The sequence below is a fragment of the Nerophis lumbriciformis genome, linkage group LG27, assembly GCF_033978685.3.
Source record: "Nerophis lumbriciformis linkage group LG27, RoL_Nlum_v2.1, whole genome shotgun sequence".
Classification (NCBI taxonomy): domain Eukaryota; kingdom Metazoa; phylum Chordata; class Actinopteri; order Syngnathiformes; family Syngnathidae; genus Nerophis; species Nerophis lumbriciformis.
This window is the reverse complement of record NC_084574.2, coordinates 20971189-21043277: the sequence shown is the minus strand read 5'-3', so window position 1 is coordinate 21043277 and position 72089 is coordinate 20971189. Positions and strand designations below refer to the sequence as shown.

At 39.9% G+C, this 72089-nt stretch overlaps 2 protein-coding genes across 2 annotated transcripts in view; both read right to left on the bottom strand.

Moving 5' to 3' along the window:
- Window positions 1-3395, bottom strand: part of ppp1r27b (protein phosphatase 1, regulatory subunit 27b) — a 5456-nt gene extending 2061 nt beyond the window's left edge. Inside the window, exons 1-3 of the mRNA XM_061987845.2 lie at window positions 2667-3395; window positions 2445-2595; window positions 1-2376 (exon numbers count right to left, since the gene is read on the bottom strand). The exon at window positions 1-2376 is cut by the window's left edge and continues 2061 nt beyond it. Coding sequence (XP_061843829.1) covers window positions 2253-2376; window positions 2445-2595; window positions 2667-2880 — 489 coding nt within the window. The 5' untranslated portion in view covers window positions 2881-3395 and the 3' untranslated portion in view covers window positions 1-2252. The remainder of the gene's footprint in view (window positions 2377-2444; window positions 2596-2666) is intronic.
- A 10764-nt stretch (window positions 3396-14159) lies between these two features.
- p4hb (prolyl 4-hydroxylase, beta polypeptide) lies at window positions 14160-65264 on the bottom strand. The gene is made up of 11 exons (XM_061988402.2): window positions 64900-65264; window positions 56345-56551; window positions 46715-46848; window positions 45869-46006; window positions 42187-42291; window positions 41947-42072; window positions 41644-41844; window positions 39821-39941; window positions 39083-39264; window positions 37134-37253; window positions 14160-15219 (listed from the first exon to the last, which is right to left on the bottom strand). The coding sequence occupies exons 1-11, from the start codon at window positions 65036-65038 to the stop codon at window positions 15154-15156; spliced, it is 1539 nt and encodes a 512-aa protein (XP_061844386.1). The 5' UTR covers window positions 65039-65264; the 3' UTR covers window positions 14160-15153.
- Between the last annotated feature and the right edge of the window lie 6825 nt (window positions 65265-72089).

The following is a 72089-nucleotide window of genomic DNA, read 5'->3' as shown; positions in this document are numbered from 1 at the left end:
ATTATTTTGCGAAACGAGTTTGACCCGGCGGTAATTCTAGTCATACGCTAATTATTTTGCGAAACGAGTTTGACCCGGCGGTAATCCTAGGCATGCGCTAATTATTTTGCGAAACGAGTTTGACCCGGCGGTAATTCTAGTCATATGCTAATTATTTTGCGAAACGAGTTCGACCCAGCGGTAATCCTAGGCATGCGCTAATTATTTTGCGAAACGAGTTTGACCCGGCGGTAATTCTAGTCATACGCTAATTATTTTGTGAAACAAGTTTGACCCGGCGGTAATCCTAGGCATGCGCTAATTATTTTGCGAAACGAGTTTGACCCGGCGGTAATCCTAGGCATGCGCTAATTATTTTGCAAAACGAGTTTGACCCGGCGGTAATTCTAGTCATACGCTAATTATTTTGCAAAACGAGTTTGACCCGGCGGTAATCCTAGGCATGCGCTAATTATTTTGCGAAACGAGTTTGACCCGGCGGTAAATCTAGTCATACGCTAATTATTTTGCGAAACGAGTTCGACCCAGCGGTAATCCTAGGCATGCGCTAATTATTTTGCGAAACGAGTTTGACCCGGCGGTAATCCTAGGCATGCGCTAATTATTTTGCGAAACCAGTTTGACCCGGCGGTAATTCTAGTCATACGCTAATTATTTTGCGAAACGAGTTTGACCCGGCGGTAATCCTAGGCATGCGCTAAATATTTTGCGAAACGAGTTTGACCCGGCGGTAATTCTAGGCATGCGCTAATTATTTTGCGAAACAAGTTTGACCCGGCGGTAAATCGAGGCATGCGCATACTATATACCCGGCGGCAATTCAAGGAAATACGGTATGTACAAAATAAACCACATGTTAGTACATCAGTCGAGGAAAATGATCAAACTACATAAATAACATCCTGTAATTGGATTTTGATATCATATTTTTTTTTTTATCTTGATTGAAAATGAACACCAATGAGTTGATTGATGAACATTATCTTATAATTTAATATTTTCAGAAAATATACATAACGACAAGTATATATACTATTAACCACAACAAGTAATTGTAAAAAAACCCCCAACAGTATTATAATTTGTATAATTTCAGAATGTGCTTGTTCTATTTTTAAACGAAGAAAACAATCTAAAGTTGTCTTTATTTTTAAGGTTATCGTGCCGTGATTTTACCAGTCCGACGTTTTACTTATAAACCAGAGGAAAATACCTTTGTGAAGATGGACTGTGCAACGACTCGTGGCAGAAGACGCTGTCTGCAACGCTAGTCGGCCATTCTGGCGAGAGAGCTAGCATGTAATTGTAAATAAACAAAATTGTTAAACAACTTTTGTAAGTTAACCATATTGTCATGGCAATGTGACGCGTATGGAGACAGCCAAATCACATGACAAAATAATTCCTCATTCGCGTTTTGCATATTGTGGACTACATGTACCAAGTTATATGGCAATCTGAAACATTTGAAAGAGCCTATAGGCATACCTTGGTAAAATGTCTCAGCTTTAATTTTGGGCGTACATTAGGCTGCTAAGCATGCTCTACTTATTTTCACCCGTGTAACCATTGCTAGCGTTGGTTGTAGTTTGTTTTAGTCTATGTTTTATGAGTATACCGTGCCTCAAAGATTATTGACGTAGAACGAGAAAGTAAAAGACGTGTGCGCACGGGAAAGAAAACGCGTCGGAATTTAACCTGTTAGCACAAGATTGACAATAAAAGTTGAAAAGAGTGTTGTGCTTTGTGGTCCACTTGGGAGTAGATTTTTCTCCACGTGGCCCCCGATCTAAAATGAGTTCGACACCCCTGAACTAGACGCAGTGCTCTGTCAGTACATGGATGTTGTCCATAAAAAGAGTCTACACAATTCAGTGTGCACTGCTGTAAACTCAATGAGTACAAAAAAAGAGAAGAAGAAGAAGCAGGTAAAAATTGTGACTGGAGGACACAGTGTACTTATTGAAGTGCACTGATGGAAGTATTTCATGTGAGCCACAACCTGTGTCTTGTCCACCTTCTCCAGTATCATGTCAAATTAGACCAAAGTGTTGATTGAAAGTCACCGCAGCATAAAAACCAGAGCTGGTTCCTGGAGGTCCACCAAAGGATGCAGCCAGCTCCGTTGGGCCTCCTTTCGTCGGGCGTCCGCCGTCGCCTCCTCAGTTGAGGCAGCTCTCCGCTCCAAGATGCCGAACTCGCCCGGGCTTCTCCGCCCGTCTCCGAGTCGAGAGACGGAACCTCAGAGGTTCTCAGCCGTCGACGACCGGGCCAAAGAGGTCCAGCAGTTCCTTGTTGTCTGGCTCGATGAGGTCCGAGGGCTTCTCCATGCTGTCGTTTTCCAGGTTTGGGTCGGCGCCAAGGGAGAGAAGGTAGCTGGAGGAAAAACGGATCACGTTGCTGGCTGTCGGTATCAGGAATGTTGGGAGTGTGAAGATGCTCACCGTGCGATGTGAGGGAAGCCGTCACTGCACGCCATGTGAAGCGGCGTCCACCCTTCCTCGTCCCTCTGGTGGATGTCTGCTCCGTAGCGGACCAGGAGCTCCACACACTCCAGGTTCCCGGACAGAACTGCCTCATGGATGGCCGCCATACCTGCGCACACTTATTACGTTAGCGACCATGTCAACGCACCGTCTGAACGTCAGACCAGAACAGGCCGGTACCGGAGTGGTAGATGGTGTCCAGGCGGACTCTCCTGGCACGGATGAAGCATCCGATCCTCTCCAGCTCACCGTGCCGTACAAAATCTTGGAAGACGACGTCGTGAGAGAAGTGGACACTGCGGAGGCACTTCTGCGACGCAGAGCTTCTGTACTTGTCCCGGGGGAAGGCGCCCAGTCCCACAGTCTGAGACACGGGGTAACTGTAGTACTTCATCCTTCTGTCAGATCCCACGGAGAAAGTCGGTGTTCTTTAATGTTCCTTCTCTCGGATCCCCTCACGTTCTCAGGATGAATCAAGAGTGGTGCAAGACCTCCCTCTGCCTCTTTTTATACGCTCTGTCAGGCTATTTTAGGAGTGGTCAGGGTTCCTCCCTTAACCGGTCACGAGCCGGGAGAATCTTCACGTCCTCAGCAGGTGGAGGAGGATCAGATTTAAGGAGACTCACGGGTCACTCACGTTCAGATCCAATAGCATTTGAAATGCATGTTTTCAGCTTTCGTCATCGACTATTCAAGAACCAAAACCATATAAAGCAAAATGATGCACCAAGAGACAGTGACCCCAAATATTGTTTATGGCCCCATTTTGCTCTTTAATATATCATTATTATTAGGGACAGAGTCCCTTTGGGACAGAGGACCCTATTGTATTTCTAGCGTTTTATTATTATTATTCCGCCGCCTCTTTGAGCTGTAATTTGACCCCCTTAACATGCTTCAAAACTCACTAAATTGGACACACACATCAGGACTGGTGAAAATTGCGATCTAATCAAAAAACCAAACCCCAAAACTCAAAACAGACAAAACTGCCTGTAACTCCCAGTAGGAATGTCATAGAGACATGAAACAAAAACCTCTATGTAGGTCTCACTTAGACATAGATTTCATACACTGACAACCCCCAGCAAAAAATCAACAGGAAGTTTGCAACTCCCCCTTCAAAACAAAAGTTGAGTAAAAACAGTCACCTTTTTTCAAACATTATCTCCTCTGAGCGCGTTTGTCATGTCGGCTTCAAATTAGCACAGGAGAGAGATTGAACCCTTCTGATTAAAAGTTGATTACTGCTCCGGTTTGGATTTTATGAGCCGTCAAAGTCGGTCCAGTCCATCGCTGCCTGCACCTTTAAATTATTATTATTATTACTGGACTCCTGAAGGGCTCCCATCCCACATACATACACTCAGTATGGGTGACCGGTACTTTTTAGAGGTGGTATAGTACCGAATATGATTTATTAGTATCGCGGTACTATACTAATACCGGTATACCGTACAACCCTAGTACACAGTTTCCATTTTCTTGGATTATTATCGTTGTTTATCAACAAACTAAAACCTGCTTTGGAATCAGAAGTCAAAGTGACAACTTAATTTCAGCCAGTGTAGAATTTTCATAAGAAAAAGGGTTTAAATGACACAAAGGCAAGAAATACAGTAGGAACGGGATTGAGAAGGCGCTATTTGGTTTACCTGACACATGAAACGTGACGAATTGCGGGAGTGCACTATCCACTTTAGCTGCCATTCCAACTTTGACCACAGCATCAGTTGTTATGTAGAGTGGAGCGTTCCCTCATTTTCAGCAGACTGCATTGCAAAATGATTAACCCCTCCTCGTCCTCTCATGCGAGATCCACCCAGGAATGGGGCCGTATAAATCCATTTCCTACTGTAGCTTGTTGCATCAAATGATATTGAGTTAAGAGCAGCATTTGCATGCCCTCACACTTTTATTCTGTCAAAATTTAGATTTATTTTAATCAATGAAGATAAATGATAAATAAATGGGTTATATTTGTATAGCGCTTTTCTACCTTCAAGGTACTCAAAGCGCTTTGACAGTATTTTCACATTCACCCATTCACACACTGATGGGGGGAGCTGCCTTGCAAGGCGCTAACCAGCAGCCATCAGGAGCAAGGGGTGAAGTGTCTTGCCCAAGGACACAACGGACGTGACTAGGATGGTAGAAGGTGGGGATTGAACCCCAGTAACCAGCAACCCTCCGATTGCTGGCACGGCCACTCTACCAACTTCGCCACGCCGTCCCAAGATGAAATAAAATTGAAACACATTCTTTCTATGCAAATCACAGGCCACAAATAATAACAGGGCGGACCAGATGGGGCCCCCGGGCCTTGAGTTTGACACATGTGGTTTACATGCACTAAAAACAAAATGACTTAATTTACAAATTCAAAAACCAGTGAAGTTGCCATGTTGTGTAAATGGTAAATAAAAACAATGATTTGCAAATCCTTTTCAACTTATATTCAATTGAATAGACTGCAAAGACAAGATATTTAATGTTCGAAATAAGAAACTTTTGTTATTTTTTGCAAATATTAGCTCATTTGGAATTTGATGCCTGCAACATGTTTAAAAAAAGCTGGCACAAGTGGCAAAAAAGACTGAGAACGTTGGGGAATGCTCATCAAACACTTATTTGGAACATCCCACAGGTGAACAGGCTAATTGGGAACAGGTGGGTGCCATGATTGGGTATAAAAGCAGCTTCCATGAAATGCTCAGTCATTCACAAACAAGGATGGGGTGAGGGTCACCACTTTGTCAACAAACGCGTGAGCAAATTGTCCAACAGTTTAACAACAACATTTCTCAACCAGCTATTGCAAGAATTTAGGGATCTGGGAATCTGGAGAAATCACTGCACGTATGCGATGATATTACGGACCTTCGATTCCTCAAAAACCGACATCAGTGTGTAAAGGATATCACCACATGGGCTCAGGAACACTTCAAAAAACCACTGTCAGTAACTACAGTTCGTCACTACATCTGTAAGTGCAAGTTAAACCTCTACTATGCAAAGCCAAAGCCATTTATCAACAACACCCAGAAACACCGCTGTCTTCAAAAATTGAAAAGCTTAAAAAATTGGTCTTCTCAGTTCTCAAACATTTACTGAGTGTTGTTAAAAGGAAAGACCATGTAACACAGTGGTAAAAATGCCCCTGTGCCAACTTTTTTGCAATGTGTTGCTGCCATTAAATTCTAATTTAATGATTATTAGTTTCTCAGTTCGAACATGAAATATCTTGTCTTTGCAGTCTCCTAAATTGAATATAAGTTGAAAAGGATTTGCAAATCATTGTATTCTGTTATTTACCATTTACACAACATGCCAACTTCACTGGTTTTGGATTTTGTAAAACAAGTATATTTAAAATGTATCATTACACACTGTTTGAAAAGTAAGACTGTGTGTGAATATATGAAAACAAAACACCACTTTAATCAAGTGGTTCTTTGGCGTACCACTCGATGAAGCCCGCGCACCATTAGTGGTATACGAACCACAGTTTGAGAATCACTGCGTTAAAGCCCAACATTGTATAGGACACATTTAAAGAGTGCTTTCTTCAGGTTAAAATGTCCATTGGTGTGAATGTTCGTGTCGGTTCAGGGTGAATTTTTGCCAAAGGTCGACTGGGATCAGCGTTGCCAACCATGCCTTCAAAAAAAGGACACTAACCTGTAATTATTATTTTGACCGTGCATGCTCTTCTACCTTAACCGGGGATGGGTCCTTGAAGGTCAAAGATCAGGTCAATGCATCAGGAGACTGACTGCTGTTCTCGGCAGCAAATTTCACTTCAAAATACACGACTGGACTTCAGATAAAACTGTTCGCGAGCTTTGAACAGATAAATGACGAACAATCAAGTAAAACTTAAAAAAATGTTTGTGTGTGACATTCTGACAAAATTGCATGTGGTAAAATATTGGGGTTGTTATTTTTTTAATTACCGGTATGCAAACAAGTAATTTACTGCAATTAATTGTAATAAGGGATGTATCGCGTTAGGATTTTATCGATGCCGATACCAATATCGATATTCCTTATTGATATTCATTGTATCAGTACACTATGTAATTGGTGTAAATAAAGATGTGAAAATTTGTTTTGTTTTTATTTCCCATTTTTATTAGCACAAGTTTGTTTATCAATATGTAACATCTCACAGCAGAACGTTATTCTATCAATACCTGCTTTATAAGTCTAAGGTTTCTAATTTAGTGCTTTTTAATGCCACCTAAAACAAATTAAATGCCCATGCAGATCGTTATTATATAGTCAAAAGCATGCAGATGTCTGTATTGACAAAATTGTGAGCAGTTGACAATTATAATGTTGACAAGTTATACATTAATTGTGGCCACATCAAGCACTAATGTAATAACTTAATGGAAAAACAAATAATGCAAGTAACTTTTTCAAATGCAATAATCATACAGTACATTTCATTACTGTGGTATTTTGTACTATTGTAATTAAGAGGTTAAAAACTTAATTGTCCTAAATAGGTAAACTTTCAATATTTGTTAGCAGAAATTTGCATGTCAATAAATATTGAACATTTTGAAGTGCAGTTTTTCCTCCCAATTACCAAAACTGGGTCAGGTGGTTTGTCTTGTCTTTTTGTTGCCAATTGCAATTGCATGAGGTTTTTTTTAATGCTTTTTAATGCCATTTAAGTCTCTGATTTTCACAAAATCTATTTAATTACTTTTAATTAGAGATGTCCGATAATGGCTTTTTTGCCGATATCCGATATTGTCCAACTCTTAATTACCGATTCGGATATCAACCGATACCGATATATAGTCGTGGAATTAACACATTATTATGCCTAATTGTGTTGTGATGCCCCGCTGGATGCATTAAACAATGTAACAAGGTTTTCCAAAATAAATCAACTCAAGTTATGGAAAAAAATGCCACATTTATTATTGAAGTCACAAAGTGCATTATTTTTTTTTAACATGCCTCTAAACAGCAGCTTGGAATTTGGGACATGCTCTCCCTGAGAGAGCATGAGGAGGTTGAGGTGGGCGGGGTTGGGGGGGGGTGTACATTTTAGCGTCCCGGAAGAGTTAGTACTGCAAGGGGTTCTGGGTATTTGTTCTGTTGTGTTTATGTTGTGTTACGGTGCGGATGTTCTCCCGAAATGTGTTTGTCATTCTTGTTTGGTGTGGGTTCACAGTGTGGCGCGTATTTGTAACAGTGTTAAAGTTGTTTATACGGCCACCCTCAGTGTGACCTGTATGGCTGTTGACCAAGTATGCAATGCATTCACTTGTGTGTGTGAAAAGCCGTAGACAATATGTGACTGGGCTGGCACGCAAAGGCAAGTGCCTTTAAGGTTTATTGGTGCTCTGTACTTCTCCCTACGTCCGTGTACACAGCGGCGTTTTAAAAAGTCATACATTTTACTTTTTGAAACAGATACCAATAATTTCCGATATTACATTTTAAAGCATATATCGGCCGATATCGGCAGTCCGATATTATCGGACATCTCTACTTTTTATGCTTCTTAATAACCCGCGGAAACACGGCACACAGATCCATCACTGTTTCTATTGATTACAATTACACTCGTAATATTACTTCTGTATAGAGTTCATGGGCACAGCACAGACCTTTTACAACACAGGTGTCAAACTCAAGGCCCGGGGGCCAGATCTGGCCCGCCACTTTATTTTAAATTGCCACAAACACCTGAAAATAATATGCATTAATAAACAACCCTATATTTTTTACATTTTGACAGAAAAACATTTATGTACGGCATGAAATTGCATACCGTATTTCTTTGAATTGCCGCCAGGTATATAGTATAGTATGCGCATGCCTAGAATTACAGCCGGGTCAAACTCGTTTCGCAAAATATCATTTTTATTAGAGCATGTCTAGAATTTCCGCCGGGTCAAACTCGTTTCGCAAAATAATTAGCATATGCCTAGAATTTCCGCCGGGTCAAACTCGTCACGTCACGAGTGAATCTTCACCGGTCATCATTTTCAAAATGGAGGAGGCTGATTTCAATAATTTAAAATTGTATAAAGGGAAGAAGATAAAGAGCTATTCAGTAGGATTTAAGGTCCAAGCTTTTGAATATGCTAAAAAGAACAGTAAGCAGCTATGTTTTATTAATATACCGTAGCTGCGTGTGTCAAATATGAGTCATTAAATGACTCCCGCCTCCTGCTGGTAGAGGGCGCTAGTGATCCTTCTTGCGACTACTTGGCTGCAGAAGAAGTGACAACAAGCAGAAACAGTGAGCAGCGATCGTTTATTTTTTCCTCTCGCTTGCACTTTTAACATGGAGGATTACATATCTAAAATAAAACAGTTTTCTAAACTGGACTTTCCATTGAAGCAGGAGGTAATAATTAAAGGAAGATCTCCATCGAGACAGAGAGACTTTTAAAACTGAAGAAAGATAAGGAAGACTTCTATAAACAAGTTATTGAAGCCTTTGTTCAGAAGGAGCGGCGCATGGACTTCATTTATAAGTAAAGGTGAGACCATAATAACGTTTTTTTTATTAAATGTGCTTTTCATGATGGTATCCTTACATCACACTCAAAGCGCAGGCCTAAATTTACCGCATGCCTTTGGTAAGCGCCGGAGTGAGAAGAGGTTTTAAAATAATTAGCGCGTGCCTTTGGTAAGCGTCGGAGTGAGAAGAGGTTTTAAATTAATTACCGTCCCGGCGGCAATTCAAGGAAATACGGTACATTTTAAACTTTAATAGTATCTAAACTTTAATAGTATCTAATATTGCAACACATTTTTTGTCAACATGAAAATACTTAAAATATTTGCTTGACTTCTGATTACAAAGCAAGTTATCCATCAAATTGTGCACTGTGAAAATGACAATAGATTTTACGGTAAAATTGACGGTGTTCTTTACGGCATATTACTGCAAATTGAAAAAAACAAACTGTTTTGTTACGGAAAAAAAGTGTCGTTTGAGCTACCAGTTTTTGTTGTTTTTAAGGAGTATTACCGCAAATGGAAAACAAAAAATGACGGTAATAGTCTGGCAGCTCAGATGGCAGAATTAAAAGTGTTATTGTTTTCTTATTTACCGTAATACGTTGTAAAAAGACTGTATATTTCACAGTTATATTCTGGTGAATGAGTTGCCATTTTTTCCTGTAAAATCTACAGACGTTTATTTTTTTACAGTTGACATAAAAATATTTTCAATATTCAAATGCATAATTCATCATATTCGCCGTTTCAAGCGGCCCTTTGATGGAAGCCCTCACTGCAATATGGCTCTCAATGACACCGCTGTTTCACATGATACATCATATAAAATATATAAACAGCGGAAACAGGGGACAGTGTGTGTGCCTCACAATAAGAAGGTCATGGGTTCGATCCCCGGGCTCAGGGTCTTCCTGTGTTGAGTTTGCATGTTCTCCCCGTGACTGCGCCGGTTCCCTCCCACCTCCAAAGACATGCACCTGGGGATAGGTTGATTGGCAACACTAAATTGGCCCTAGTGTGTGAATGTTGTCTGTGTTGGCCCTGTGATGAGGTGGCGATTTGTCCAGGTTGTACCCGGTCTTCCGCCTAAGTGCAGCTGGGATAGGCTTTAGTACCCCCCGAGGGTGACAAGTGGTAGAAAATGGATTGCTACAGAGCAATTTACTTATTTTTTTTCACTTTTTTAAGTGGATTAATATTGGGCTGTGGATTACTAGATGGCTAAAAGGACAGTTAGTTGGTCGGGACTCAGGAGTAAAGCAGGTTCACTTCAAACAGACACTTGCTGGATTATTAGTGTGCTTGACTTGACGGATTTTTGAGGCGAAAATATTGTCGTGTCACAAAGTTGTGTGGTGTTGCTTCCTTATTTGCAATTATTCCAAGCTGATGACCTCCATCTTTTTTATGCGTTGCAGCGCCACCTGATTAAGTGAATGTGACACCGTGCAAGTGTCATAATTGCGATTGTAAACCGGACTAAAAAAAATGTATACAGATAGCCGTATCAATTGTCCAGAATATTGACAGTCCTGAACTGACCTAAAAAAAAATACTGGTACTCTTACTTAAATCACAAGAGTGATTAAATTGATTAAAAAATATATCATTTGACAGGACTAATAAAAAGCTATGATGCTTCAAAAATGTACACCCACAAAGACACTATAGGGTTTGCTTATTTATTTCAACTTGTCGCCCCAAAGACTAGAAGATCCAGAAGGGATCACATGTACTTTCTCTGCTGTTTGTTCAAAGCTTCTGACCTTTTTCCCTTTGGTGCACTAAATGCCACCTCCTATATTTGCTTTTAAGTCCAATCATCTCTTAAAACACATTTTACTCTGACTTTCAACCCCTCTTAAAAACACACCTATTCACATCTGCTTTTAACCTGTAATTAGTGATTAGTGTTCTGTATCGTGTAATGTCCTGTCTTGTAATTGTACTGTATTATGTATTTTACAATGTACTGCTTTTATATTTCCTGTAGTTTATATTACTTTAAACTTTCATATTTTAATTTTTTATTCTGTAAAGCGTCTTTGAGTGCTCTGAAAAGCGCTATGATAAATAAAATGTATTATTATTTATGAGGGATGTGTAGTCTGATTCTATTTGTTAATACTTTTAAGGTTACAGTCATGGTCAAAAGTTTACATACACTTGTAAAGAACATAATGTCATGGCTGTCTTGAGTTTCCAATCATTTCTACAACTCTTATTTTTTTGTGATAGAGTGATTGGAGCACATACTTGTTGGTCACAAAAACATTCATGAAGTTTGGTTCTTTTATGAATTTATTATGAGTCTACTGAAAATGTGAGCAAATCTGCTGGGTCAAAAGTATACATACAGCAATGTTAATATTTGCTTACATGTCCCTTGGTAGCCATCCACAAGCTTCTGGCAAGCTTCTGGTTGAATTTTTGACCACTCTTGACAAAATTGGTGCAGTTCAGCTAAATTTGTTGGTCTTCTGACATGGACTTGTTTCTTCAGCATTGTCCACATGTTTAAGTCAGGGACTTAGGGAAGGCCATTCTAAAAACTTAATTCTAGCCTGATTTAGCCATTTCTTTACCACTTTTGACGTGTGTTTGGGGTCATTGTCCTGTTGGAACACCCAACTGCGCCCAAGACCCAACCTCCGGGCTGATGATTTTAGGTTGTCCTGAAGAATTTGGAGGTAATCCTCCTTTTTCCATTGTCCCATTTACTCTCTGTAAAGCACCAGTTCCATTGGCAGCAAAACAGGCCCAGAGCATAATACTACCACCACCATGCTTGACGGTTGGGAATGGTGTTCCTGGGATTAAAGGCCTCACCTTTTCTCCTCCAAACATATTGCTGGGTATTGTGGCCAAACAGCTCAATTTTTGTTTCATCTGACCACAAAACTTACCTCTAGAAGGTCTTATCTTTCAGCAAACTTTAGACGAAACTTAAGGTGTCGCCTCTGGAGCAAGGGCTTCCTTCTTGCATGGTAGCCTCTCAGTCCATGGCGATGCAAAACACGCTTGACTGTGGACACTGACACCTGTGTTCCAGCAGCTTCCAATTCATTGCAGTCCTGCTTTTTGGTGGTTCTCGGTTGACTCTTGAACATCCTGACCAATTTTCTCTCAGCAGCAGGTGATAGCTTGCGTTTTCTTCCTGACCGTGGCAGTGACAAAACTGTGCCATGCACTTTATACTTACAAATATTTGTCTGCAAAGTTCCTCTTGGAACCTTGAAATGGCTCCAAGTGACTTTCCTGACTTGTTCAAGTCAATGATTTGTTTTTTCAGATCTGTGCTGAGTTCCTTTGACTTTCCCATTGTTGCGTTTGTAACCGAGTCTAATGACTGCATCACATGAGTCCTATTTAAATGGGCTCAGAGAAGTCAACAGGTGTGGTCAATCATAATCACTCACATGAAGTCAAGAGGCCATGCCATGAAGCTAATTTGATTTGATTGTAACTTTTCTACATCACCAAAATTGATAATGCTGTATGTATACTTTTGACCCAGCAGATTTGCTCACATTTTCAGTAGACCCATAATAAATTAATGAAAGAACCAAACTTCATGAATGTTTTTTGTGACAAACAAGTATGTGCTCCAATCACTATCACAAAATAAGAGTTGTAAAAATTATTGGAAACTCAAGACAGCCATGACAGTATGTCCTTCACAAGTGTATGTAAACTTTTGACCACAACTGTAGTTCTTAAATGTTTATTCTTATTACTGTCCAGCACTCTGCAATCATTAAGATGTTTTTAAATGGTGCTACTTAAATACAATGGATTAGATTAGATGTGTCACTTAGTAGTTATATAGCAACGCTTCAACTTTTTCACATTACAGTCAAGGAAATGCTGTAATCCCAATTAGGCATACTGCTAGAAAAAATTTAATTGTTGCGTGCTGCAGCCTACTTCCGGGCCACACATTGAAGCCCACATCCCCCTCCGCATTCTTCAGGACAAGGGTCGTAAATGCACACACTCACAATCAGGGTGCGGGTCGTAAATACACACACTCACAATCAGGGTGTGGGTCGTAAATGCACACTGCGCACACACACAATGAGGGTGCGGGTCGTAAATACACACACTCACAATCAGGGTGGGGGTCGTAAATGCACACTGCACACACTCACAATCAGGGTGGGGGTCGTAAATGCACACACTCACAATCAGGGTGGGGGTCGTAAATGCACACTGCACACACTCACCATCAGGGTGGGGGTCGTAAATGCACACCGCACACACTCACAATCAGGGTGCGGGTCGTAAATACACACACTCACAATCAGGGTGCGGGTCGTAAATACACACACTCACAATCAGGGTGGGGGTCGTAAATGCACACTGCACACACTCACCATCAGGGTGGGGGTCGTAAATGCACACTGCACACACTCACAATCAGGGTGGGGGTCGTAAATGCACACTGCACACACTCACCATCAGGGTGGGGGTCGTAAATGCACACCGCACACACTCACAATCAGGGTGTGGGTCGTAAATACACACACTCACAATCAGGGTGGGGTTCGTAAATGCACACTTCAGGGTGGGGGTCGTAAATGCACACTGCACACTCTCACAATCAGGGTGCGGGTCGTAAATACACGCTCACAATCAGGGTGCGGGTTGTAAATACACACACTCACAATCAGGGTGGGGGTCGTAAATGCACACTGCACACACTCACAATCAGGGTGCGGGTCGTAAATACACACACTCACAATCAGGGTGGGGGTCGTAAATGCACACTGCACACACTCACAATCAGGGTGCGGGTCGTAAATACACACACTCACAATCAGGGTGGGGGTCGTAAATACACACACAATCAGGGTGCGGGTCGTAAATGCACACCGCACACACTCACAATCAGGGTGGGGGTGGTAAATACACACACTCACAATCAGGGTGGGGGTCGTAAATGCACACTGCACACACTCACAATCAGGGTGCGGGTCGTAAATACACACACTCACAATCAGGGTGGGGGTCGTAAATGCACACTCACAATTTCCTTGACAGAGCAAGAACAAATGCTTACGCTTTGCCCCCATTGGGGGCAAAACACGCAAGAATCACTTTGTATTTAGTTGGCAACTGACGTTTGACTTGTATGACTAAATTGACATCGCAAAACAAAAACAGGAGGCAAAATGTGTTTTTAATTTTTTGTTTATTGGCCACCATTTCACATTTTCCACACCAATCTGGATATGATGGAATGCTGTAAGTATCCCTCACTGCTGTGCAGATGTTAAACGTAAACTCCTAGCTCTACTTGTGCCACCACCTAATAATACAGTACGATCTATTTTAGTCAATAAGACTAAATGCAAACGATCCATTCCCACTTGAGTTTACGGTGACAAGTAGCGTATTGGGAGAGCCAAGATGGATACAAGGTACAGCATGTGTGAGGCGCGTCAGATTAACAAGCACTTCTCTCAAACCAACGTCAAATGTCCTGTTTGAGTCACCAAAAACAATCTCTAGTGAGGCATGAACACAACGCCACTTTGCAGAACCCACTCAAAAAACGCCAAAACCAAACATCCATGGCCTGAGTGTGTCCAAGTGCCAACTCTGCCCAACGAGGCCAACTGGGCACGATGGTCAAACATAAAAAAAACACACTAGATAGTTAAAGAAATTAAATAAAACATGTTTTTTTCCCCTAGCCAAAAAAAGTTAGCATTTGTTCCTTTTAGAAAAATGGTCAGTCCTCCTCAGACGAGTGAGGCGAGCAACAAACGAAGATCTTTAACTACACAGAGGGGCAAGAAGTTGCTACACGGCGAGGGAAAATACAAACAAGAATGCCACTTGTCCTCACACAAAACCGTTTTAGTGCACAGACTCTTGATGGCTAAGAGAAGTCAGGTTTAAGAAAAAAACAAGGCGAAAGTCGGCGTGGAAGCCTTGCTGGAGGCATCACCGTGCAGCCCCTCCCTTCAGATAGAACAAGACCAGAATGTGAGGTTGGGGGCCGCCTCGCCACTCATGTGCTGACTTGGCCAACTACTGGGCGGTTACGCAAGTGACTTATTAATGTTCTCGGGGCCAGGGGGGTTCAATTAAAAGTGAAGTTAGTGTAGTGACTTGTAAAGAGGGGACAGGGTGGAACTCCTTTTTTCTCTCCTACCAGTTCTTACAACTCGTCATGACCATCGTCGTCCTCGCCGTCAGAGTCCTCGTCCTGACCTTCACCCAGATCCTGGAGAGCAAACACAAATGTTACTTTAATCCTCAAACAAATACAATCAGAGCATGAAGTGCAAACATTTTTGGATGTAAAAACAATCCATCAAAAACATTTACAGTGTTGGTGCTAGGAATTTTCAAAACGGGACCCCAGGGACCCCATCAAGTCATAAAAATGGGGTCCCACAGTAAATTTTTGTGGTCCCAATTTTTTGTAACCGTTTTGAAAACAAACAATAAAGGTATGCATTATCCTGTTATATTTCACATTCTATATTGTGTTTTGGAAAAAGGTTGCCATAAAATGTTAATTCATTAAAAAAATAATACAAAAGAAAATACATTTTTTGTACCGGTATATGTAAATTTATTTAGTTAAACATTCACTTTCTTCTTTCCTTCATGGATCTAAACTCTTTACCGCTGACGGTATTTTTTTTCTATATTTTCATTTAATAAGTTGTAGGTGTATTTATTTCAGTATAAAAGTGTAAAAAGTTTTTTGCTTCGGTCATGAAATGATGATAGTGGTGTGCCAGGGCATACATGTATATGACAAATGTACCAAATTTTTCGGACTACAAGTCGCACTGGCCGAAAATGCACAATGAAGAAGGAAAAAAACATATATATGTCGCACTGGAGTATAAGTCGCATTTTTGGGGAAATTTATTTGATAAAATCCAACACCAAGAATAGACATTTGAAAGGCAATTTAAAATAAATAAAGAATAGTGAACAACAGGCTGAATAAGTGTACGTTATATGAGGCATAAATAACCAACTGAGAACGTGCCTGGTATGTTAACGTAAGAGTCATTCAAATAACTATAACATATAGAACATGCTATACGTTTACCAAACAATCTGTCACTCCTAATCGTTAAATCCCATGAAATCTTCTTCCTCGGTGTCGCCTCTGGTACGCGCCCCGCTAGAGTCCTTTCTTTCTGCTGCTCGGTTGCGGTTTTCTGCTGCATATTTCACTACGTCCGGCTTATAATCTGCAGTATAAGATTTCCTTTTCGGTGCCATTTTAGTTCAGTCCTTCTCGGTTTTTATAAGTTACCGCCAATGTAGATGTGATCCATTTTAATAGCTGCGGCAGTAGCGTATAGCATATAGCAGTTAGCATATTACCACCCACAATGCACTTCTGCCATGACCCGCCCCCGCCGAATTCTTATTGGTTGGCGTGTGAGTGACGATTACGGACATTTTCTTCGTCGCTTACGCGAATGAGATAAATAATATTATTTGATATTTTACGGTAATGTGTTAAGTTGCTCCGGAGTATATGTCGCACCCACGGCCAAACTATGAAAAAAACGTTGACTTATAGTCCGAAAAATACGGTAACTGATTATTCTCACCTGTATGTTATATATTCTCATCAGTTGTTGAAAAAGCGCCACATCTACACTTTCATGGCAAATAATGCCAAAAAAATTCTAGTTTCAATGTCATTTAATACAGTGGCACTCAATGTCTCTAGCATTTCATCTCTGGCTTGGTGATGGCCATAAGCTGTGTGTTCTCCTTTAAGAATGGCGGTATGTGGGGTGAGTGACGCGTGTAAGTGAGTGGGCAAGTTAGGAGAGGGAGCGCTAGCATGTTCAGGAGTGTTAATAGCATGGTGGATGTTTGGCTTTGTGGAAAACATAAATAAAGAGTTGTAACAAATCGATGGCCTCGTCATTCCGACCAAAGAGCGGAACTGTAGGGACCGTTACCCCCGACATACATCGGCCCTGGAGGGAACGTCTCCCCTGCGCTCCTGGACCACGGTCTGGGAGCAGACAAGCAGGAAAGGTGTAACAGGATGTTTCTTGGTGCCTGGTGAGGCTGGATCTTTGAAAATCAGTGCATCTGGTCGTAAATGTGTTCTTTTTCATTAGCCCGTTTACATGGCGTGCAAAACATCTTTCCATCGTCATAAGTGAGCCATTTGCTGAAAAGTGACTCCTGAAGCGGACTTTTGGAAATGCGCGTCATTTCTGATTTCTTTTTTCTTTCTTTAGTTTATTTCGAACATGAACACACTTACATCATAATACATCACACAATTTCATATCATTTCATTTTACATCATGCCCGAAAAGGAGTAGGAAGAAGCAAAGCTTATTTAATCCTACCCCTTTCCCACTTCAAGCGTTTACAAATATATAGAATCATTTACTGACCTTTTTATATAATAAAATAACATCTATGAATTAGTATACAACAGTTTTGTAATATGTAATTAATTAATTAATTCAGTCATTATTAACATACTGAGATGAAGAATATCTTATTTTCAATAATGTTGAAAGTATTTCTCATAATTCTTCTTTTTTGTACTCTGTAAGCACTATTATTTTGAACAACCTCTTAAACTGGATCATATCAGTACAATTTCTAACTTCTTTACTTAATCCATTCCATAATTTAATTCCACATACTGATATGCTAAAAGTTCTAAGTGTTGTACGTGCATATAAATGTTTTAAATGATTTTTTCCTCTAAGGTTATATTTCTCCTCTTTAGTTGAGAAGAATTGTTGTACATTCTTTGGTAGCAGGTTATAGTTTGCTTTGTACATCATTTTAGCTGTTTGCAATTTTACCAAATCACCAAACTTTAATATTTCTGACTTAATAAATAAAGGATTTGTGTGTTCTCTATATCTAACATTATGTATTATTCTAACTGATCTTTTTTGTAACACGGTTAGCGAATGTAGCGCACATTTGTAGTTATTTCCCCATATTTCTGCACAATAACTCAGATATGGTAACACTAGCGAGCAGTAGAGAATATGTAGCGATTTTTGGCCCAGGACATATTTTGCTTTATTCATTATTGAAATGTTTTTTGCCACCTTATGTTGTATGTTTTGTATATGAGATTTCCAGTTCATTTGATCATCTATTAATACTCCCAAAAATCTAGTTTCTTTTACCCTTTCTATGTCTACTTCGTCTATTTATATTTGTGTATGATGCTCTTTTCTACTATTACCAAATAGCATTATTTTAGTTTTACTGAGATTTAAAGATAGTCTGTTTTTGTCAAACCATCTTTTTAATTTGTTCATTTCTTCTGTTATTATTTGTATTATCTTCTGTGTGCTCTCTCCTGAACAGAAAGCAGTTGTGTCGTCTGCAAATAAAACCAACTTTAAGTCCTTCGTAACCTTACAAATGTCGTTTATATAAAGATTGAACAATCTTGGTCCCAGTATTGACCCCTGGGGTACACCACAGGATATATCTAGCCGTGTTGACATATTTTCACCCATCTTTACATATTGCTTCCTGTTGGTTAAATAACTTCTTACCCAATTCAATACCAAACCTCTGATGCCATATCGTTCTAATTTTCGTATTAAAATATCATGATTAATTGTGTCAAATGCTTTTGTTAAGTCCATGAATACTGCGGCCGCACATTCTTTACCATCTATTGCATTGGTAATTTCCTCTGTTATTTTAGTTAGTGCTATTGATGTTGAGATATTTGCTCGGAATCCATATTGGTTCTCCACAAGCGTCCCACTTTTGTTAATAAATAAATCTAATCGACTATTGAATAATTTTTCCAAGATTTTGGAGAATTGTGGAAGTAATGAAACTGGTCTGTAGTTAGTAAACTGGTGTACGTCTCCATTCTTATAAATTGGTACGACTTTTGCAATTTTCATTATATCAGGGAATTTACCGGTTAAAAATGATACATTGGTGATATATGTCAGAGGTTCTGAAATGTCTTGTATAACCTTTTTTATCGTTACCATATCTATTCCATGACAGTCGGTTGAGGTCTTGGATTTACAATTTTTTACAATTTTGATTATTTCTTCTTTTGTTACACTTTTAAGAAACATGGAATTGGGATTTCTGTCTATGAGCTCACTCAAGGCCTCAACTGACCCATCATCTGCATTTGGAATTCTTTGATCCAGATTTTTTCCGATATTAACAAAATAATCATTGAAACGTTCCGCTATTTGGTTCATATTGTCATTTTTTGTATTTCCATCTAGAAAGTACTGGGGGTAATCTTTCTTAGCACCATTTTTAATGATGCTATTTAGGATGCCCCATGTTGCTCTCATGTTTTTGTTCTTGTTTAATAATTGACTGTAGTATTCCTTCTTACATGTTCGTAGTATACCAATTAGTTTGTTTTTATATTTCTTATACTTATTTTCTGCCTCTATAGATCTCTGTGTTATAAATATTCGATACAATGTGTTTTTTTTGTGACAAGCATTTTTCAGTCCTTTTGTCATCCATGGTTGGTTGTTTTTCTTTTGCTTCTTACTACGTTCTTTCCATGGGCAATGTTTATCATAGAGTGTAAGAAAGGTGTTAACAAAATTCCCATATGCATCATCTACATTATATACGTTGTCCCAAATTTGTTTCCTCAGATCCTTCCTGAAGGAAATCATTCCTTCCTCTGTGCATAGTCTTTGAAATGTCTTTTTGTCAATATTCTTCTTCCTGTAGTTCCCATCATCAATGCGTAAAAAGACACAAAAAGTGCGTTAACGCCAACAGTGATTTAATGACATTTTTAAGAGTGTTTTGATAGAAGAGTTGTCCGACTATTGTAATGCTTTAAAGGGGAACATTGTCACAATTTCAGAAGGGTTAAAACCATTAAAAATCAGTTCCCAGTGGCTTATTTTATTTTTCGAAGTTTTTTTCAAAATTTTATCCATCACGCAATATCCCTAAAAAAAAGCTTCAAAGTGCCTGATTTTAACCATCATTATATACACCCGTCCATTTTCCTGTGACGTCACATAGTGATGCCAACACAAACAAACATGGCGCATAGAACAGCAAGCTATAGCGACATTAGCTCGGATTCAGACTCAGATTTCAGCGGCTTAAGTGATTCAACAGATTACGCATGTATTGAAACGGATGGTTGTAGTGTGGAGGCAGGTAGCGAAAACAAATTTGAAGAAGAAACTGAAGCTATTGAGCCATATCGGTTTGAACCGTATGCAAGCGAAACCGACGAAAACGACACGACAGCCAGCGACACGGGAGAAAGCGAGGACGAATTCGGCGATCGCCTTCTAACCAACGATTGGTATGTGTTTGTTTGGCATTAAAGGAAACTAACAACTATGAACTAGGTTTACAGTATATGAAATACATTTGGCAACAACATGCACTTTGAGAGTGCAGACAGCCCAGTTTTCATCATTTAATATATTCTGTAGACATACCCTCATCGGCGCTCTTTTCCTGAAAGCTGATCTGTCCAGTCCAGTTGGAAATGCATCTGCTTTGAGTGTCACAGGATATCCACACATTCTTGCCATCTCTGTCGTAGCATAGCTTTCGTCGGTAAAGTGTGCGGAACAAACGTCCAATTTCTTGCCACTTTCGCATCTTTGGGCCACTGGTGCAACTTGAATCCGTCCCTGTTCGTGTTGTTACACCCTCCGACAACACACCGACAAGGCATGATGTCTCCAAGGTACGGAAAACAGTCGAAAAAACGGAAAATAACAGAGCTGATTTGACTCGGTGTTTGTAATGTGTTTGAGAAAATGGCGGATTGCTTCCCGATGTGACGTCACAACGTGACGTCATCGCTCCGAGAGCGAATAATAGAAAGGCGTTTAATTCGCCAAAATTCACCCATTTAGAGTTCGGAAATCGGTTAAAAAAAATATATGGTCTTTTTTCTGCAACATCAAGGTATATATTGACGCTTACATAGGTCTGGTGATAATGTTCCCCTTTAAGTTGCAAGCAAAAAGTTAAACATCCACCTCCTAATTTTAACTACACAGTAGACACTCTGGGGGCCTTGTACACATGCATGGGGGGTTTGGGGTTCGGCGCACCCCTCATTGCCTCGTCGGCCGGCGGGGACTGCGGTCTGGTGGCCTGCCAGGCTTTTATTCATTTATTATTGTTATATATATATTTTTTTTTTAATGTATTTATTATTTTTATTTTTATTATTTACTTATTTTTATTTTATTTTATTTTTTAAATTTAATTTTTTATTTTATTTTATTTTTTTATTTTTTATTTCTTATTATTTATTTGTGTGTGGCGTCGCGCGGGTCTCACTTCCTGTTGGATGGGGTCCGTGCCCGTGTGGCCCGACCTTGCGCTGTGGGGTCTCTGTTGGTGACTTCGTGTGGTGGCGGCGCAGCCCCCGTGTCTGGTCTGGATGCTGTGTCTCGGTTGTTTGGGCGGTGGTGTGTTTGTGCGGGTTTGGGTTGGGGTGGGGGGCCTTTTGGTTGGGGGGTTGTTGGTGTCTCTTGTTTGCGTGTTGGCGTTCGGGCTGACCGGCGGGCTGGCGCCGGCTGGTCTCCGTGGCCCTGGTGGCGTGTGGTTGCTGGTCGCAGTTTTTTTTTGATCGCTTTGATTTGATTGGCTGGTGCTGGCTGTCTGGGGTTATTGCGGCTGCTGTTTCTGCTGCCGTTTGTTTGTGGTGTGGGCGCCCGTGGCTGCTGGGTCTGGTGCAGGGGTGTGGCTGATGTTGTGACTGGTGGCAGCGCGCGCGCGTGATGGCTGTCGGGGCTGACGAACTGTGTATATGTATGTATATGTGTGTGTATGTATGTATGTTTATATATTTGTATGTGTACATATGTGTATGTATATGTGTACATATGTGTATGTATATGTATATATGTGTATGTGTGGGTATGTATACGTGTATGTGTGTATGTGTATGTATATATGTATGTATGTATGTATATTTCTGGGGGTACGCTCTGGGCCTGCCTGTCAGACGGGGGTCGACGCCTCAGGCTACTGCATCCGAACTGCGTGTCTGGAGCTCCTGGGTCCCGCTGTCCACCCTTCCGGGTGCCCGTCTTGGTTGGGGCCTGTTGGGCCTAGTCCCTGCGTCTATTGTGGTAGCTTGGTGCTGCAAGGTATTCCGAGGTGCTGCGAGTCGGCCAGTTGCTGGGGTAGTGACCTTGTTTGTCAGCATGTCTGTGATCTTCTTTTAATTCTTTTTTTTTTTTTAATTAATTAATTTAATTAATTAATTTTTTAAATATATTTTATTAATATTATTTTTTAATTTTCCCCTCCCTCAGGGGGGGACTCGGCGGGGCGGTTGCTGGTTGTTCCATCTCCATCGTTGGGGTCCCTGCGGGTGGGGTGGGTGGTTCCCGTAGCCCTGTGCCTGGGTGGTCCTGCGGCGGCCGGTTTGGGTGGGGTGGCCGGGGGCTGGCCTCGCCGCGCTCTCCGGGAGTGGGGGGTGGGCTCGTGGGGGCCCGGTTGCCGGTGGGGCGGGGGCGGTCTTCCCGTCCGGTTGCGGGGAGTCTCTGGGTCCCTCGGGCGGGGCGTCTCGCCTTTCTGCCCGTGTGGGGTGTGGTCTCTCGCTGGCTTGGGGTCTGGCTGTCCCCTGCTTTTCTCGTGCCCTGTCCTCTGCCGGGTGCGTCTGTCTGCGGCCTGCTGCTGGCCCTTGTGGGCGGTACGGTGGGTCGGGCTCTGGGGTTCCTGTCGCTGGCCGGCTTGGCTGCGTGGGGGCGGTGGTCCCTGGTTCCCTGGGCACCACGCCTCCTGTTTGTGGGTTGGGCTCTCGGGGGTGATGGGGCCGTGCTCTGGCTCCCACGCACTCTGGGAGTCGAATGTATTGTACATGCAAATTCACATATGCTCACATACGTACATAGGTACCTACGCTCCCACATACATACACAAATACAGTACATATTTACCTACCTAATGTTCGTACGTCCACACGCACATTCAATATACAAACATACACATACACATACTGTACATATACATTCACTGTACAAACACATATACACATTCTGTACATATACATTCATTGTACAAACACATATACACATTCTGTACGTATACAAGTACATATGCATACTTACACTCATGCACATAATCACGTTTCATCAAACATATATTAACGTTGTTGCCCTAGGGTAAACTGGGTGTAACACATGGCACACTGACAAAGCTTAACCTGTTGTGACTATAACAATCTACAAGGTTAATGTAGGTTGCTTCTCTTTCTCCCCCTCCATTTTTCTGCATTCTTTCGTATCTCAAGTTATCATTACGTATATGTATTGTTGCATTTAAACAACTGTATTGTTGATAATAAAGGTAAATTATTGGTATTGTTCATTATCAATAGCGCTATTTCTATTGGTATTTGTATTGATCCATTTGTAGTGTAATAATGCTCATTGTCATTTCTGTATTATTTTTTATTTTTCGCTAACTGCTTATTTGCTATTACTTTTACCATCATATTTGTACATGTCATATTTGCTGATGTTGCTCTATTGTTGTTGTTGTTTGCTGTTGTTTATTTTGTCTCTCTGTCTAATCCCCCTCTTGTCCCCACAATTTCCCCCTCTGTCTTCTTTTTTTTTCTCTTTCTATCCCCTCCTGCTCCGGCCCGGCTGCACTAAATGATAATATAAATACATTTAATAAAGTCAAATACAAATAAGGCAACAAGAGAAGTATCCTACACTTCTCTTTTGTAAAGTAAATCTGAACAGCCGACATGGGCATCTACATCAACTATATGATTTGCCTGAGAAGCTGGACAGGACAAAAAAAAAAAAAAAAAAAAAACATCCCCGCAATAATCGGGGTAGCAAATGTCTGACAGTTACAGTCCGACCAAAATATTTTGTCTTACTCGCCAGTATTATTAGCTCATAGCTAGAGATGCACATAACTGTTTTTCCAACCATGTAAAGGAAAAAAGTGCACGTTAAGGTCAGTCTGAGAAGAAGTTCATTCATTGAATCAGAAATAAATTACTAAAAACACAAATGTATCACTGGTCGTCTGCACCATACTGAAGCAGAACGAGCAAGCCAAGAATGTTAAAACAAACGCCAGAGAGGGAGGAATGGACTTGCCATAATTTTGTTGCCCATTCAAACTTTAAACTAATCCAGCAGCATCACTACTAACAAACATGGAGGTGGAAACAATCTGCTATCGGAATGTTCCTCTGACCAAAATCCCTTCTGAAATGTTTGAAACCTTGATAATTAAGATGGGTGATTCGTTAAAAATAATAAAAAGTGAACTTCAAAGATTTAAACTGACGTTAAAACTGCTGTGTTGTTTTGCTGTACACCAACCCCCTAAAATACACTACTAGTTGTGCAGTTACGACATGCATCCATGTGTTGCAAAGCACAACAAATTCCAAGAAAGGCATGGGAAGAAATAGCCATGTGACAGTCCCATCATGGAGGAAACAAACACAGCTGAGCGATACAACACAAGTGTGTACACATTCATTGTTAGTTCAGACACACTTTGGCTACAACAAGGAAGACCTCGCCCAAATAGAATAGTAGTTGAGTGGGATAGCCGTGCAATAACCGAATGTGAGGTAGAAAGTTTTGTGACTTTTGCCATAATCACCCTGCCTTACCACAAAAAAACATCCGACAAGGGTTTTTCCACCAAGTACTTGCGGAGTCTTGTTTTGCTTTGGTATTAAATACTTATTTCACGGTATCAAATACAAATGTATGAACTTTTCAATTTTTTTGAAGATCTTTCTGTGACAATCCAGCTACGGAAAAAAAAAGTTGATATCTTTGATAGAGGGTGAACTCGTAAAAACCAGCATGGGATCAAATAGTTCCCCCTTCACTAGGGATGATGTTTGTTAAGAAATTATCGATGTTGATGCCATTATCGAATCCTCTTATCGAATCCTCTTATAGAACCGATTGCTTATTGAATATCGAATCCAGATAGGTTGTTGTGTGTGCACAGAGTTCCAAAAGCCATAGATGTTATATGACTGGGCCGGCACGCTGTTTATATGGAGAAAAGGCGGACGTGATGGGAGGACAGCATGCGGACGTTAAAGGGTGAAGGTTTCAGGTGAGAGGGGACGCTAAAGGCACGCCCCCCAGTGAGCATATAGTGCTGCTATGTTCGTTGTAATTAAAAAAATTGCCGACAAACATCACCAACATGGACGAGGGGCCGCTCACTTTCGACATCCCTGTGAAGTACACTGTGGAGAAGGGGACCAGCACGGTAGCGAATCCATAAGCACAACGGAACAAGAGAAGTCGACTTTTACTGTTGTGCTAGCTTGCTATGCTAATGGACAGAAACTGCCACCTATGGTGATTTTCAAGGGGAAGATGCTGCCGAAAGAAAAGTTTCCACCTGGAGTCATCATTAAGGCATGACGAAGGACCTCCAACCGCTGGACATGGGTGTAAACAGGACGTTCAAAGTGAAGTTGTGAGCGTCATGGGAGCGATGGATGACAGACGAACACAGCTTCACGAAAACTGGGAGGCAGTGTCGGGCGACTGTCTGCCTGCACTGTTGTTCCAGCTTTCGCAAAAGCCGGCATCTTTTCCGAGGAGCCCCACGGCAACAAGACTGACTTTGAAAATGGGAATCTGGCGTGTTTGATGGAGAACTTGCCCAGCTGTTCATTTTGGACACAGGAAATTAGGACTTTGATGGATTTGTGGATGATGATTGATCAAAAAAATAATGTGAGTACATTGATAAATACTTCAATAAAGTACAAACCCCGTTTCCATATGAGTTGGGAAATTGTGTTAGATGTAAATATAAACAGAATACAATGATTTGCAAATCATTTTCAACCCATATTCAGTTGAATAAGCTACAAAGACAACATATTTGATGTTCAAACTGATAAACTTTTTTTTTTTTTGCAAATAATCATTAACTTTAGAATTTGATGCCAGCAACACGTGACAAAGAAGTTGGGAAAGGTGGCAATAAATACTGATAAAGTTGAGGAATGCTCAAACACTTATTTGGAACATCCCACAGGTGAACAGGCAAATTGGGAACAGGTGGGTGCCATGATTGGGTATAAAAGTAGATTCCATGAAATGCTCAGTCATTCACAAACAAGGATGGGGCGAGGGTCACCACTTTGTCAACAAATGCGTGAGCAAGGTTTAAGAAAAACCTTTCTCAACCAGCTATTGCAAGGAATTTAGGGATTTCACCATCTACGATCAGTAATATCAAAGAGTTCAGAGAATCTGGAGAAATCACTGCATGTAAGCAGCTAAGCCCATGACCTTCGGTCCCTCAGGCTGTATTGCATCAACAAGCGACATTAGTGTGTAAAGGATATCACCACATGGGCTCAGGAACACTTCAGAAACCCACTGTCAGTAACTACAGTTGGTCGCTACATCTGTAAGTGAAAGTTAAAACTCTCTTATGCAAGGCGAAAACCGTTTATCAACAACACCCAGAAACGCCGTCGGCTTCGCTGGGCCTGAGCTCATCTAAGATGGACTGATACAAAGTAAAAAAGTGTTCTGTGGTCTGACGAGTCCACATTTCAAATTGTTTTTGGAAACTGTGGACGTCGTGTCCTCCGGACCAAAGAGAAAAAGAACCATCCGGATTGTTATAGGCGCAAAGTTGAAAAGCCAGTATCTGTGATGGTATGAGGGTGTATTAGTGCCCAAGACATGGGTAACTTACACATCTGTGAAGGCGCCATTAATGCTGAAAGGTACATACAGGTTTTGGAGCAACATATGTTGCCATCCAAGCAACGTTACCATGGACGCCCCTGCTTATTTCAGCAAGACAATGCCAAGCCACATGTTACATCAACGTGGCTTCATAGTAAAAGAGTGCGGGTACTAGACTGGCCTGCCTGTAGTCCAGACCTGTCTCCCATTGAAAATGTGTGGCGCATTATGAAGCCTAAAATACCACAACGGAGACCCCGAACTGTTGAACAACTTAAGCTGTACATCAAGCAAGAATGGGAAAAAATTCCACCTGAGAAGCTTAAAAAATGTGTCTCCTCAGTTCCCAAACGTTTACTGAGTGTTGTTAAAAGGAAAGGCCATGTAACACAGTGGTGAACATGCCCTTTCCCAACTACTTTGGCACGTGTTGCAGCCATGAAATTCTAAGTTAATTATTATTTGCAAAAAATAAAGTTTATGAGTTTGAACATCAAATATCTTGTCTTTGTAGTGCATTCAACTGAATATGGGTTGAAAAGGATTTGCAAATCATTGTATTCCGTTTATATTTACACCCACAATTTCCCAACTCATATGGAAACTGGGTTTGTACAACCAAACTCAGCTTTAAGCTAGCGTATGTTTAACCATGCCTGCGCCCAAAAATACGCTGCGCCTTATTTGTGCGTTAAATACAGAAATAGCACCCATAACTGACATGGCGCCTTATAATACGATGCGCCCTATGGTCGCTAAAATACGGTACAGTGGCTTCGATAACGGGAACCGGTTCTCAAAAAGGGATTTGAATCCATGGAATCGGTTATTTTCTTATCGAAGCATCGGGAGAACCGGTTTTCGAACATCATCCCTGCCCTTCACCCCACTTTATGTGACATTGTGCACTTGCATGGCCATTGCCTCATGTCTGGTCTGGGACTAACTGAGAAAGATGTGCGCAGGAAGGCCCTCCGTGTTGCACATGCGTCTCCGGGCAAGGCCCAGTAAACAGAACAGCTGTTGAAGATATGAGTGGACAGTAATAGGCTGTGCTCAAATTACACTTCTGAGAAGGAGTGGTAATAAAATTAAACAGTCCTGGTGTGCAGAGAGGACCCGTAATGTTCGGCTTTGTGAGCGCCAATTAAAAGCCAGCATGTATCCACTGCATTAAGACCCTACACATTAGCATCTCACTTATTTACACTTGAAATTGTGAATTCAGAAGACAACATTTAACGACAAACGGCTTCAATGCTCATTCTATCGATCATTTTTTATTTTTTTTTATAAATTCTGCCCATCGTTCACAATCATGAAAAACATGACGGATGAATTTTTAAAAATGCATTCTAAATATTAAACGTAACTAGAAGTCCGCTTACAGCGCAGCCAATGGGAGGTCCACTATTTCGCTCATAAAAATCAATAACCATTCAAAAAGCGCCAGCAATACTCCATTTACATTAAGTAACTTAAATATAACCAAGTATTAGTGATATTAATATGATCACTTCCTGTGTGCGGATGTTTACATCGACTGATCAGCTGCTTGCTTGTTTCCCTGCGCCCTGTAAGTTTATTGTAGATCATCAATCATGCCTCTCACCTGAAAAGTAGATGGCTGAAGATATAATCTGACAAGTTGGCACACTTTGACAGTCATTTAGGATCTGGAACTGGCGTGGACAACATGAAAAACACTTGTTCCGCCCTCACCAGGATTATGGTAATTTTTCATATCTCAATGGAATATATGAACATCCTAGCAGTCGGCAACCTAACGACAGCAGACCTTGCACAGTAAGTGATGTTTAATTATGTTTGTTGGCTCTCGTAAAGTCTGCAGTGAGCAGAAATCAGCGATGAAGAAAAAAAAAAAGCAAACTTTATGGGTTGTTTTAATTAATGTGCCGCATGTGATTAAAATGCTCAAAATATGTAAATATCCGATGTTATTATAAATGTACCTGTTACTTCATTACATTTATACTTACATCATGTATATAAAACCTCTATGGAGGTATTTGGATTTTTTTAGGGGCTCTACAATTAAACAGCTCCCATAGTCTCTATTGTATGCAGACTTGATGTAATATTTAGAATTCATAAAAATGAAAAAAATCTGTCCGTCGTCATGTCTTTCATAATGATTGTGAAGGATAGGCAAAATTTCCCAAAAAAGTGCAGTTCCCCTTTAAGCACACCCACTTGGAGAAATAGGGGTCAGGGATAATGTTAGGACCTACAATCATGACTCATCCTAGGGCTATTTTAGGATCTTAAGACACAACGAAAACTAGTAAAGATTAAATGCACTCAATCAAATACCTTGAGAGTCTATCTGAACCATTCTTTCTAATCAACTTCAGTGATTTTTGAAAAATGTATGGGGTGCACAATTCTGACCAGGCATGTGATTTGAACTTAATGAAAAAGACGGGGGTCTGGGGGCCACAGGTCCCCAGCTAGGTCCTGGTGGGGGGACAACCCCTTCGAAGCTCTTGGTTATTCAGCAATTGAACATGCAAAAAAAAAGCACCATTTAAAGATGTTTTAGTGATTAAACAATAGAAAAAGTATCAACAGAGTTGACATAAATACATAGCTCATTCATCCAAATGAATCACTGTTATTTAGTCACTATAGTAATTACTTGTGTTCACATCCACAGGAACCACATGGGTTAGCCTACTCTATACAGTATATACAACCTTACTAGTGTTCACTTCACAGACACAGGTGGTTTATCTAGTTATTTACATTATTTACACATTACTTTGGCATTTTTGCTGATGGCTCTGACTTGAGCCTTCCTGGCAAATTTCTGAGCAGCTTGCATTTTCCTTTTTGTTTCTGCTTTAGTGGATTCTGCCTTGGATTTTGTAGTCAATTTCTGTCTCTTCGACTCCCTCTCCACTCCCAACAGCTAATAGAATAAACATTGTTTTTACTCTTTATGATTTTTGCATTTGGAGCAAACTTCCTTTATCCGAATAGCCATTTGTGATTTATGGCATGAAATAATTATCTTGCAGTCACGTTGTTTGTTTCAAAATGATTCAACTATTCAATGTCAACATATAAACAGAAGAAATCATGAACAAAATCTTAGCTACTGTCTTGTTCTAAAACACCAATGAAAATGAAATGTAGCATTTAGACAGGCTATACTGTAGCAAAAGTCATCACGTCTGCCACAACCATGTGTGTTCTTAAATGTGTATTCCACGTCTTCCATGTCGAGAGCAATTTTGATTTGGGCTTACATGGTAAACAACTCAAACGTGGCCAAGTAGACGCACTATGGGTTTCCTGGACGTTGTTTACATCGTTAAAAGAAGAATCTAAGGAAGAGAATCCCTCTGCCATCTTCCACTTGTTTTTTTAATATATAAATCGCTCGCTTGAACATTCCCTCTTCTCTTCTCCAACTCTCGTCGTCATTTGGGATGTCTGTTGTGATTTCCCTTTCTGGTTCCATGATCCGCCCTATCTTGCTTCTGATTGGCCTGTCCGTAATGTTTTGCCCTTATCTTAATCAGTTGTGACTCATCATAGTAAAACCAACTAATCATGGATTTTCTTATACGTAAACCAAACAATCATTGATCTTTCTCGTATATTTTGTACCCTGCCCGTGAAGTTTCTTTGCTACGTAACCTCGATTTTTAAGTTAATAATTTTAAATGGTAAACCGTACTTTTTATTAATGCAGCCGTAAACCGGAATTGATGATCAAAAACTGTACTCATTACGGGAAAACCGTGATTGTTGACGGATCAAGATTTTAACACATTGTAGGTGTGAAAAAACTGAAAATGTTTTATAATTTCACAGAGATAAAAAAGAACGGATTTTATAGATGGAAAATCACACGCCTGTCTGTATTTTGGATGTTTTCTTATTTACACTGGTTCAGAAGTATTTTACAATGTACTCTCAAATATATACAAATAAGTAGGTCTTTAGATGTTCTGATTCAACTGGACTACACGGTTTGTTTTAGTAGACTTTTCACCTTTCATCCAAGTAGGCCTCATCAGTTCATGTTCATAGACTGAGATTGGTCAGATTGAGTCTAAGGCTAAGTATACTTAAGTATTTTAATATGTGGTGCTGATGGTTTCAATGTCTTCCAACTTGACAAGGCCAAGCACTATTAACTTCTTAGTAATCCTGATTGACTCCAGCAGTTGGCATCTCTTTGGAAACATCACACGGTTTGACAGTACTCTTTGATTAACCAATACTTGCAAAGGGCGAGGGTAGCAATGAACATTTAATTATTGATTTACACAACTTGAAAAGCAGTTTTCTTGGTGACAGACATTTCTAAACAAATGCAGTGTCCAAGATCATTTAACAATTGTCCACAATTACAAGTTATTTAATTGGGTCAACCATTTGCGAAGGTCTTCACCCTCAGATAAACAAAAAGGGGATGGTATCACGGAGGAGAACTACTTCTTCAACTTTGCTTTAAATCAACATCTAGACAGCTGAAACTTGGGACCCAATTTAGTGTTCCAATGGGACAAATTATTCCAAACTGGTGTTGAAATGAATAAAGCTGGCCAACATTACGTTTTTTGGAATGTCCTTCTCAAAGCCCGGAGCTCAAATGTAAATTTTTATCCTGAAGATGTTTGTAGCATGATGTTTGGGGCGGTATAGCTCAGGTGGTAGAGTGGCCGTGCCAGCAACTTGAGGGTTCCAGGTTCGATTCCCGCTTACGCCATCCTAGTCACTGCCGTTGTGTCCTTGGGCAAGACACTCTACCTACCTGCTCTCAGTGCCACCCACACTGGTTTAAAATGTAACTTAGATTATTGGGTTTCACTATGTAAAGCGCTTTGAGTCACTAGAGAAAAGCGCTATATAAATATAATTCACTTTACTACCACTTTAGATCCAGATCCATGCAATAGTTGTATCAAAAAAGCAGCCTTTACTAAATATAATACTTATCAAAACTACCAAATATGTATTACTTTAAAAAGGGACCTATTATGCAAAACCAACTGTTCTTATTCTGTACCAATTTTTTGTATTTGGAATCTGCATACAGTATGCACCGTTTCCCACACATTCATTTATTTGTGGCGGCCCGCCACGAAAGAATTACGTCCGCCACAAATAGATTTTTCGGCTTTTGACTCGCTCATAAAAGCAATGAGACTGTCTGTGAATGTTGCTTGTAGTTACAATTCTGGTGCAGTAGGTGGCAGTAGCCTACTATGCATTGTAACTCCGCCAATAGCACTTAATTCACCTGGTGGGCCAGAAGAAGAAGAAGAAGACGACGACGAAGTAAAATAAGAACGGACCGACCGGATCAAAATACGAAGGTAAGACGTCTTGGCAAACAAGTTCAAAAGTGGTCCGAACTTGTGCAGTGTGCAGCACCGACTCGGATTTTCTTAATTTTTATTTTCGAGATTTGAAAGCATTTATTTTGAAAGGACAGCTGGAGAGAGACGGGAGAGAGACGGGAGAGGGGGGATTGACGCGGAGCAAAGCGAATCGAACTGGGTCGCCGCAGCGGGTGCTCTACCAGGTGAGATAGGTTATAGCTGCATCGCTCGCGGCTCGTCATACATTTAACGTTAATCCGCGATTTCACCGAGCGTTTCACTGACGGTGAGCAGCCTGACGCTGCTTCATTAACACCGCCGCTGTTTGACTCGGGGGCCGTGGCAGACGCACGCAGTAACAGTCACCTGTTACCATACCGACGAGCTAACGTGTCCAGGTTATAACCCTATTGTCAATAAACACACGTGGAGACGGTGCTTCAGATACTGCATTAATACTGAAGCTAAATTGTCCACTGCAGCATGTGAATGCAATGAAAATAATAAAATCTGAGCCAACCAGCTGTTAAAATGTTGTCCAGGTTAATGTTTTGGCCATTAAAGACCATTCATTTCAAGATTTCAAATGTGATCGGGCTTTAAACAGGTGGCTGACCTGTTCAGATGGGTGTACTGTAACTGCTACTGGTCAAATAATGTGAAATAGCATTTAATTTTACATGTATGCAATGCCATTTAAATGTAATTATAGATAATAATAATAATAATAAATACTGTGTAGTGTTGTAAATAGTCAACGGGAAGGATTTTAGTAAGATATAAGCCATGAGCACTACACAGCCAGAAAAAACCTAGGCAGCACAAGTAAAAATATTGGGGCAAGTAGATTTTAGAAGTCCCGCAAGTAGAAAAAAACCTTAACGTTGAACCCTGCATGTGTTGAGCTGCTGCCGCTTAAGGTTAGACGGCACTGTACATAGAGCGGTTCTGCTCGTTAGTAATAAATTCTAATGTTGGATGTTCACTCCTTCACACAGATGATGTATGCACTAATTAAAGGGGCAGAGCTTTAAGAGACATTTTAGCTTTTAGATTTTATAAGATATATTTTTTGTTAGAACCACAATTAATAAATATATTTCAGTGAATAACTAATTGTTCAAATCTGTATATAAATATGTACATAAAGTGTTGTAATTATATTCCAACTCCGCGTTCTTCTTGGTCATCATCGCCGCTGCCGCCACCCCCCGCCCCCCGACCACACCACCACAAATAGATGCCTGTCCTGTGGGAAACACTGAGTATGTCTCACAAATTTGAAATCAAACCAGAGGCATGGCCGGGATATTTATACAACAATCTTGCCTTCCTTCATACTTCCTCCAAACCGACCGTTTAGAATTTGTACAACTGTTTTTTCCATTGGTGATGTCAGCGGATTATCCAAATGGAATACATTTATGAGCTATGCGTGCGCGAGCCCACCATTGTAGTCTGACGATGTAGTCAATAAACTCCTTTTTCACGACCCTCTTGTGGGGCAGACTGGCTCGTACATGTCAACTGTTGCCATTTGTAATATAAATTAGCGTAAAGTTCAAAAGTGTATTAGTCAGTAGACTCCATATAGAGGCGCTAAAAACTACAACATGGACAGGGTGAAGACAGTTGAAGTGGAGCCATGTAATTAAGACCACTCTCAAAACGGCGCATCCTGAAGAGACGGTCAGAAAGCAGCTGGAAACTGTCTGTACAACATAATCTATGCACAATTTTGACCAAAGAACTACTATTACATGTTATGTAGACCACAAGGAAGTGTTTTAATTTAGAAAAAAAAATATGACCCCTTTAAAACGTTCATTGTGGTTGCAGTTCAGCTTCCAGAAAAAGCATATGTTGACCAATGCATGCTGACCATATGACCAATGTTCCCTCTAATTTTTCATGTGTGAGCAAACGCACAAACTCCCTGAGCATTCAGTGGAGCACATGTGAGCAACATCACACGTGCACACTGTGGCCACACCAGCATCACACCTGTCCCAAATCTGACATCATAACAATTTAAATGTTTTATTAAAATAATTTGGCCCTCTTACAATGAAAATAACAAAAAAACATGTTTTTCATGACCTATGTGCTAGTATTGTAGGTCTGGCTGCGGGTCCTGCCTTTAAAAGATATGTTACCCCTTTCAGAGATTACATTTAGTTCCTATAACTTTCTGTCTGTAAAATACATCTTTTTATTAGCATTTATGAAATCTAGTGACAATATTTCATGAATAATATAATATCCTTAGATTAACATTCTTAATAAATGGCAGTAAAATAAGCACACATCTGATTGAGGAGTCAGAGTGTTACAACCTGGCATTTACACATTGTGTGGCGTTGGGGTTGTCCGACTTTTTGTGTGGCCATAAACGCAGCACTGGCTAAGTGCCATGAGTGCGTGTGTTGGTGCAGGTGAGGGAGCGAGCGGCTTCTGTTGAAACGACGGATGACAAAGTTGGTTTAAGCCTGGTTTGTATGGCAGAAAATGACCAGTTTTTATAGATACGTTTTTTTTACTCACCTTTTTGGTGTGGTTACAAACAGTTTTGCTCAATAAAATGATTGATGGAATTCCTGTCCGTAAAGTGTCTCGACAGATGATAATTGAACTGTGTTGACAAAGATGGTTTTATTCATTGGGGCCACTCTTGTTGTCACCTGTCACTCACAGAGTTGCATTACAAAATCATACAGAATAAATTGTAATGTGTTTATTTTGTTTAAAGTTCAGATGGGATTTTTGATTTTCTGCGCGGCATTAATTTGCTGTGCGCAGAGGACGTGTGAGCAGTGCGCAATTACGCAGGCGCGCACCTTAGAGGGAACGTTGCATATGACCTATTGTCAAACGTCCCCACTGCACAGCAGAGAGAATCCTGACTAGAAATGCAACGATAAACAGTAACAAAATGATAACCGCGGTAACACTCTTGATGGTTAGTATTACCACATTAAACAAACATTTTCGAATAAGTGTGATTCATAACCCCACTTTGATAAAACTTATGGACCGACTTGCATTAGCTTGTTAGCTATCTTTAATCTTACATGAACACAAGAGACATTTAAGTATTTCCCCATTAAGAAACATCCATCCATCCTTTTTCTCCGCTTGTCCCTCTCGGGATGACGGGGGTAGCTGGAGCCTATCCCAGCTACACTCTGGCTGAAGGTAGGGTACACCCTGGACAAGTCGCCACCTCATCGCAGGTCCAACACAGATAGACAACATTCACACTCACATTCACACACTAGGGCCATTTTAGTGTTGCCAATCAACCTATGCCCAGGTGCATGTCTTTGGAGGTGGGAGGAAGCCGGAGTAAAAAATCTAGCATCTTTTGCTGGTGTTATCATAGATTGTACTTGTGTTTAGAGACTCTACTTCTGTCCCTCGATGTCCCTGAGACAAGAGGTGAGCAGTGAGCTTGACGTCACAGTTGCTCGTGTTGCTGCGCCGGCGGTACTGTCTTTCCTAAAAGGGGAACTGCACCTTTTTGAATTTTACCAATCACAATCTTTATGAGGGACAAGAAGACACGTACAATACTACTGAGGATTCTTCTTTCATTGAGAGCAAAATTTGTGAAAAAACAGGACTAAGAAGACACCGAATTGAATGACAAAATACGCATATGGGAAGGTATGCTTCACACACTCCTCATATTGGAGTATGTGTCAGGTGAGCGCGGCTCCTGCCTCGCCTCACTCTGAGTGTAGGAGGTGGTACTCAACACCCAGCGCAGACAGAAAAAGCACAGAGCCTTTCGTGTCAAGAATGACATATACCGGTTTTGTCTCAAATTCATATCTCCTTCTAAAATATACCAGTGTAATATGTAATACAGATATACCGCCCAGCCCTAGTGTCTGGTACTCCAAACGGCAGGACCTGCAAGACAGCTTAGTGGCTGGTCGGCTGCCCCTTCCTTATTGGAGAGAAATCTATAAACGCAATCTTCACAAAAAGTGCCACAAACATTCGAGATGACCCCTCACACCCAGCACACTCCACATCTTCACCACTTATCAATCAGGCACATTCAGGACCGACTATGCAAGACGCAATAGACTACTGAACCCAAACCAACCTACATACACACATCAAGGACTGACTGCTGTCAATAACATGTTGACATGTTTGTATATACTGTTGCTGTGAGTTAAGTTATTACTGGAGTAAATAGAGTCCTTAGCTTCTAGCAGCTAGCTGCAGCAGAGAGCACTACTCTTTGACATAGGTACACCACGCTGGAAAGTTTACCACTTCAACCAACTTACTTTCAACAGTTGTTCCTAAATGTGTGGCAACAGCTTTAATTTTGCAACTGATTAATGTTGTGAACGACGAAGGGCTGCTGGAAAAAGTTTTGACCGTTATAAAAAACTGAGCAGTACGGTTACACACCAAGCTGAGCTGTGCCGACACACTGTAAATCATTTTTTATTGTTATTAAAAATAGGTTTGTTTTAAAGGGATCCTGTATCACAAGCTTATAAGCATGCGTGAGACAGTATAATTGTGTGAAGGATACATAGTGTGTGTTTGTCTTTAAAAGATTGTGGCCATTTTGTATTGAGCATTTTTTTTTTAAAACAAAAAAAAACATTTGCATAAAAAAAACAAATTTGTCCTGTCCCATGTTGGTAGTATCAAAAACTTGGAAATTTGCTTAAGGTACATTTATTAAAGATATAAAAAACTAGTGATATGATTAATTACGAGTTAACTACAGACAAGATGCGATTACTCACAATTAAAAATGTTAATCGTTTGACAGCCCTAAATTGTATACATCTGTGCTACTGTAGATACTCATACATTGTACAATAATTATGTTCTTTATCACCCTATGTTAAATAACACTGCTTGAAAGACTGCTGCAACTTATAATCATTGCATATTTTGTCTACATTACATGCTTAAATGTTTTATACTTTTATATTATAATATATACTTAAAACTAACATATCTTAATGCTGCTGAAATTAGAAGTCACGCAAAAAAACAACTTGTCATTGTATGTTGTGTAGAAAGACACGCATGCCAATAAATGGTGAATTTCTTACCTCATAGTCATCGTCGTCGTCATCATCATCATCCCCAGCAGGAGCACCTCCATCCTGACCACCACTCTCCAGAAACTTGGTGAGGCCTTCCAATGTTCTCTCCCCATTGTAATCGATCACCTATTGACAGGATGTAGTTTCTTATTTCTTCAACCCGGTATATAGAAGCTTTACAATACAGTATAAGATTGCTCAGGTGTGATTTTATTGGAAGTGGTCACATGTGAAAAGGACACATGTATTTCAATGCAGACACCACAGCCTGCCACAGACATTGTCAAATTAGGGTCATGAGCTAATCCTCACACTTTCTTCGAGGGGGAAACCAGTATAGCAGCTTGTACTGTGCGATATTACGATATACCGTATTTTTCGGACTATAAGTCGCAGTTTTTTTTTTTTCATAGTTTGGTCGCACCACTTATACTCAGGAGCGACTTGTGTGACATTATTAACACATTACCATAAAATATCAAATATTATTTAGCTCATTCGCGTAAGAGACTAGATGCAGGGGCGCCAAAAAGGGGGGGTAAAGGAGACGGATTCTAGGGGCCCATGATGGAGGGGGGCCCAGAGAGGCCCCTAACGATGATGAAATTATAATACAGAAAAAATAATGACACTGTGTTGGGGGCCCTGTAAAGATTCTTTTCATGGGGCCCAAAATCCCTAGCGGCGCCCCTGACTAGATGTACAAGATTTCATCGGATTTATCGAATAGGTGTGACAGATTGGTAAACGTATAGCATGTTCTATATGTTAGTTATTTGAATGACTCTTACCATAATACGTTACATTAACATACCAGGCTCGTTCTCAGTTGATTATTTATGCGTCATATGACGTACACTTATTCAGCCTGTTGTTCACTATTCTTTATTTATTTTAAATTGCCTTTCAAATGTCTATTCTTGGTGTTGGCTTTTATCAAATACATTTCCCCCAAAAATGCGACTTATGTTTTTTTCCCTTCTTTATTATGCATTTTCGGCCGGTACGACTTATACTCCAAAGCGACTTATACGCCGAAAAATACGGTATATTGTAGTGTGACATTAACTATTGTACAATTAATCTATTGTTTATAGTGTAACTTTAATGTCTGGGCTGCAGTTATGTAATCACAGCAAAACTGCTAATTTGCGGGAGCATTTTTCTTTTTAGTAATTTCGGTCTTGATTTTAATCGTATTCAATAATTTGACCTACTAACAGTTTAACAGAATAAACCTTGTAAAATTATAGAAAAATGTGTATAACATTTTTAGGGTTAAGGTCCGGCCGAATACAAAATACTAATCAAATATACTGCAAAATAACTCAACTGATGATAAATGTAAATACAATTACAGTGCTAAAATAAATGTTTTTAAATTAATTAATAATGTTTATCAAATAAACTTCAGGCAGACATTAAAATACAGTTTCGCCACTTAAGTCATATTTTTTGCACTTTGAGAAACTTTTTTGACTTTAGCTCCAGACCTCTTTGTTTAGTTTTTTTTTTAAATATTGTCATTACTGCCACAAGTGGTGAAAAAGTCTATTACAACAGTGTACTGCTGTGGCCCGTATGAGAAACCGGTATTTTTTGGCAGCCCTCTAAGGGCGCTCACAGCCCAACAATAGGCCCCTGCCCTATGGTTAAGAACCACAGTTAAACCAACAAAACAACTGATGGCAAAAATGAGAATACCGGCTCTAGAGAAAAGCAGTATTACAAGTATCATCAAGCAGGAAGGTAGCAGAACCAAACAAGAAGCATATGGAGGTCAACAGGGTCACATTTCTGCCATTCGCATTGCTAAATCTAGAAGCTCTAATGACACTTGGCCGTTACTTTGGAAGTGAATAAACCCCTACATTTCCAATAAACAGCTGCAAGACCAGGTGAAGACCTGCTTGTGTGTTTAAAAAAAAGTCTGCTCAAATAAATGATTGAAATACCTTGTGTTCATCTCCCACCGGAAAGAATTTAAGTGTGGGGAAGCTGTGGACTTTGACTGCTTCAATCTCATTGGCTGTGGAGTCCATCTTTGCCACAACGATGTCAGCACTGTCCTTGTATTTCTCTCCCAACTTTTCCCAGATGGGATTCAGCTGCTTGCAATGGCCACACCAAGGTGCATCTGCAACACAGGAAAGTTCATTCAATCTTTGCAGAAGACTTACACACGAGGACTTTTTTTCCCCGCTATCACCCTTTTTTTGTGTGTTTACAAATACTGATTGTGTGGACATACCCTAAGAAATAAGCCATTATCTGTTGAGTTGCACAAATCCCTACTAGGGATGAATCAAAGAATTTACCCAAAATAGTGCACATTTCAATGTGAATTGCTGAATGATACAGCTACTATTTTTAAGTGGATCTTTTCAGCATCAGTGTCTGGTAACAATTCTAATGGCAGAAGCAGCCACATTGCGTACGTGTGAAGCCTGATCCGACGCTTGAAATGAAAAAGGCTTAGTTCGCTGTGAGACTAAGAATGGTACAGATTCAGGTTACAGGCAAGACACACTGAGACTTTGCCTATTTAACACCCATGTTGAAAATAGGACTTTAAAAAAAATTGCCTTTTGCCTCGCTCAGGTCAGTAATGATGAACAGATTTGACCTAATCCCGTTTCAAAATCCATTTGCTCTCAACATTATGCAAATAAACTGAGAAGCACAGTTCTTACAGAATTCTACAAAGACGTTTTTCTTGGGATTGAAGACGACTTCTTCAAAGTTCTTGCCGACCAGAACCTTAACTGGGGTTTTGTCCCAGTCTTCAGGGATGTCTTGGCTCATGAGGTGAGGCTGAGGAGAAAGAGACAGCACAATTGTCACCAAGTGAGAATGTACCACATTAGCTACCATGCTAGCTACTCAGCTGCTTGGCCAGGTAAGACAGTGCTCGGGCTTGTTGGGTGAGGTAAACTAAATTGCCTTATCTTACTTATTTTTTGAATGGCATGTTATTTGGTGTCATGTTTGTACATTTATAATTCCTCATCTGCCTTTTTTATTGCATGGCGAAGGAGCGATCACATTACTCAAAATGACAACGTTATTTCGATTTAGCAGATTATTTTGTAGTGTATTGTCATCTAATATGAACGTTTGTAAAATTGTAATTGTGGCGAGGCGATCGCACAACAGTTGGCTACACTGAGCAGGTGCACATGTCTGTAAGCCCAATCCCTCCAACCAACCTGTGCATGTCCACATACTAAATGCAACGGAAGAGGAGCAATCGCACTATAGCCGGCTACAATTTATGCATGCATTAGTGGGTGGGTGTTATTGTCCCAGTGCTTTGATAGCCAAATCCCACCAAACACACACGCTGTGCGCAAGCTCAACAAATATAACTGTAGAGCGATCATACTGCAGTCGGCTATAATGTACTCATCTCTATGTTAGTTTGCCCAATTGCTCGAACCCACAAATACATGTGCAACCCCCAAATGTAACTGTAGAGTAGCAATTGCAGTCAGCTATGCTGCATGTGTACTCAAAAGTTTTGCTTACACATTCTCACCAACCAAAATATATGCTGCAGATGCATGTTTCTTTGCTCATTAACCCAATTGCTTAAACCCACACGTACACATAGCCCAAATTAAAATTGCAGAGGAGCAATCGCACTAAAGTTGGCTATGCTGCATGTGCGAACGTTTTCGCCATTGTCAGTGTTTTGCTAGCCCAAACCAACAAACTAGCACATGCACCAAGGGATGTAACAATATGAAAATGCCATCACGGTTATTGTGACTGAAATGATCAGTTATCACCGTATTGTTGAATGTGCTCACTAAGTACTTCTACACACACTTGAAATATTTAAACCAGGTTTTTCTTCTTCTAATAACTAAAATTAATAGATACGATGTTGGAAATCCCACTATTTTGCATGTTTTGTGTTTCTTATGCTTCACTGACAAGTGTGTTCTTGCGGTTGTTGTGGCATCCTACTCTGTTCAGCTGCCCTAGAACGCACGTGTCTCGTATTCTTCCGATTATTGATCGGTCGCTCTGTAGGGTCAATGTACAGAATTGAAAAACTTTGTTGCCCAAACAGCAATGTGTTTATATACAAATTGAAAATGGGGTAAGTGGTTTATTAATGGAAAAAGAGAATGTATCTTGTATTCATGTTACCATTTAAGTCAGCACCAGTCAGTTTGTCAAAATGCAGTTCTGTTTTTCCAATAATCTTAATTTAAAAACGGTAATACTAACCTTTGGAAGTTTTACCAAGGTTATCATTATTGCCGTTTATCATTACATCCCTATACATGCCATATGTAGAGAAATATAGAGAAGCTATCGCACACATGCTTGTTTTTTGTTGACGATATTCAAACTTAGTCAAACCTCCGCACCCCGAAAGTTGTACACCCAGACAACTATTAGTTGTTTTCCAGTTAAACAAATCAGCATAAAAAGTCTTTTTTTAAATCTGTCTGAATCAAAAATGAATTAAGCAAGGAAGCATTGTTGTCAATCACAATCCTACCTTCAGTTTGCCTTCGGTGAATTGTGTGCAGAATTCAATAATACTTTCTGCAACGATGGCGTCGTTATCTGGCTTGTACTTGGTCATCTCATCCTCCAATGTGATGAGACGGATGGCAGGGCACTCCTCTTTCTTTAGGCCAAAGAACTCCAGGATGCGCTGGTTGTCGTCCACGTCGCTGTCGATGAAAATGAACAGGATCTACACAGAGAAAATTAGTCAAACAAAATGTCTTCATCCTCACATGAAGTAAGGGATTTGTGCGAAAAACATAACTAAAATGTGACCTTAGAGATGACCTACCTGACCCTTGAATGACTCTGCCGCTTTCTTAAACTGGTCCATTTTGTCCTGGAAGTCTGAAGCTGCTTTTGGCAGGAACATGAGAATGTGGGACTTGATCTCTCCCCCAAAGATTTTTGTGGCGGTCTTTGGGTAATACAGATATAAAAATTAAGGGTTCACATGGACATGTGGCATTGCGGACTATTTTATTACTAAAATTTAGATCGGTGGGTTAATGTACACGACCCCACTAATTACCTGCTCAGTGAACTCGATGACCAGAGGCAGTTGGTTGGCCTTAACGAAAGACAGGATGCTTTCTTTGGTAAGCTCACCGTCAAAGGTGTTTCGTCCCTCATCAAACTGAAAACAGAAAAACACATTTGTCTGTCTGGATGACAAAACATTTACAGACAACCCACATGAAAATCGCCTGGGGATTTCCAGGCAAACTGACTATTGCGTGTTAAGAATAGATCAATAGAAGGTTGTTTTGGCTGATGCCATGCTGTCAGACTTGCTGGCAATTCCTGGCAGTAAAATGAAGCCTGTTGCCTCAAGGCCCTGTCTTGGGAGTTTGCTTAACTGCAGGCAAGGAGCCCACATGAGTAGTTTTCATTGGATCCAGGTTATTTACACAACCACAGGACTGAACACAGCATGTCAACAGACAGGACTATAACTGACATGTTGAGGTGAAAGCTAAAGAACCTAAAGCTGCTCGAAACTTTGTCATTATGGATTATAGACAACCAACCTTGTAAAAATGCCCCACTCCCTCTAGTTATCTTCTTTTGCTGCTCCATTAGTCCTCCATGGAGACCATGGCACGCATCATAAACCAATTACCATGATCAATGTGTACATGCAAGAGATGTGGTTGCAGCAGGTGTCCCTAAAAAATATTTACCAACAGGTTTCAAGCTCCAGGTTCATTCATTTGCGGAATTCTATGATGCTTGAACGTAGGAGATTTAAATCTACATGTGCATTAGCTATGTAAGTGAAGAAAGTTTTCACTGCTCAAAGTCAATTAGCCTAAGAGTGGATTGTTTTTCTCAAGTGCGCAACATTTTCTCATGTGCGCACATCACTTTGTGAGCAGATCTCACAACTCCAAAAAGGCAGGGATGTCAAAAGCAATGTAGGGGGACCTCAAGGCGTGGCAAAATCATCACCAGGGATACTGTGGGGTCAACCGTGTCAGATTACAAACGCGTATCCTAAAAAGTGCAGTCAACCAAAACGTGAGCTTAAATAAAAAGACTCACGTGAGGCCAAAATGAACGTATCATATTTTCCGGACCATAGGACGCACCAGATTATAAAGCGCACTGCCGATGAATGGTCGATTTACGATCTTTTTTCATATATGAGGCGCACCGGATTATAGGGCGAAGGGCTGGGGGATATGGCCTTTTAATAATATTTCAATATTTTTAGGCCATGTCACGATACACAATATATATCTCGATATTTTGCCTTAACCTTGAATTAACACGTGATGCATATAATCACAGCAGTATGATGATTCTATGTGTCTACATTAAAACATTCTTGTTCATACTGCATTAATATATGCTCATTTTAAACTTTCATGCATAGAGGGAAATCACAACTAAGTCAATTGACCAAAACTGTATTTAATAAACAGTTAAGCAGTGGCACAAACATTCATGTCATTTCAAAACAGAAAGTGCAAGATTGTCAGAGACATTTTAAAACAAGCTATTAGTGCACTTTTGTGCATGATGTCACTAAGATGACATATCAAAACACTAAATTAAAGTGCACTTTTTGTACAGAACGCCACTACAAAAGTTTAAAACAAATAAAGTGCACTTTTGTGCATTATGTCACACAAAATATTTCCTTAACTGTCAAATAAAAATTAGTTGCATAATAGGAAATCAAATAGTGTATGTCCTTAACTTTGTGGTAGGTTCCTACGGACGTTATCTCCTTCTGTTGACTATTTTTTCCCATACGGTGTTGATCTGAAAATAGTCGCTTGGGCATTTTGTTGGTGTGGCATTGGAGGAGATGTTGACATGCGGAGTTTCAAGCACTCTTCATTCTCTAGCGGGTGCCTTTTCAAATGATGCTACACATTAGCAGTGCCGCTACTTTTTGTAGCAACACTTTTGCCGCATACTTGACATATTACGGTTGTCTGTTCAACATCTTCCCACTTGAAGCCGAACCACCGCCAGACAATTGAACCCTGCTGTTTTTCTTGGAATTAATTCTTCATTTGTTACCAGATTCGCACCTTCTTTCTCTCGAATTACCACTCGCACCACAGCTAACGTTACCCATGCCGCTACCTCTCTGCTCGGCGAGAGTGTATGACGTTGCACACGTGACAGTATGTGACGTATGTAAGAAGGTGCGCTTGTTTTATTTCTCTGTGAGAAGGAGAGACAAGAAAGAGTGAGAAGAGCCTGTAGTGTAATGCCCGCAGCTAAAAGCAACTGCGTGAGAACGTATACTCTAATATCACGATAGTCATTTTCTATATCGCAGGGACAAACCCGCGATGTATCGAGTATATTCGATATATAGCCCAGCCCTAATAGGGATGGAGTCATATTATTATTTTTTTTTTCTAAATGTAAAACACTTCCTTGTGGTCTACATAACATGTGATGGTGGTTCTTTGGTCAAAATGTTGCATAGTTTATGTTTTACAGATCATTTTCAAGTTGCTTTCTGACAGTCGCTTCAGGATGCGCCGTTTTGTGGGCGGTTTTAAAGTGGCTCACCTTCGGCAGCGTCTTTTCTCCGTCATCTTTGTTGTAGCGGTGTAGCGTGTAAGGACGGGAATGGAAGAAGTGTCAAAAGAAGGAGCTAACTGTTTTAATGACATTCAGACTTTACTTAAATCAATAACTGAGCAGCATCTTCTCATCCGTGGCTCACTAGTGCAACAACTCTCTAATAACTAAAGTTCCTTGGGTGAATAATGTAAACTCACTACACCGGTATGTTTTAGCGCATTCATGGCGAGTTTACGGACCAGATATAAGTAAGAACTTTACACTACTTTGTATTAGAAATGGCAACAGCAGAGGATGAATGTTCCATAACAAGAAGATAGAGAAAAAGAAGAAGCTTATCGACTATGGCAGGGGTCGGCCACCTTTACCACTCAAAAGAGCCATTTTGACCCGTTTCACAAATTAAAGAAAACAATGGGAGCCACAAAACTCTTGAAATTTAAAATGAAATAACACTGCATACAAAGTTTTTTTTTTGCTTTGTGCTATGTGTAAACCAGGGGTCTCAGACACACGGCCCGCACCTTAATATGAAAATATAATGTTAGTGTGGCCCGCGAGTTTTATATGAATGCCACTTGACAGCATGACACTTGCCAACCCTCCCAATTTGTTCGGGAGACTCCCGAATTTGAGAGCTACTATTCTCTCGAATGTCTGCTGATTTTCACCAAAACAACAATAATAAGGGCGTGCTATGATGGCACTGCCTTTAGCGCCCTCTACAACCTGTACAAACAGCTTGCCAGCCCAGTCACATGTTGTATGCGGCTTCTGCAGACACACATAAGTGACTGCAAGGCATACTTGTTCAACAGCCGTACAGGTCACACTGAGGGTGCCCGTTTAAACAACTTTAACACTCTTACTAATATGCGCCACACTGTGAACCCACACCAAACTAGAATGACAATCACATTTCGGGAAAACATCCGCACCGTAACACAACATAAACAACAGAACAAATACCCAGAATCCCATGCATCCCTAACTCTTTCGGGCTACATTATACACCCCCGCTACCACCAACCGCCCCCGCGTCGGTTGAGGTGGGCGGGGTAATATACAATCCATGTAATTTATAATGCTTTAGTGTGCATGGTAAAAGTAATTGCGACCACATTAGTTTTGGAGTTTTGATGACAGAAGTGATCACTCACCTTCTTAAAGAGGACAATGCTGTCTTGGGACACCTCAAACTTGGTAAAAACGGCATCCTCGGAGGTAAGGCCAAAGGGAATGTCTTCTACGGCTTCAGCTGCTTTTTCGAAGGCCTTGGCACCATCAGACTCAACATCCTATTGACATTTTTATATGATAAAGAAGACAAAAAAATAAAAAATAGAGTAATTTTATGTTTTAGAGAAAAATCTACACAAACAAGGTGAGACTTTTGACTCAAAACTAAAAAGTTATGTGTATGAACCAGGGCAGCACAAAAAATGTAAAACAGCAATCACATTGGGGCTACAACAATTCATCAAGTACATCAACTAGAAAAAAGCATCAATTTGTATTTTGTTGCTTTGAGGATTAGTGTAATGAGGAAAGTAAGCAGAGAGTTTCTGCAAAACTGCTATTGATTCCAAAGAAATAGCAATTGTTGAAGGCCCGACATTGACGTGTACGCTGTGGCCTATTTGCTTACATTACAAGATTAGAACTTTACCAATAAAATAATTGATAGCTGCAGCCCTAAATCACATTAATAAATTAACTTTTCTTTTGACTTGTCTATATTAAATGCATGTATATACAGTTTAGTGGGCGAGTGTGCAATATTTGACTTTGTCTCCAGTTAATTGTCCTTCCAGGACATCCCTTGAAAAACCACAAAAGGACTAATTTTCTTTAAAGCGGGAACAAAAACAATAAAAATCTGTGTGCGTGGAATAAATTCTCAAAGAAAATATGCAATCGCAATTCTAAGCAAGAAAATCGGAATTACATGTTCCTCTTTAGATTGTGCAGCCATAATATGAACTCCATTCAAAATGTTCTCTCACCTTAAAGAACCCAATGACCAGCACCTCACTGTCGGCGATCAGAGACTGTGCAGCAGTGACGTCGGCCAACGTGGTGACAGCAGGGCCTGTGCGCTTCTTCAGCCAGTTAACAATGTCATCTGCCTGTCTTCCAGCTAAAACAAAAAAAACAAATAATTTATGAAGATAAAATTCATTAACAAAACTTTTTAATTGACAACTTTGACTTGTACATTTTAAATTCAGACTGACCCACTGAAGCAGCGCCTCAGTCCAAAGTGCTACTTCCCTCAACTTCACAGCAAGCAATTTTTATAAGGTGTGGTGGCTTCAATTTAGCCATGGCGCCACGCCACGATCAGATACATATAGGAAAAACCCTGTGTTCTCTATCCTGTGTAGGGCTGCAACAACTAATCGATTAAAATCGATTATAAAAATAGTTGACGATTAATTTAGTCATCGATTCGTTGGATCTATGCTATGCGCATGCGCTGAGGCTAGTTTTTTTAATTTTTATTTATAAACTGCAACATTTACAAACAGCTGAGAAACAATAATCAAAATAAGTACAAAAACAGTACAAAAAACGCCAGGGCGGCGCTGAGGCTACGTCTCATGAGGTGGCAGTAAGCCAGCCAATGATGTGTCATGTACAGCTCACGTGACGACGCCGTCTCCTTTGCTGGAAACATTCGAAAAATGGCGGAGGAAAACAGTACGGATAGTTTGTTGGAGCCATGGATGAAGGGAAGAACTCACGGTACGTAACTTTTTAAGTCCATAGTCCGGGGTACAATGATCCGTTGTGTCCGTCTTTGTGTGTTAATATTTTGTTAACGAGGAGATTTTTTTAAGGAAGCGAAGCAGCAACTGTTGTGTATTAACTTTCAGAGTGTTAGGAACTTCTTGGAGAGTGCATTTTCTGTGTTGTCTTGAGTCGCAACAGGCATTCATGAGTTCAGCTTTTTTGTGAGTAACGTTAACATTATGCCTTTGCAGCAACGCGGGGCTGATAGTGTGTCTCCGGCACATTTGACTCTGTTTTGAGAGAGAAAACGCACGGTTACCAATTTCGAAATAAACGTAACGGACAGAAATATATCAGGTTGGTTTCATAATGGATGAATGTAGCCGGGCCCGATAAAGCTATATAAATATATTTAGATTTGAGTGACGCTTTAGTATAACTAAACGTTATGAAGGTGCTGGAATATTTCATGCTATTATTCAGAGGCAGCCTAAAATGAATCCTTTATTATCCACAACAGAAATGTGTACACTATCTGATTCAGTTCTGATCTGATGAGTTACATTTCTGTGTTATTATTGGTGTATGCTGCATCCCCAATGTCCATTTATTTCATTTAGCTTTTTTTTTTTAAAATGTGGTGACGTATTTGCCTTTTACGTCAGAAATCACCCATGTATGTATTGAGTTACATGTAAATGATGCTACTATGTATGTTCATTATATGGTTTCTCTCATTTCAAAAAGAAACAAGCAAACATTAGTGACTTGGTACAAAGGGAAGGTGTGCACACCACAACAGAAAGAAGCAGTCGCCAGCGGAAATTGATATTTCATCACACCTGGTTCAGTTTCAATTGCGAAGTTGGTAGAGTGGCCGTGCCAGCAATCGGAGGGTTGCTGGTTACTGGGGTTCAATCCCCACCTTCTACCATCCTAGTCACGTCCGTTGTGTCCTTGGGCAAGACATTTCACCCTTGCTCCTGATGGGTGCTGGTTAGCGCCTTGCATGGCAGCTCCCGCCATCAGTGTGTGAATGTGTGTGTGAATGTGGAAATACTGTCAAAGCGCTTTGAGTACCTTGAAGGTAGAAAAGCGCTATACAAGTATAACCCATTTATTTATTTATATATTTTGATGCCTTCAGTGACAATCTACAATGTAAATAGTCATGAAAATAAAGAAAACTCATTGAATGAGAAGGTGTGTCCAAACCTTTGGCCCGTACTGTGCATTCTTAGACTGTGCTTACTAAGAGTTGTGTTCTGCCTTTGTGCCTCCTCAGTTGCATTTCATCCTTCCTTTCTTTTCTTTTTTTAGTTTATTTCGAACATGAACACACAGTATAATACATCACACAATTTCATATAATTTCTCTGTACATCATGTCCGAAAAGGAGTAGAAAGAAGCAAAGCTTATTTAATCCTACCCCTTTCCCACTTCAGAGCGTTTACAGTAAATCAACATTTCTTGATTTACTGTCTTCTAATTCCTCCATCCTACTTCCAGCAATACCTAAGAAATGCCACTCTGTCGCAACTGTGGTCTGCAAAGATTTTCTGTCCATGCACATAAACTAACATTCTATTGTTCTTAAAGTAGGTTGTAGATTTATTTAAACATTTTAAGCAACTTCAAGCTTCTCTTAATGCTGCCATGACCGTAAACACAATATAACCTAAAAAATGCAGTGGCGATGGGAAAGTGAAGCCTTTGGAAAACATTGAACTACTTAAAAGACAACGGTCTGGAAAACGGGTAAATTCTTTAAAATATCAGAGTGGCTTCTAATGGCAATGTGTTAGGGTGCAGTCATCTCTGAATTACAGTACTACTTCAACTTACACGCTCATTTGGTTACGACTGAGCTTGTGACTCAAAACACTCGTATCTCAAATCATTGTCGCCCATTGATATTAATTGAAATCAATTTAGTCATTGCGTGCACTCCCCAAAACACCACCATTTTAACATTTTACACTCCCTTTAAAAAGAACTAACTTTTGGAAGAAAAAAATATTGTTTGAAATATAGAAAATGGATGGATGGATATACAAAATAATAGAATGTAATACAAACAACTATGGCGCGGAAGCTTTTAAAGTGACAAGAAGCTTGTCTAACATATGAAGGACACGGTCTCAAACTCTCCTTGTTAGCTTGTTACCTACCTAGCTAAAAACAGAGACAAAACATATTTTTTAAAACTTGGTACATATACCCGTGTACAACTTTCTAAACAGATCATTATCACAAAACGCTTTTTTCTTTAGAGAAAGTAGCGTTGGTGTTTTGTTTTTTATATTGCTGCCATTTTGAGAGTCCTTTATATCAAATATGTTGTTTTTATTGGCACGTTGTCTGCTCTTTAAATCAGTGGTTCTTAACCTGGGTTCAATCGAACCCTAGGGGTTCGGTGAGTCGGCCTCAGGGGTTCGGCGGAGGTCAAGACACACCCGACTCATCGTGTAAATACAAACTTCTCCTTATCAGCGTATTACGGATACGGCAACAGCTGATTGATTTGCAGGTGTGTAAATTATTGTGAGTTTATGCACTGTGTGGGTTTTGTTGTTTGAACAAGGTGATGTTCATGCACGCTTCATTTTATGCACCAGTAAAAAAAAACAAAAAAAAACATGGTAACACTTTAGTATGGGGAACATATTCACCATCAATTAGTTGCTTATTAACATGCAAATTAGTAACATATTGGCTCTTAACTAGTCATTATTAAGTACTTATTAATGCCTTATTCGGCATGGACTTATTATAACCCTAACCCTCTAACCCTGACCCTAACCCTAACCAAATAACTCTAAATGAAGTCTATTACTTAGAATATGTTCCCCTAGTGTCCAAATAACTCTAAATTAAGTCTGTGTTACTTAGAATATGTTCCCTATACTAAAGTGTTACCAAAAACGTATAACTTTGTCTTGAATTTGAAAAAAAAACATTTTATTTTTCACTTAAGGGTTCGGTGAATGCGCATATGAAACTGGTGGGGTTCGGTACCTCCAACAAGGTTAAGAACCACTGTTTTAAATGGAGTAAAAAATATTTTAGTAAAAAAATTATGAGTAGTACAGTTATAAAATGAATAAATCTTTCAGAGTGAAGTAGTCTTTAATTGTTAGTAAGCATGTGCCTAAAACTATCTCAATCTGAACTTAAAAGCCGATTGCAAAATTAGAGCTACTGAATAGGTGTTCGCTTCATAATCCGATTAGCCAACATTGTTCAATGAGGCATTTGCCACAGCAGCTAGCAGCAGGGAGGCTCAGAACTGTATTTACAGTATGCTTGCAACTTAACAGCAACAAAAAGCAGAGAGACAGCTCGTATCTCAAAATACAAAGGTATTTTGTTTTGACAAAATCTTAAATTATATATACAGGTAAAAGCCAGTAAATTAGAATATTTTGAAAAACTTGATTTATTTCAGTAATTGCATTCAAAAGGTGTAACTTGTACATTATATTTATTCATTGCACACAGACTGATGCATTCAAATGTTTATTTCATTTAATTTTGATGATTTGAAGTGGCAACAAATGAAAATCCAAAATTCCGTGTGTCACAAAATTAGAATATTACTTAAGGCTAATACAAAAAAGGGATTTTTAGAAATGTTGGCCAACTGAAAAGTATGAAAATGAAAAATATGAGCATGTACAATACTCAATACTTGGTTGGAGCTCCTTTTGCCTCAATTACTGCGTTAATGCGGCGTGGCATGGAGTCGATGAGTTTCTGGCACTGCTCAGGTGTTATGAGAGCCCAGGTTGCTCTGATAGTGGCCTTCAACTCTTCTGCGTTTTTGGGTCTGGCATTCTGCATCTTCCTTTTCACAATACCCCACAGATTTTCTATGGGGCTAAGGTCAGGGGAGTTGGCGGGCCAATTTAGAACAGAAATACCATGGTCCGTAAACCAGGCACGGGTAGATTTTGCGCTGTGTGCAGGCGCCAAGTCCTGTTGGAACTTGAAATCTCCATCTCCATAGAGCAGGTCAGCAGCAGGAAGCATGAAGTGCTCTAAAACTTGCTGGTAGACGGCTGCGTTGACCCTGGATCTCAGGAAACAGAGTGGACCGACACCAGCAGATGACATGGCACCCCAAACCATCACCCAACCATGCAAATTTTGCATTTCCTTTGGAAATCGAGGTCCCAGAGTCTGGAGGAAGACAGGAGAGGCACAGGATCCACGTTGCCTGAAGTCTAGTGTAAAGTTTCCACCATCAGTGATGGTTTGGGGTGCCATGTCATCTGCTGGTGTCGGTCCACTCTGTTTCCTGAGATCCAGGGTCAACGCAGCAGTCTACCAGCAAGTTTTAGAGCACTTCATGCTTCCTGCTGCTGACCTGCTCTATGGAGATGGAGATTTCAAGTTCCAACAGGACTTGGCGCCTGCACACAGCGCAAAATCTACCCGTGCCTGGTTTACGGACCATGGTATTTCTGTTCTAAATTGGCCCGCCAACTCCCCTGACCTTAGCCCCATAGAAAATCTGTGGGGTATTGTGAAAAGGAAGATGCAGAATGCCAGACCCCAAAACGCAGAAGAGTTGAAGGCCACTATCAGAGCAACCTGGGCTCTCATAACACCTGAGCAGTGCCAGAAACTCATCGACTCCATGCCACGCCGCATTAACGCAGTAATTGAGGCAAAAGGAGCTCCAATCAAGTATTGAGTATTGTACATGCTCATATTTTTCATTTTCATACTTTTCAGTTGGCCAACATTTCTAAAAATCCCTTTTTTGTATTAGCCTTACACAATATTCTAATTTTGTGACACACGGAATTTTGGATTTTCATTTGTTGCCACTTCAAATCATCAAAATTAAATGAAATAAACATTTGAATGCATCAGTCTGTGTGCAATGAATAAATATAATGTACAAGTTACACCTTTTGAATGCAATTACTGAAATAAATCAAGTTTTTCAAAATATTCTAATTTACTGGCTTTTACCTGTATATCAGTGTTTCCCACACATTCATTTATTTGTGGCGGCCCACCACGAAAGAATTACGTCCGCTACAAATGGATTTTTCGGCTTTTGACTCGCTCGACCGCTCATAAAAGCAATGGGACTGTCTGTGAATGTTGCTTGTAGTTACAACTACGGTGCAGTAGGTGGCGGTAGCCTACTATGCATTGCAACTCCGCCAATAGCACTTAATTCACCTGGTAGGCCAGAAGAAGAAGAAGAAGAAGAAGAAGAAGAAGAAGAAGAGGGACGGACGGACGGGATCAAAATACGAGGGTAATATAGGTTATAGGTAGAAAGGTTATAGCTGCATCGCTCACGGCTCGTCATATATTTAACGTTAATCCGCGATTTCACCGAGCGTTTCACTGACGGTGAGCAGCCTGACGCTGCTTCATTAACACCGCCGCTGTTTGACTCGGGTTCCGGGGCAGACGCACGTAATAACAGTCTCCTGTTACCATACCGACGAGCTAACGTGTCCAGGTTATAACCCTGTTGTCAATAAACACACATGGACTGAAGCTAAATTGTCCACTGTCCACTGCAGCATGTGAATGCAATGCAAAGAATAACATCTGAGCCAACCAGCTGTTAAAATGTTGTCCAGGTTAATGTTTTGGCCATTAAAAGCCCTTCATTTCAAGATTTCAACTGTGATCGGGCTTTAAACAGGTGGCTGACCTGTTCAGATGAGTGTAACTGCTACTGGTCAAATAATGTAAAATAGCATTTAATTTTACATGTATGCAATGCCATTTAAATGTAATTATAGATAATAATAATAATAATAATAATAATAATAAATACTGTGTAGTGTTGTAAATAGTCATCGGGAAGAATTTTAGTAAGATATAAGCCATGAGCACTACACAGCCAGAAAAAAACCTAGGCAGGACAAGTAAAAACATTGGGGCAAGTAGATTTGAGAAGTCGGGCAAGTAGAAAAAAACCTTAACGTTGAACCCTGCATGTGTTGAGCTGCTGCCGCTTAAGGTTAGACGGCACTGTACATAGAGCGGTTCTGCTCGTTAGTAATAAATTCTAATGTTGGATGTTCACTCCTTCACACAGATGAGTATAGAAAAATATTTTCAACGGCCGAAAAGGGCTCGACTTGGAGAGGAGGTAGGCCTACAGTCCGGACCACAGGTGCGACCTGTTCAGCAGCAGCAGGAGGAGGAGGAGGAGGAGGTTGACTGACTGTGGCAGGACACCTCTGCCTCTGTTTCACTTCATGTTGCTGGTAAATAATATGGTTGTAGTAGTAGGCTAAAGTTAAATTATTTAGTATTCACTAATTAAAGGGGCAGAGCTTTAAGAGACATTTTAGCTTTTATATTTTATAAGATATATTTTTTGTAAGAACCACAATTAATAAATATATTTCAGTGAATCACTAATTGTTCAAATCTGTATATAAATATGTACATAAAATGTTGTAATTATATTCCAACTCCGCGTTCCTCTTGGTCATCGCCGCTGCCGCCGCCACCCCCCGACCACAAATAGATGCCTGTCCTGTGGGAAACACTGTATATATATGTATATATATATATATATATATATATATATATATATATATATACACACCAGTGACGTGCGATGAGGTTCATGGCTGGTGAGGCACTGACTTCATCACAGTCAGATTTACAAACATATGAACCCTAAAGAGTATCTTATTCACCATTTGATTGGCAGCAGTTAACAGGTTGTGTTTAAAAGCTCATACCAGCATTCTTCCCTGCTTGGCACTCAGCATCAAGGGTTGGAATTGGGAATTAAATCACCAAAAATTATTCCCGGGCGCGGCGCCGCTGCTGCCCACTGCTCCCCTCACCTCCCAGGGGGTGAACAAGGGGATGGGTCAAATGCAGAGGACAAATTTCACCACACCTAGTGTGTGTGTGACAATCATTGGTACTTTAACTTAACTTTAACTTTACACATACAAACTGTAGCACACAAAAAAAATCACATTTAATTAAAAAAAAACGTTATTATGGTCCTACCTTTACTTATAAGTGCGGGAACAGTGGTGTTCGTGTTGGAGGAGTTGTGAATGAATGAAATATGAAATCCGTGCTGCAGTCTGCAGGTGTACGTAATGTGTCCCTGCAGTCATTCACGCTCCTCCGCCGCGGGCATTGTTGTTTTTGCACTTTTTGGCTTCTCGTTAAGTGACTTTTTTTGGGTGGATTCGGTCTTGCACGTGGAGGGTTTGGGTGTGGGCTTTGGTTGGTGTGGCGCTCCCGTCGGGGGGTGCGTTAACCGGCACCAGGAGGCGGGATTACGCGAGCCTCAGCCAGTGCGTCTTCGCAGCAGATTTATGATTGCTCAGCACAATAAATACTTTACACACATACAGTTGTTGACAAAATACACTGTACATTATATACCTCAGCTAATTAAACTATGGAAATGTATAATATAATTTATATAGCAATACGGTCTCACTGCACAGCAGGCCAGCAGTTAGCCGAGTCCGCAATCCATGTTGAGGCACAACGCAGTGACGTGCCTCAACTGGCTGCTGATCATCGCACCGTCTCTTCTCAGTATTTGAACGGCAAATGTGAAAATTCAGCGATTTTGAATAAAAATAATCTAAAACTGGTGAAGTTAAATGGAAAATAACTTTATAGTATAATCACTGAATACATATAACAATTTAATAGATTTTTTTTCTTTTTACATTTTTTTTACTTTCCAGGCGGGGCCTCACCTGCCTCTAGTGACCGCACGTCACTGATATATACATACCGTATTTTCCGCACCATAAGGCGCCCTGGGTTAAAAGCCGCGCCTTCAATGAACGGCATATTTCAAAACTTTGTCCACCAATAAGCCGCCCCGTGTTGTAAGCCGCATCTAACTGCGCTAAAGGAATGTCAAAAAAAACAGTCAGATAGGTCAGTCAAACTTTAATAATATATTAAAAACCAGCGTTCTAACAACTCTGTTCACTCCCAAAATGTACGCAAATGTGCAATCACAAACATACGTATATCAACATGGACAGAGCTGCGTGAAAAAAGCCACCCGGCCTCTTCGCGTAAACTTAAACTTACCTTAACCACTCGCTCATCTTTTCTTCATCCATCCCTTCGAGTTAGCTTTTATGATGACGCCGGCTGGAAAGGTCTCTTTTGGCAAGGTCTTCCTTTTGAATATCACCATGGGTGGAAGTTAGCATGGCAAGCTAGAACCACAGTGAAGGATGACTTCTCATTCCCTGTGGTGCGAATATTCACCGTACGTGCTCCCGTTCCACAGTGCGGTTCACAGGAATATCAGTTGCTGTGAAATACGGTAGTAATCCGTGTGCGGATGGAGAGATTGCGTCTTTTCATGAACCGGATCCTTGTCGCTTAGTAGGAGCCATTTTGTGGTCTTTACAGATGTAAACAGGAAATGAAACGTACGGTGATACCCGCGCGTTTTTTCTTCTTCTTCCGGGGGCGGGTGGTTGCTTACAGTAGAAGAAGAAGCGCTTCCTGTTCTATGGGGGCGGGTGCTTACCTTGGCGGTTGCTTGCGTAGAAGAAGAAGCGCTTCCTGTTCTACCGGGAAAAAAGATGGCGGCTGTTTACCTAAGTTGCGAGATCGAAACTTTATGAAAATGAATCTTAATATTTATCCATATATAAAGCGCACCGGGTTAAAAGCCGCACTGTCAGCTTTTGAGTAAATTTGTGGTTTTTAGGTGCGGCTAATGGTGCGGAAAATACGGTACATATACATACATATACATACATACATATACATATATATATATATATATATATATATATATATTTTTTTTTTTTTTACCAACAATTGTGCAATGTTGCTTTAAAAACATCCCATCTCCTCTGATAAATCAGTTTGGGTTAAAAAGAAAAAAACAACAGCTCACCTGAGTACTCTTTGGGTGAGTCCTTGTCTCCTCCCTTGAAGAACTTGATAGTTGGGTATCCTCGGACACCAAACTCCTGAGCCAGGTCGTTCTCTTCCGTGGCGTCAACCTTACCCAGGCGGATCGCTGAACCCTCCGCCTTCAGCATTCCAGCGGCCTTGGCATACTCCGGAGCCAGCGCCTTGCAGTGACCACACCATGGGGCATCTGACGGATGGAGTACAAGCAAGAAATGTAGTGAACACGTTGGTAAAATATTTGGCACAACTCGGGTACAACGGCAAAAAAACAATTCACCTGAAAAGACGATTTTGGCACACTGCAGGTGCAATTTCTTTTGTCTTTACAGTGAGATTGTGTTTAATAAACAGACATTTGCATAGAGCAACAATAATTTGTTCAGTCCAATGTTGATATTAAACACTGGAAATGTATCTGTTTAATAAAACTTCTGTGATTAAGAGTTAACTAGACAAATTACAATAATCACAATTAAATATTTTAGTTTACTGTCCTAATTTTAAGACAAGAATTACTTATTTTATAATCATCCATTTATTCAAAGCAGCAACTATCCACACAAAAGCAATTAATTGTTAAAATATCAGTTTAAACGCAAGGCAATTCATCGTATTTTTCGGACTATAAGGCGCACTTAAAATCCTTTCATTTTCTCAGAAATCGACAGTGCGCCTTATAACCCCCGCCTTATATTCCGTACATTATTCCGCCTAATGTGCGGAATAATTCTGGTTGTGCTTACCGACCTCGAAGCAATTTTATTTGGTTCATGGTGTAATGAAAAGTGTGACCAGTAGATGGTAGTCACACATAAGAGATACGTGGACTGCAATATGACGCACACACAAGGAAATGTTTTAAATTTACAACAAAAATCATAATATGACCCCTTTAATGTGCCTTATAATCTGGTGCACCTTTTGTATGAAAAAAGACCTGAATAGAACCACTCAGCGGTAATGCACCATTTAATCCGGTGCGCCCTATGGTCCAGAAAATAGTTTAAGTCACAAATGCATGTGAATGCTGAAGAGTTGAAGCTGAACTGAAATACTTTACAGAAAATGTGGCACTACGGTAACAGTAGGAATTCTAGCATATTGTGGAAAATGTCTGCCTCAATATTTTGATGTAGTAATTGTTCGAATGGGTGGAAAGATGCAATTTTTAATTGGGAATTTCCGGGCCAGAAAACTTGGAATTCCTGGATTACTGTGATTTTTGGAATGCGGCAAATAAAATAGCCTACAGTAGGATGTCCTCAATTAGCTGAATGTTGGAACGGTGTGAAATTGGGCTGCCGTGCAGAGTCTGCAACATGGTCGGACATGTTATTTATGTTTTGTTTTTTTGTGTCGCTGGGCACCATCATTCTCACTAACATTCATAGTGCAGGTAGTTGGAGGGTGGAATTGTGGCGATCTTTGGCTGTGGACAATCACTACCAACAGCGAGAACGCTCGTAACTCAAGATGTATGCTCGTAACTAAGCTAGCAAAAAGCCAAGATAAAGCAACTATCTCAAAATATTAACTTACGGTCCCCCACTGTAGTGAGAATTATCGAGATTAATCAATTTGTGTAAAAATAATGTATAATCTCTGGAAATGAGGGAATTTTTGGGAATGTGGAACATTGTCAGTCCAAATTTTGATCAGTTTTCATTTAAGACTGGTTTGATAGTAAAGGGGAATTGAATTAAAGGGGATTGACATCAGTGGCTTCGGTGAGCTGCTTTTCACCCCTAGGAATTTGAAAGTTTACCCTAGATCATAAGTAATGCCTCTCACCGAGACAGTACAAGGATGAAGACAAACTGAAATGTTGGTATACTTTGGCATACAATTTAGATCCAGAAATGGCGATGAAGACACCTTTTTTCTTTTTGTGAGAATTATGAGTCATTCTTCATCTAAATTCATTCTTCATCTAAATGGGAATATATGAACATCCTAACAGTCAACATCCTAGTGACAGCAGACATTGTACAGCAAGTTATGTTTTATCATGTATGTTGGCACTCATGAAGTCTGCAGTGAGTAGGGCTGTGCGATATGGCTGAAACACATCACAATATAAGTTTTTAATATGGCTGAAATACATCACAATATATGTTTTTTTATATGGATTGATATTGATAATTGATATTTTTTAAGACTTATTTAAGCCTGCCAATAAATACAATACAATTTCTAACTTACCAAGGGTGCTATTTATTAGTGGAGAAAGTATTTGGTAGCCAGGTGGTACAATAAATGCAGTAAATTTGAAGGTTGTTGCAGTTTCGAGTCACTAGATGGCAGTAGTGTAAAAGCTATTGAACACTACAGAGAAGTTTGAGAAGCAACTAATTAAACTGACACATTGGAAGTGTCAGGATGTTGTCGCACCATCTGCATAAAACCCAACAAAACTAAAGACAAGTTTCTGTTATTGAGTTCATATCAATTTGTTACAGTTTCTCTCCTCACTCCATGTAGAGAATCCACAGCGAGACAGAAAGACGGCGCAACCAAACTTAGTAGTTCATACTGTTACCTGATTGGCATGTCACGCCCATTGCTCAGTGACACTTCCTGTTTCCTATTTAGCTGGGTTCCCAGAGTGACTTAATGCATAATTTTTTGGTTTCTTCTGACCAAAAAATATAACTATATATCGAATGTTTTATCAAACGCATTTTATATGGTATCGATTATGTCTATCGCGATATATATCGATATCATTCTATAGGCCCAGTCCGAGCAGTATTGTGGAACGAAAAAACAAAAATTGTCATGCAGTTTTGAAATGAATGTGCCGCCGAATGTTTAAAATTATCAAAATACAAAATGTTATTATGAATGTGGTTGTTACTACATTATATATATATACTTACAGCATGTATATAAAACCTTAATGGATGGAGGTGTTTGGATGTTTTTAGAGGGCTTTATAGGCAGAACAGAGCGACTTCATTTGGCTCCATTGTAAGCGGACTTGTGATCATAGTTATTTACCATTTTGAATGCATTAAAAAAAGAAAAACGTGTTAAGGGAACCGCACTTTTTTTTAAACATTTATTTTGCTTATTGTTCACAATCATGAAAGAGATGACAGATACATTTTTTAATGCATTCTAAGTATTAAATAAACGTAAATATAAGTCCGCTTACAGCGGAGCCCCTGGGAGCCGCACGATTACACCCATAAAATCCTATAAATAACCAGTAAAAACACGCCAACAATAAAATGACTTGAATATTAACCAAGTATTAGTGATATTGTTATTATAAGCGCTAACCCAGAAGAACTATTTATAGCGGTGACGTGATCACTTTTGTGTGTGCCTATGTATACATTATCGAGTGGTCTGCTGTTTCCTCGCATTCCTGCTCCATGCACGTTTATTGTAGATCATGTAGCATGCATCTCACCTGAGAAGTAGATGGCTGAGGAGATAATCTGACAGCCATTTAGGACCTGGAACTGGGGATAACGACACGAAAAAGCGCTTGTTCCCCCCCCCATTTCTTCGCAAGGATTATGAGACATTTTTAATCAAAATGGGAATATATGAACATCCTCACACTCGGCATCCTAATGACAGCAGACCTTGTATAGTAAGTGACATTTTATTATGTTTGTTGGCTCTGCTAAAGTCTGCAGTTAGCAGAAATCAGTGATGAAGAAAAAGAAGCAAACATAAAGATGCGCTTTTTAAATTAATGTGCATGCTTAAAATGATCAAAATACGTAAATATTATAAATGTGCCTCTTACTACATTACATATATACTTACAAAATGTATATAAAACCTCTATGGAGGTGTTCGGATTTTTTTAAGGGATCTATAGGCAGAATTGAACATCTCCCATAGGCGCCATTGTAAGCAAACTTTTCATCACATGTATTTAATATTTAGAATGTATTTAAAAAAACAAAAAAAAACAAAAGGCTCCAGCACACCCCGTGACCCTGAAAAGGACAAGCGGTAGAAAATGGATGGATGGATGAATCCGTCGTCATGTCTTTCATAATGATTCTAACCGATAGGCAAAATTTCTAAAAAAAAAAAAAAGTGCAGTTCCTCTTAAAAGGAAAATGTTTTAGTACAGAAAATGTGATAATTATTTGGGGTTGATAAACAGCCATAGTCTTGAATGAGCTCAACATTTTAACGTTGGGTTGGTGTGAAAAACGTGAATGTTGTTGAAAAAGGTCAAATTACGGGCTGGAAAAAAATATTTTTGCACAGATCATCCATTGTGTTCGCCCTTAAGCATTCACACAGATGATGTTTTGTTCAGGTATGCCAAAAACTAATACCCTGCAGCGCATCATTTTGAATGCTTTACAATACACCACAATGCAGTAGTCTTTCGTTAAGTACACGTCAACTTAGCTCCACAACTATACAGAAATCCCGCCCACCCTAAAGCGCAGACTTCAACCATTAAAATACTTTCTATAGTTCAAGACTTACAGTCATTTAAAAACAGCACTGCACATCATCATGGCGGCTACAGTTTTGATGTTAAAGGTCTAAAAAAAATTATGTAGAATGTCCGGCGGACCCGCTTGGAAATCTTAATGGGCTGCATGTGGCCGTATTTTGCCCAGGTCTGTTCTAAACGATAGGCAAAATTTCTAAAGAAGTGCAGTTCCATTAGGCAAAATTTCTAAAGAAAGTGCAGTTCCCCCTTAATGAAAATGTTAAAGTACAGAAAATTTGATAATTATTTGGGGTTGATAAACAGTCATAGTCTTGAATGAGCTAAACATTTTAACACTGGGTTGGTGCGAAAAACGTGAATTTTGTTGAAAAAAGTCAAATACCGTGGTGATGAAAAAACATATTTTGCACAGATCATCCATTGTGTTCGCCCTTAAGCATTCACACAAATAATATTTTGTTCAGGTACACCAAAAACTAATACCCTGCAGCGCATCATTTTGAATACTTTACAATAAACCACCCTGCAGTAGTCTTTGGTTAAGTTAGCTCCACAACTGTACAGAAATCCCGCCCACCCTAAAGCGCAGACTTCAACAAATGAAATACTTTCTATAGTTCATTACTTACGGTCATTTAAAAACAGCGCTGCACATCATAATGGCGGCTACAGTTTTGATGTTAAAGGTCTAAAAAAGAAATATGTTGAACGTCCGGCGGACCGGCTTGAAAATCATAATGGGCCGCATGTGGCCCGCATTTTGCCCAGGTCTGTTCTAAACGATAGGCAAAATTTCTAAAGTGCAGTTCCTTTAGGCAAAATTTCTAAAAAAGTGCAGTTCCCCTTTAATGAAAATGTTAAAGTACAGAAAATGTGATAATTATTTGGGGATGATAGACAGTCATAGTCTTGAATGAGCTCAACATTTTAATGGTGTGAAAAATGTGAAAGTTTTTGAAAAACGTCAAATAACGGGCTGGGAAAAATATTTTTGCACAGATCATTCATTGTGTTCGCCCTTAAGCATTCACACTAGGGGTGTAACGGTACACAAACATTTCCGTTCGGTACGTACCTCGGTTTAGAGGTCACGGTTCAGTTAATTTTCGGTACAGTAAGAAAACAACAAAATATACATTTTGTGGTTATTTATTTACCAAATTTGCAAAATCTTCCACCAAAAATATTTTTCTTGGTGGAAAATTTGATGTGACGTAATGGGAACCTTGGATAGGTCAATAATTCAAAATAACATTGATTTTGATTCAATATTATGTTTTGAGCAATGACAGTTTGAAAAAAAAAAAAATGCTTTGTTTTATTAGTCAACATTGCAACTTTTTCTAAATTACATTTAACCTTTAAGCTTTTTTTATTTCACTTTTGTTATATTTTTGTTTATTTTAATAATATTTTTAGAATGTGCCGTGGGCCTTTAAAACATTAGCTGTGGGCCGCAAATGGCCTCCGGGGCACACTTTTGACACCCCTGCTATATATAATAAAAAATTAAATGTGATAAATCTATGGATAAAAAGCAGAGCCTGACGACGCATGCCCGTTTATCACAACTCTCTCGCTCGCGCTCTTTCTGTCTCTCCCCCTCCCTCACGAATGCTGCTGCACACCTTCACAATTAGTTTTGTTTTTAACCCCTTCTTAACCCTGAACGTACATTGTTAATACACGCAACTATAACTCGAGGTGCCGGACATTTGAGGCGTTTGGGGGGCACCGCCCGGGCGGCCCCGTGGGGTAGGACGTGTGGTCAGGACCTGGCCCGGTCGCTGCTAGCATGCTAGCAGCTAACGGGCTACAATAGACTGGCCGTGCGTCCTCTTTTCACCGGGCGTGTCCTCTTTTGCGGAGCAGTCGGGGCGAAGTTTCTTGGGTGCCTCAAATGTCCGGCATTTTGAGTATTGTTTACACAACATGCAGTACGCTACTTAATATGTCCGTGTGGAAACTCGTTCGGTACACCTCCGTACCGAACCGGAACCCCCGTACTGAAACGGTTCGATAAAATACCCGTACCGTTACACCCCTAATTCACACAGATAATATTCGGTTCAGGTATGCCAAAAACTAATATCCTGCAGCGCATAATTTTGAATACTTTACAATACACCACCATGCAGTAGTCTTTGGTTAAGTACACTTCAACTTAGCTCCACAACTATACAGAAACCCCGCCCACCCTAAAGCGCAGATTTCAACCATTGACATTTGTAGAACGCCCGGCGGACTGGCTTGAAAATCTTAATGGACCGCATGTGGCCTGCGGGCCGTATTTTGCCCAGGTCTGTTCCAAACGATAGGCAACATTTCTAAAAAAAAAAGTCCAGTTCCTTTAGGCAAAATTTGTAAAAAAAAAAGTGCAGTTTCCCTTTAATGAAAATGTTAAAGTACAGAAAATGTGATAATTATTTGTGGTTGATAAACAGCCATAGTCTTCAATGACCTCAACATTTTAACGCTGGGTTGGTGTGAAAAACGTGAATTTTGTTGAAAAACGTCAAATAACGGAGTGATGGAAAAAAATATTTTGCACAGATCATCCATTGTGTTCGCCCTTAAGCATTCACACAAATAATATTCGGTTCAGGTATGCCAAAAACTAATACCCTGCAGCGCATCATTTTGAATACTTTACAATACACCACCCTGCAGTAGTCTTTGGTTAAAAGTACACGTCAACTTAGCTCCACAACTATACAGAAATCCCGCCCACCCTAAAGCGCTGATTTCAACCATTGAAATACTTTCTGTAGTTCAAGACTTACGGTCATTCAAAAACAGCACTGCACATCATAATTAAATTATCCCCTCAACTCCCCCCAAAATGAATTAACTCGCTGGAATAAAAAAAGACAATATAACATACATCCATAAACGTGGACGCATGTGAAAAAGTGCAATATATTTATCTGTACAGTAATCCATTTATTTATTTATATATATTTTATATATATTTATTTATTTATATATGCACCTTATTGTTTTTTTTATCCTGCACTACCATGAGCTTATGTAACAAAATTTCGTTCTTATCTGTGCTGTAAAGTTCAAATTTGAATGACAATAAAAAGGAAGTCTAAGTCTAAAATGGCAGCTACAGTTTTGATGTTAAAGGTCTAAAAAAATTATGCAGAACATCCGGCGGACCGGCTTGGAAATCTTAATGGGCCGCGGGCCGTATTTTGCCCAGGTCTGTTCTAAACGATAAGCAAAATTTCTAAAGAAGTGCAGTTCCTTTAGGCAAAATTTCTAAAAAAAAAAGTGCAGTTCCCCTTTAAGGAAAATGTTAAAGTACAGAAAATGTGATAATTATTTTGAGTTGATAAACAGCCATAGAAGACTATGGCTGTTTACATTTTAACACTGGGTTGGTGTGAAAAACGTGAATTTTGTTGAAAAACGTAAAATAACGTGGTGATGAAAAAAAATATTTTGCACAAATCATCCATTGTGTTCGCCCTTACGCATATTCAATTCAGGTATGCCAAAAACTAATACCCTGCAGCGCCTCATTTTGAATACTTTACAATACACCACCCTGCAGTCTTTTAAGTACACGTCAACTTAGCTCCACTATCCAGAAACCCCGCCCACTCTCAGCTCATTGGCTTGTCTGACCTACGATCAGGCCGTGATTGGTCCAGGGATAGTCACGTGGTTTGGGAGCAGGTCAACAATCTGACTCCAGAGCAGCGGGACAGGCCTGAGTTGCTCACAGCTTCAAAGTATTTGTGACTCATTCAAAATTACAGCTCATTGGCAAACAACTTATGTCTTTACTGTCATCATTAAACGACCGCAGACCTGCTACTGCAAAATAAGTAAATTAAAGTATTACATGTTGTGTATAGCTTAAGTTATATGTTCAGTGCGCGCGTCAAGTAATTAGCTGTATCAAAGTCAAGTGTTAGCCTGAATCGAAACATCATTATACAGAGTTTCCATTCCACTCCAGGATTTAGACACTACCGGAAGTAACTTGGGGAAGGCGACAAAGTTTCATTGTATGACACACAGGTTAGCTAGCAAGCTAGCCGAAGAGCCTGGAAAAATGGCGGACAAGCTTTCGGGGTACTTACAGAATTCTACTAGGATGTTGGGATGCAGTAGGAGAGCCTCGTCGAAGTTACTTTTCTTAAGCACCAGGACGTCATCTTCCTCGGCGATCTCCGCCGAAATGGCTACGGCTAACGTGCACAGGAGGAATATCTTGAGCATTTTCGTCGACGAGAAGTCTTCCGCAGGACAGATTTGGAGAGTGAGAGACGCAGTCAAAGTTGCTCTTTGTTCTTCCTTATTGGGTTTTTTTTTTGGTGCTATTTTTTGTGTCTGGCGCTCACTAACGTGGCAGTGCGCTCGGGAAGCGGAGGGGGGTCAGCTGCAGTGCGCATGCGTATTTATCAGATCCTAAGCAGTTCGTGTTGAAATGTGACTGGACCGCAGCTGCCTGCACCTGGAAGTGAATTAAGGCGCCGGGCGACTGTTGTCCTACGTCAGTGACGCGCACAAACGTCACAAACATATACAATCAAACAATAAAAAGACACCGTCGTAGCACATACGTGTGCATAAAGACTACGTACGTCAGCGCACCGCGGTATCCATGCAGCGAAATGCCTGAGTGGATGTATGCTAATGTTGTAAATGTTGAATACTATAAATAAAGGTTGAAAAAAAGGATCTAAACATATGTTGTGGTATATATAATATATTTAAAAAAAATACATGTTAAAAAAAAATGCCTGAGTGGAATCTACCATTAACGGCAATGCATTTATATTCACAATAAAACACTCGCTCGTCAAAACACAGTTTATTATTTGCCAAGTTTACGCATTTGATTTTATTCCAAATGTCCTTGTTTAAACAAGCACAATGTGCAGGCATTCTTTCGGATGAATTGCTAGGCACTTCGCCTCCAACCAGCAGGCTCGCCGTAGCACGCAGATCGAAGGGGGCGTGTCCAGTGATTATTATTATTTCTTTTTATTTAAAAATGTATATATTTTTTTGTTTGTTTTATTTTTATTTTTTTTGTGTTTTTTTGTAATTTTGTATTAATTATTTTATTTTTATTTCTTATTATTTTATTTTTTAGTTTTTTTTTTTTTTTTTTTTTGACGTGTCCAGTGATTCCCATTCTTTTTTTATTTTAATTTTTTTAATTTATTTATGGGCAGCACGGTGGAACATGGGTTAGTACATGTGCCTCACAATATGAAGGTCCTGAGTAGTCCTGAGTTCAATCCCGGGCTCGGGATCTTTCTGTGTGGAGTTTGCATGTTTGTTCTCCCCGTGACTGTGTGGCTTCCTCCCACCTCCAAAGACATGCACCTGGGGATAGGTTGATTGGCATCACTAAATTGGCCCTAGTGTGTGAATGTTGTCTGTCTATCTGTGTTGGCCCTGCGATGAGGTGGCGACTTGTCCAGGGTGTACCCCGCCTTCCGCCCGAATGCAGCTGAGATAGGCTCCAGCACCCCCCGCGACCCCAAAAGGCACAAGCGGTAGAAAATGGATGGATGGATGGATGGATGGATGGATGTTTTATTTATTAATTGATTAATTTCTTTTTTTTAAACCTTTTTTTTTTATAATATCCAACATTTACATTCAAGCAAATAAATAATAATCAAAACATGTACAGAAACAGTACAAAAACAGTACAAAACAGCGCCAGGGGGTTGTAAACTCAATAAAGTAACTAAAATAGAATGCAAAATATATCCATTTCCATTTTCTACCGCTTGTCCGTTAAATGTAACAAAATGTAAAGCCGTATGCTCACACAAGTTCCGTAAATAATCCAAATTTGGAGCACAGCATCATAGTTTTCAAAGCGTTTTAAAGTTAAGTTCTAATTCTTTTTTATAGGCACAAAATACAGGTCGGGTATTGAGAAACTTACATTTATGAATATAAAACTTAGCCAATAGTATAATGAGGTTATTTCCATTCTTTCACAGTCGGGTTTATTTGCATGTTTTTCCTTCCGGCGTCAAAGCCTTTAAAGAACATCACCGATTTGTACAATGGACCAATTGCAAAGCAAGGGAGAACGTACTCTCCATCCATCCATTTTCTACCGCTTGTCCCTTTCATAGTTTAAATATAGTGGGGCATGGTTTATGGTCACTTGAAACAATATTTTTAAAATAGATACTTTTTGCTTGATTTTTTTCAAGGTTTGATTTGTTGATCATGATTATGTCCAGGGTGTACCCTGCCGAGTGCAGCTGGGATAGGCTCCAGCACTCCTGCAACTCCGAGAGGGACAAGCGGTAGATGGATGGATGGATTATACTCAAACCAACATGTAATGCATATTTTCTGCCGGATCTACTCTTTATTTATGCTGCCCTTTTTATTTTTATTTTTTATTATTATTATTATTTTTAATTATTTTTTTTTCTTCTTCAGCTGTTACATATACTGTAAAATTGGACATAGTAATTGGGATTTGTTATATATAGTATATATTATATAAAATATAATATAATACATATATCAGTATATATTATATACTGTATATATAATATGTAATTATTACATATATGTTATATTTTATATTGCTACTAAGGTAATTTTTTTGTCTACTTTATACCTGCATTATCCTTTCAATCCTTACACTTTCCATCCTTTGTAACTGAGCTACTGTGTGGAACAATTTCCCATGTGGATCAATAAAGTTTGTGGGATGTTCCAAATAAGTGTTTGATGAGCATTCCTCAACTTTCTCACTCTTTTTTGCCACTTGTGCCAGCTTTTTTGAAACATGTTGCAGGCATCAAATTCCAAATGAGCTAATATTTGCAAAAAATTAAAGTTTTCCAGTTCAAACCTTAAGTATGTTGTCTTGGCAGTCTATTTTAATTGAATATCGGTTGAAAAGGATTTGCAAATCATTGTATTCTGTTTTTATCTATGATTTACACAACGTGCCAACTTCACTGGTTTTGGGTTTTGTAGATTTTTATAGTTTTTCCAGACACTCAAAGCGTTTTACAGAGAGAACTGAGAACCCATCATAGTTGCCGATTGGCCCCTCCAACCACCATCTAACATTCATGCACATTCATACAACAGTGCGGTTGATGTTTTGTTCATGTTAGTCTGTTTTGTTTGAGCTCCCTAGTCATTGTTTGTTGTTGCTACTGCAATGAAAAGCATTCTTTTACAAGTCACCAGAAAGGCATTTGACCAATCTCTTGTTGGCTCAAGATTGTCACAACATCAACCAATAAAACAAGCTCAGGCCCAACGAAGCCAGTGGTGTTTCCGGGTGTTGTTGATAAATGGCTTTGACTTTGCATAGTAGAGTTTTAACTTGCACTTACGGATGTAGCAACGAACTGTAGTTACTGACAGTGGTATTCTGAAGTGTTCCTGAGCCCATGTGCTGATGTCCTTTACACACTGATGTCGCTTTTTGATGCAGTACCGCCTGAGGGATCGAAGGTCAAGGCCTTGCTGCTTACGTGCAGTGATTTCTCCAAATTCTCTGAACATTTTGATGATAGTACGGGCCGTAGATGGTGAAATCCCTAAATTCCTTGCAATAGCTGGTTGAGAAATGTTGTTCCTAAACTGTTGGACAATTTGCTCACACATTTATTCACAAAGTGGTGACCCTCGCCCCATCCTTGTTTGTGAATGACTGAGCATTTCATGGAAGCTGCTTTTATACCCAATCATGGCACTCACCTGTTCCCAATTAGCCTGTTCACCTGTGGGATGTTCCAAATAAGTGTTTGATGAGCATTCCTCAACTTTCTCAGTCTTTTTTGCCACTTGTGCCAGCATTTTTTAAACATGTTGCAGGCATCAAATTCCAAATGAGCTAATATTTGCAAAAAATAACAACGTTTCTCAGTTCGAATGTTAAGTATATTGTCTTTGCAGTCTATTCAATGGAATATAAGTTGAAAAGGATTTGCAAATCATTGTATTCTGTTTTTATTTACCATTTACACAATGTGCCAACTTCACTGGTTTTGGGTTTTGTGCATACAATTGTTTAAGCGAAGTACAGTAGTACCTTAACTACAGAGCTTAATTGGTTCTGTGGCGGAGCTCTTAACACTATATCAACGTATCTCAAATCAACATCTATCATAGAAATGAATTACAATTGATTTATTTGGTGCTTGGTCCCCCTGAAACAGCACAATTTTAACATGTAACATGCCTTTCAGAAATAAATAAAAAACTTTCAGAAAATAAATAGTGTATGAGAGACAATGGAATGTACTACTAACAACGACAGTAGCTTTATGAAGTAGTGTACAGTATTTACCAGAGGTGTAAAAATGAATTGGTACAAATAGAAAACCGATTTTAACTTTAGAGATATGAATACATATGGCTATACAGTATGGCTCGCTTGATGTCCGGTTGGAAAGTCATGAATCGGTTGACTGGAGATCTGTTATACAAACCCCGTTTCCATATGAGTTGGGAAATTGTGTTGGATGTAAATATAAACGGAATACAATGATTTGCAAATCATTTTCAACCCCTATTCAGTTGAATATACTACAAAGACAACATATTTGATGTTCAAACTGATACATTTTTTTTTATTTTTAACTTTAGAATTTGATGCCAGCAACCTGTGACAAAGAAGTTGGGAAAGGTGGCAATAAATACTGATAAAGTTGAGGAATGCTCATCAAACACTTATTTGGAACATCCCACAGGTGTGCAGGCTAATTGGGAACAGGTGGGTGCCATGATTGGGTATAAAAACAGCTTCCCAAAAAATGCTCAGTCTTTCACAAGAAAGGATGGGGCGAGGTACACCCCTTTGTCCACAACTGTGTGAGCAAATAGTCAAACAGTTTAAGAACAACGTTTCTCAAAGTGCAATAGCAAGAAATTTAGGGATTTCAACATCTACGGTCCGTAATATCATCAAAAGGTTCAGAGAATCTGGAGAAATCACTCCACGTAAGCGGCATGGCCGGAAACAAACATTGAATGACCATGACCTTCGATCCCTCAGACGGCACTGTATCAAAAACCGACATCAATCTCTAAGGGATATCACCACGTGGGCTCAAGAACCCTTCAAAAAAACCACTGTCACTAAATACAGTTTGTCGCTACATCTGTAAGTGCAAGTTAAAACTCTACTATGCAAAGCAAAAGCCATTTATCAACAACATCCAGAAACGCCGCCGGCTTCTCTGGGCCTGAGATCATCTAAGATGGACTCATGCAAAGTGGAAAAGTGTTCTGTGGTCTGACAAGTCCCCATTTCAAATTGTTTTTGGAAATATTTAACGTTGTGTCATCCGGACCAAAGGGGAAGCGAACCATCCAGACTGTTATCGACGCAAAGTTCAAAAGCCAGCATCTGCGATGGTATGGGGGTGCATTAGTGTCCAAGGCATGGGTAACTTACACATCTGTGAAGGCACCATTAATGCTGAAAGGTACATACAGGTTTTGGAACAACATATGCTGCCATCAAAGCGCCGTCTTTTTCATGGACGCCCCTGCTTATTTCAGCAAGACAATGCCAAGCCACATTCAGCACGTGTTACAACAGCGTGGCTTCGTAAAAAAAGAGTGCAGGTACTTTCCTGGACCGCCTGCAGTCCAGACCTGTCTCCCATCAAAAATGTGTGACTGTTGAACGACTGAAGCTCTACATAAAACAAGAATGGGAAAGAATTCCACTTTCAAAGCTTCAACAATTAGTTTCCTCAGTTTTCAATCGTTTATTGAGTGTTGTTAAAAGAAAAGGTGATGTAACACAGTGGTGAACATGCCCTTTCCCAACTACTTTGGCACGTGTTGCAGCCATGAAATTCTAAGTTAATTATTATTTGCAAAAAAAAAAATTAAGATTATGAGTTTATGACCTGAACCCGATAGAACACCTTTGGTATGAATTAGAACAAAGACTGAGAGCCAGGCCTTCTTGACCAACATCAGTTTGTGACCTCACCAATGCACTTTTGGAAGAAGGTCGAAAATACCTATAAAAACACTCCGCAACCTTGTGGACAGCCTTCCCAGAATAGTTGAAGCTGTAATAGCTGCAAAAGGTGGATCGACATCATATTGAACCCTGTGGGTTAGGAATGGGATGGCACTTCAAGTTCATATGTGAGTCAAGGCAGGTGGCCAAATACTTTTGGCGATATAGTGTATTTGTGTTTCATTGGCACTCTTGAAATTGTAGAAATAAAATGAATTCATTATTGAGATTCTTGGATATTAAACTATTGTGGGTTGATTGGCAACACTAAATTGGCCCTCGTGTGTGAATGTGAGTGTGAATGTTGTCTGTCTATCTGTGGTAATCCTTCTTGTTATAACTAATAATTTATGTGCCCTTCCACACTTGAGCTTTAAATTTGACAGATTCACACGAGTGCTTGCTTGACCCCATCAGTGTCACAGGTCAGCGCAAGAAGGAGAGGAAAGAGTTTAGAAAAGAGCCAGAATGAAACTCAGACAAGACTTGGACACAGTGTCCGCATGCTGACATTACAGGCTTTCCTATTGTTCAAAGTCATGTTCACTTAGAGGACATTGTCCTGATTGGGCTTTCTTCTTTCCTGAAATGTGGATGATAAAAGGATGTAAATGTACAGTGCACCCGGAAATAATTCACAGGGCTTCACTTTTTCCACATTTTGTTATGTTACTAATTCCAAAATGGAATAAGTAATTTTTTGGCCTCAAAATTCTACACACAATATCCCGTAATGGCAATGTGAAAAGTTTTTTTTTTAATTTGGCAAATATATTACAAATAAAAATAATTAAAAATTCACGGTCTTCGCTCAATACTCCATTGACTCCATTCCTCTTTGCAGCACCTCTCAAGCTCCATCAGATTGGATGGGAAGTGTTGGCCTCATTCAGGATGTCTCTGTACATTGCTGCATTCATCTTAGTCTAGTCAGGGAAGTGACCAAGAACCCGAGAGGAGAGGTGAACCTTCCAGAAGTACAACCATCTCTGCAGCAATACACCAATCAGGCTTGTATGGCAGAGTGGCTGCAGACGGAAGCCTTTACTTAGTAAAAAGTTTGCCAAAATGCACCTGAAAGACTCTCAGACCATAAATAATACATTCTCTGGTCTGATGAGACAAAGATGGAACTTTTTGGCGTGAATGCCAGACATCATGTTTGAAGAAAACCAGGCACCGCTCATCACCAGCTCAAGACCATCCCTACAGTGAAGCATGGAGGTGGCAGCATCATGCTGTCGGGTTGTTTTTCAGCTGCAGGAACTGGAAGACGAGTCA

What these genes read in the sequence shown, in the direction of transcription:
- p4hb (XM_061988402.2), bottom strand. Translation starts at nt 65,038, where the DNA reads ATGCTCAAGATATTCCTCCTGTGCACGTTAGCCGTAGCCATTTCGGCG. An exon ending in CTCACCCAAAGAGTACTCAG is followed by an intron (nt 46,849 to 56,344) that starts GTGAGCTGTTGT and finishes TTTTTGTTTTAG; the next exon opens with CTGGAAGACAGGCAGATGAC. An exon ending in CAGAGTCATTCAAGGGTCAG is followed by an intron (nt 41,845 to 41,946) that starts GTAGGTCATCTC and finishes TTCTCTGTGTAG; the next exon opens with ATCCTGTTCATTTTCATCGA.